Here is a 67,550-nt window from a genome sequence, read left to right on the forward strand (position 1 = left end):
TTTCCTCTGCACTTCCGCAGCTCCTCTGCGTCTCAGTGTGCTTTTCTCTTCTAGTTGTAGAATTTCCACTCAGCCAGCCTTCCTGTGGTTCTGGGTGATGTCTGTTTTGTCTTTTAGTTGTATTTTTGAATTTGTTGTGGGAGGCAGCAATTTCCAGTGTTTACCTATGCCACCATCTTGGTTTCCTCTGAAATAGGTATTTTTAAAAAACAATGTGATAGAGGGTACAGGTGAGCATCCAGGCGGAAGGGGACTGAGGCAACGGCTGTGGGAAGGGCTCGGGCTTCACTCTCCCCACACCTCCATGTGCTCACCCACCTGGAAGGTCTCGGGACTTTTATGGAGCCTTCATCACATAGGCCTAATGGATTATTTTTTTTTAAATATATTTTATTGATTTTTTACAGAGAGGAAGGGAGAGAGATAGAGAGTTAGAAACATCGATGAGAGAGAAACATCGATCAGCCGCCTCCTGCACATCTCCCACTGGGGATGTGCCCGCAGCCCAGGTACATGCCCTTGACCGGAATCGAACCTAGGACCCCTCAGTCCGCAGGCCGACGCTCCATCCACTGAGCCAAACCGGTTTCGGCAGGCCTAATGGATTATTAACTCCATTTCCAGCTTCCCCCTCTCTGGAGGATTGTGGTGGGACTGAAAAATCCAAGCTTCTCATCATGGCCTCTCAGGTAACCAGTCCCATCCAGGGGCCACCAGAGTCACTTCATTAGAACAAAGACCCTTCTGCCCCTAGGAAATTAGAACAGTTTCAGGATCAGGAGTCAAACGAGTGACCTCCTGGATCCTGGGCTACTGCTCAGCCACTGGAGCAGGGCTCATTTTCTTTAGCCCAAGTCTCCCCCATGGGAGAGCAGTTTTAGAACTAGCCCCCACACCGTGCACCACAAAGGAAGAAATCTTGCCCCTGTCTGCTTCGGCCGCACCCTTCAATTGCTCAGGTATTGGAGTCTCGGGGTGTGGGGCAGATGATGAGCCACAGAATAGCAGAGTCAGCAGCAGTCAAGTTTTAGAAGAAGTAGGGGAAGAGGCGTGAGAGGCTCTAAGAGCCAAGATTTGCGTTTCTCAGCTGAGAATCAGGAAGAAACTTCAGCTTCTTGGTGGAGGATTGCCATGACCTCTGGCCAGAAAGAGGTCATACACAGCCATGTCTCTGTACCCAGGGAAATACCCCACAAGGCGTTGCCTGGGAGAAACCCTGGTGAGAAGTAGTGCTGGGTAGTGATGCAGAGTGAGTCTCCTGAGCCAGGCCAGGCTGATGGGGGGGGAGGGGGCGGGCGGGCATGTCCCCTGCCCACAGGACTCCCTGGTCTCACTGACCACTGATGTCAGGTGGCATGGGGGAGGGGGAGCTGGCACATCCTCTTCAGTTCCTGGAAGAGACTACCCACCCTGAACGTGGCCTCCAGGGGACGAGGAGAAAGTCCTGTGTGTGGACCACCCTACATCTCATGGCCTCAGCAGTGAACTCCCTGGGGGTGGGGGCGGGGGTGGGGGGGCGGGGGGTTGCTTAGTGCTGAACCTCCCCTAAAAGTATGGACCATTTTGTCACACTGTGGTCTCGCCTTCTATAGAGAACGTTTGAGGGCTACCACCTCAGCATGTATCTCTAATTTCCTTTACAGTTTTCAATAACACAAAAAGTAATGAACACTAAAAAGTCTAGGTTCCTAAGTTCATTTTTCTGGTCCTATAAAATCTAACTCCTTATATAGTGAGATCATATGGTATTTGTCTTTCTCTGACTTTTTTTCACTAAGCATAATGCCTTCAAGATCCATCCATGCTGTCACAAATGGCAAGATTTTATTCTTTACTAGAGGCCCAGTGCATGAAATCTGTGCACAGGTAGGGTCCCTAGGCCTGGCTGGCAATCAGGGCTGATCAGGTTCTCTGCCTTCTGGCCTCCCCGCCTCCTCCTTCCCTCGCTCCCTCAATGCTGGTCACCCACCATGTTCCGTGCCGCCCCCTTGTGGTCAGTGCATGTCATAGCGAGCAATCAAGCTCCCAGTCTTCTGGTCGAACTCCCAAAGGGACAATTTGCATATTAGCCTTTTATTATATAGGATGCTGGCTGGATGGTATTCCATTGTGTGTGTGTGTGTGCACATTTTTGTTATCCATTCATCCGTCAGTGGACACTTAGGTTGTTTCTATGTCTTGGCTATCTGTAATAATGAAAGTGTAATATGCAAATCGACCAAATGGCCGAACAGCAGAACAACTGTCCGGATGACCACACTATGACACCCACTGGCACCAGGCCAGCCAAGGCGGGTGCAATGCGATTGGGGGCCTGCCATCACCCCACGATTGCCCCGCAGAGGGAGGCCCAGGCCAGCCAAGTGATTGCACCCCAAGCCTGTCCCCCACAGAGGGAGGCAACCGGTGAGGGGGGGAGGAGCAGAGCGGGGGAAGCGTGCATAGATGGCAAGCAGTGGCAGCAGCGGGTGCGGGCCAGCTGTGGGGGTGGGAAGGGAGAAGGAAAGCCCTGATAGGTCCTGATCACCCGCCAGGCCTAGGGACCCTATCAGAGGGGTTGGGATTGCCAGAGGGCTCAGGCCGGGCTGAGGGACACCCCCCCCCCCCCCCCCGCCATGCACGAATTTCGAGCTCGGGTCCTCCAGTTGTAAATAATGCTGGGATGCAGATCTCTTTTGAATTAGTGCTCAGTTAAGACAGCTGCTGGCTCCTTCCCCTGGCCCAGAGCTGCCCTGGTGGCTGATCCTCAGTCGCCTTTTAAAGGAACAGCTCAGGGAGGAGGTGCACACGGGGGGGGAGGGGGTGGACACAGGGCAGGAGTGGGACACGGGGGAGGAGGTGGCCACCAGGGAGCAGGTGCCGGGCAGGCACACGCAGGCTCGGCGCACGTCACATGTCACAGAGTAGGGGGGAGGGAAACAGGCAGGGGCGCTCCCTCCCACCGCGTGTGGCCGGGACCGCGTCACCGTGACCACTCAGTGCCCAGAATATGATCAGCCATTCCCCAATTTGGCCAGACTTAGGGGAAGGCTGCTGGCCTTGGAGGCAGGGCCAGGCGGGGAGGCCACATGGGGCCCACCACCCGGGGCGGGGCGGGGCCAGGAGGACGGTGTTCAGGGCAGACCAGACTTCGGAAGCGCCTGGCCTGTCACCCCAGTATTGCTCTGTACTCTCCATGAAGCCCTGAAATGCTTTGACCAACAGGGACTGATGGGCATGGGGAAGAGGCTGGCAAAAGGGGACCATGTGGCTGTTTCCACCCGGTTTCAAACCGGGGACCTTTCGCGTGTGATAACCACTACACTACAGAAACCACCAACAGCAGAAGTGTTTGCAAAGCCCTTAACAGTCCTCGAGGACGCGTCCCTGACAGGTGCCACCCCCAGCAACCCACGTCCCGCTGTCCGGAAACAACCGCAATCCTTGCTCTGCCCGCTGGGCTCTGGGCCCCGCGGTGCTGGCCAGCGGTGCCCCCGGAGCAGCCGGGCAGGGAGCCTGGTTCCCTGGCGCCCCGGCTGGGAAATGGTGCCAACGACAGGCAGCAGGAGACGTGGGGACTTGGCCAACACAGGGACACCAGCTCATATCTGAAAAAATAAAAACACACCTTACATTTGCCAGCACTTAATTCAGGAGGCACTTGTCGAGGAAAAACTCAGTTTGCTCCTTCCTATGTCTTTCTTTCCTGGGAGTCTCGTCACTACCCGCACAAACACCCCCCACAGTTGACTGTAGGACACCAGCGGGTCACAGAGAATTGCTGGGCGCGGGGAGCCCCGCACACGGGTGAAGGAGTGGCCGCTGTGTGCGGTGAAGGGGCCTCTCAGGACAGGAAACGCACGGGCGGAGAGGGCGTGTGGAGGTTTCCCTTTCCCGCACTTTCACATTTAGTTTCGAACACCGCAATGAAGGAAGTGTTAAAGGTGTTTTAAAATGTGTAAAGACAAAGAGACTGAGCTAAGAAATCCGACAGCCGTTAACGTCGGGTTATACCTGGTCTTACAGGCACTGCACCCTCTCATCTGAGGAAGCCGGAGAGAGTGCAGACCTGTAAGAGACGGTGAGGGTCCAGGAAAGGCCTGACCCCACTCCAAGTCATGTAAAGGACATGAACTTGGCTTACACCCCAGTTCTTGTGATCTAGGCAAGCAGACATTTGTCATAGCAACTGATTGTCATAGTAACTGTCAAACATAGATGGAACTAGACAAAGCTTGCCCAGGCTTGCCCAGCCTGCAATGATCTGCTACTTCCCTATGATAGGCCAAGTCCTAGCAGTGATCTCTGAAGCATGACCAGCCACAGCTTAGCTATAAAACAGTGTGTGTAAAAAATAAAGTTGCTGGTGCCTTGTGCCAGTCCTCCTAACCCCGGTCTCTGGTGCTTTCATCCCACGCCACTCTACCCTGTGGGACCCTTGGGAGCGGGCCTCCACACAGACCCACCCACCCCAAAGGCCCGAGTGAGAGAGTGGGCCTGCAGGGGTGCAAGAAACCTCTGTGGATGGCGTTTAGGACCCCAAACACCTTGTTGAAAATGACAGCCGAGGTTAAATGACCTCATCTTCTCAATGGTGCAGAGTGAAATTATCTGGGGAGGCAGGGAATGGAGACAGTTCCGGGATGAAACAGGTGAGAAAGACATTAGAAAATGAAGAGGATGAGAGAGTTACTAAGACAGCAGTGACCACTAGCCTGCTGTTGGCTGGTGTAAATGCCCAGCGCACTGCAGTGGCCTCTGCTGACTGGCTGCTCCCACAGCTGGGGTCTGGCAGGAGCCTGGAGGAGAATGTGGGTGTGGGCTGAATAAGCGAAGGAGAGGGAGTTGGGGGGGTGAGGACCCCAGGATGGTAGGTGACCTGGCTGAGCCCCTATAGAACTCGAGGGACATCAGAAACACCAGTGGCCTGAGCGCTCAGTGGGTAGAGAGTATATCAGGCTGAGCTGCTCTAACAGACAATCCATAAATCAGCTTTAATAATGAGGGAAACACATTCCCAGGTAAATCTGGGTTTGATATAGGCCCCCAAATTATTTTGCTTCTCTTGGTCCTTCCTCAATGTGGACTCCATTCCTAAGCAGGCTGTTTACTCCTGTTCTCAAAACACCACCAGCGGCTTGGCCCACAGGCTCTGATGCGTCTCCTGCAGGAACAAGGGCTTCTTCATCCCAGAACGCTTATTGAAGAGAGAAAGGGGGCCGTGCTGCTTAGTTTACCAATTCAGGCCACTCCTGAAGTCAGCGGTGGGATTAATCCCACTCAAAACCTATGGCTGCCGAAACCGGTTTGGCTCAGCGGATAGAGCGTCGGCCTGCGGACTAAAGGGTCCCGGGTTCGATTCCGGTCAAGGGCATGTACCTTGGTTGCGGGCACATCCCCAGTGGGGAGTGTGCAGAGGCAGCTGGTCGATGTTTCTCTCTCATCGATGTTTCTAACTCTCTATCTCTCTCCTTTCCTCTCTGTAAAAAATCAATAAAATATATTAAAAAAAACAAAAAACAGAAAACAAAACCTATGGCTGACAAATTCTGAGCATCTCTAAGAAGAAAGAAGGAGGTAGAAATGCTGAAGTGGTACCTTCAAATGCACTAGAACAGGAGTGGGCAACCTTTTTGTGAGTGGGTGCCAAAACCAGCAAAATCTCTGACTCAAAATTCTTCTGCGTGCCAACCCTAATTTTTTGAGAACATGTTATGCTTACTTGATATCTCTTAAGGTGTATGTATGTGAAGAACCTTGAAGAAATAATAAAATCCATTCAAGCGACAAAAACACAGTCTATGATGATGAAAAAGACATTTATTTTTTCATGTATACATGTACACTGATAGTCCGACAGAAAACTTTATGGCTCCGTTTGATATTATCAGTGGGACTTTTGCTGCTGCATCACTGATGACAGAGATTTTACATCAGGTTTCTATTCCGTGACCTTCAGAGATATGCACGCGCTACTACTTTCATCCGTCAGGCTGCTCCTATTACGAGACTTAACAAAATTCATCACTGAGAACAAAGATTCACAAGTGTATGTGGATGAAACCAAAACACTGGTCGCATCTAGGAAGGCAGGGAGAGTTAAGGCAGAGGCATAGAAATTGCTCTTCCCCTCTGTCGTCAATCCATGTCTATGGTCTTTAAGATAACTTGTTATGTAAAATTATTTCTTTATCTAAGATGCACCTACACTGAATTTATCTGAAAAATAAAAAAAATAAAAAATTTATTAGGAAAAAAATTGTAGCTTCCTTTCCGACTGGCCGCAGCCATCAGGTAAACCAAGGTGGGCGCGTACAAGTCCATCCAGGAGCCATGAGGAAGAAGCAGTCGGATGCAATGCGCTTCCTTCTCCGGGTGCCCGTGCGCTGCTGGCAGTACCGCCAGCGCTCGGGGCTCCACAGGCCCGCCCGACCGGGCCGACAAAGCGCGCAGCTGGGCTACACGGCCCAGCAAGGTGACGTCTTATATCGGATTCGCGTGCGCCGTGGTGGCCGCCAGCGTCCTGTTCCTAAGGGTGCGACCTCCGGCCAGCCTGTCCATCACGGCGTTAACCAGCTGAAGTTTGCGCGAAGTCTTCAGTCTGTTGCCGAGGAGCGAGCTGGACGCCACTGTGGGGTCTGAGAGTCCTGAATTCTTCCTGGGTTGGTGAAGACTCCACGTACAAATTCTTTGAGGTTATTCTCATTGATCCATTCCATAAAGCTATCAGAAGAAATCCTGACACCCAGTGGATCACCAAACCAGCCCACAAGCACAGGGAGATGCGAGGGCTGACATCTGCGGGCGCAAGAGCCGTGGCCTCGGGAAGAGCCACAAGTTCCACCGCACTATTGGTGGTTCTCGCCGTGCAGCTTGGAAAAGGCGCAATACTCTCCAGCTCCACCGTTACCGCTAATATATGTTTGTAAAATCCTTACCTAATAAACAATTTAGGACAGTCGTGTCTGCTTAAAAGTGTTCTTTGATTTGTTAAAACTAGTCTGCAGATTGTCTTATGAATGCATTGTCACATTATAAAAGTTAAAGTGCAACAATGTTTGAAGACTATAAGTGATGGTGTGTCTCATTACTCATAAGATAGACGCTTTTGTCTTGGCTTTATGTCAGCGATTTTCAACCGTTTTCATCTCATGGCACACATAAACTAATTATTAAAATTCTGCAGCACACCAAAAAGTAATGTTTTGCCAATCTGACCAAAAATAGGTATTTTGATCCATTCTTTTTTAACTTGACAATCTAAGGGGGCTAGAGGTTAGTGCCCCTGACTAGTCAGGTATTGCATGTTTTTGTTTTTTGCTTTTTTGTTTTTAATATATATTTTTTTAAAATATTTTTTTTTTTACTGATTTCAGAGAGGAAGGGAGAGGGAGAGAGAGATAGAAACATCAATGATGAGAGCAAATCATTGATCAGCCGCCTCCTGCACGCCTCACACTGGGGATGTGCCTGCAACCCAGGTACATGCCCCTGACCGGAACCGAACCTGGGACCTTTCAGTGCGCAGGCCGACGCTCTATCCACTGAGCCACACCGGCTTCGGCAGGCATTGCATGTTTTAAAAATTGTGCCCCACCAGTGTGCCCCAGTATACGGATTGAAAATCGCTGCTTTATCTTATTAGGGAGCTTCCTATGTCGTGTTTGGGATGGGTGTAACATTCTGTGAAGGAGTGCAAAACTAGCCAGTAGATTTGTTGGTGCATGTGATGAAACCTACAGCTTTATTAGGGTAATGCAATGCTCTCTGCTTGTTTACTCTCAAGGGGCTGTTTTTTGGAGTTTGAATTTTGCTTGGAAATGTGAAAGATAGCCTAATCTGTTCTCGTGGTCCTGTGCAGAAAAATGAAAGTTAAGCAGGGGGTTCACATTTTTTAGATTAACCCAGTATAACTGCTGCTTCTGAAAGAAGAAAAGTTTAAAAGGATGCCACCATTATTTTAGGAGAATTGAATGATTCTGTTGAAAGAGGGTTCTCTTAAAATTAAACATTCTAGTTTACCTACACAAAACTGGCTTGGTCTCCATAGTATCATTCACTTTCACGTAAACGCTAGAAGCCCTGATTCAATCCCATGACTGAATTTCCTGCAAAGTAGTAATAGTAATTACATTGGTGTGTATTGAAACTGATGGAAATTGAACAAATGAGAAGGGGAATTAACTTTAAGGTGTGTTGTGTTATAACTATTATGAACCCGTTAGCCACGTTAAGGGGGAAAATGCGGTTGGCTTTATTTAAGGGTACTTGTGCTTAGTTCATTTAGTCTTATAAGTCATCTTGGGCCAACCCACTATATCCGTTATTCCTCTAATGTTACTGAGAATAGTCATGTATTGGTGTCAGTACACGTTTAAGGTTTCCAGTCTAACCTGGGGCATTGTCTACAGTTATTTTTCTCGTCCCTGCTCAAACTACCCTCAAAAGCCTTACCATTCCACAAACTTTCCAGGCCTTCAGTTGTGCTCACCTTACTGTTAAAGCATACCACCACATTATATTTGCCTCTTGTCTTAAAATAGACTAGGTTTCTGTTTCCCAGGGTGAATCTGAGCGTGTAGGAAATATAGAGGAATTGGCTCCAATTTCCAAGTCTGGGTTTGCTGACTTAATAGGTAGTTTGGTTCTAAAATCCTAATTGCTGGTTTCCTTTTTTTAACCAATTTTTCTTATTTTCTTCATGGGTCTTAGAAGGCTTGGCTAAATGATTTCCAGAAACATGTAGCAAACTCATAAAACCTCTTAAGACCTAAATTCCTTTCCACTCAAATCTCAAACCATCTGTTTTGTGTGTAGAGGTTGTTCAACTAAAGGAATAAATGTCTGTTAAACTAAAAAATAAAAAATAATTGTAAATGGAAGATTATAAGAGAGGGTTTCCCATGCCAGCAAAAGTTCCTGGCGTGCCATGTTTGGCACGCGTGCCAGAGGTTGCCCACCCCTGCACTAGACAGGGTAAGAGCAGTATCATAGAACGAGGGAGGTGGGCCCGCGCTCTGTGGGGCGCATTGGGAATCAGAAGCGCGAGCCTTTGGCAGCTGGACTCCACCTGCCGCGCCTCTGCCGGGGTGCGCAGGCCAAGTCTGCAGGGGCCGCAGGGGTGCAGCCGGAAACAGCTCCATAGTCGGAGAGGGCTGCGATGGGTGTCGATCGTGCGCGACAGGGGTTTTATTTGGCAAGCCAAAAAGTAGGACGGCTGCCAGGAGTGGGACTTGAACCCAGACCTCCAGGAGAGACTGCAACCTGAACGCCGGGGCTTAGACCGCTCAGCCATCCTGACCACAGGTCCAGCTGTACCAGCGCTCACATGGCTGAGACCCATCGCGAGCCCCTGTGCCTTCCACGGCGTCGCTGGAGTCAGGCGGCGGTCGCGGTGCCCTAAGGACGGGCCGCGTGGCCGAGGGGAGCAGGGACAGCGGACTGCCTAACTCGGCCGCCGCCCATCCTGGGCCCGGGCGCAACGCCCGCCCACGTGCTTCTCCTTGCGGTCCCGCTTGCCTTTCGGGCCTCTTCCCGGCGCAGCCCCCGCCTTGGAGGTCACGGGCAGCGCGCACTCGAAGTTTTCAGCGCCACCCGTGTCGTGGTTGGGTCGGGACAGGCTCCGAGTCATCTCCAGGTCGCGTTGCCGGCTGCTTTGCTGGAGGACGCCATTGGTTTGACATCAGGCGGGGCGCAGGCGGACCCCTGCACTGGGCAGGGCGTGGAGGGCAGTGCAGGCGCCGGCTGGCAGTCACAGATAGGGCCGTGTCCAGGGCCCTTGCAACCGTCCTCGTTAGTATAGTGGTGAGTATCCCCGCCTGTCACGCGGGAGACCGGGGTTCGATTCCCCGACGGGGAGGTAGCACGTGCATTTTGGTCGCTGGCTCCGCCCCTGTCCTCGGTGCGAGGTCTGAGGGGGCGGTAGGGCCTGGACCTTTTGTGAGGCTCCAGGGACCTGGTGCCCACTGTGCGCTGAGGGGCTGTCAGGGGTGGGCAAACTTTTTGACTCCAGGGCCACAATGGGTTCTTAAACTGGACCGGAGGCCGGAACAAAAGCATGGATGGAGTGTTTGTGTGAACTAATATAAATTCAAAGTAAACATCATTACATAAAAGGGTACGGTCTTTTTTTTTTTAGTTTTATTCATTTCAAACGGGCCGTAGTTTGCCCACGGCTGGCTGGATCCTAGGGCTGGGCCTGGAAAGGCCTGGGGATCCTGGGCTCTAGACGCTGGGGCGCTACTGCGTGCGAGTGCGGGACACGAAGGCTCGTAGTGTTTTGAGGCAGGAAGAGAGCGGGGCACCTGGTGGTGCGGGACGACAGGAGGCTGAGCTCGGAGACCAGGGGCTGGCGCGGAGGGTGCGCTGGAGGCGCAGGCGCGGCTCCCCCGCCCTCCCTGCTGGTCTAGTGGTCGGGATTCGGTGCTCTCACCTCAGCGGCCTGGGTTCGATTCCCAGTCAGGGAAGCTTTTCTTCTCTTCACGTCCGCGCACCCACTTTTAGCCAACGCTGGCTTCCTTCCCCCGGGAGCCCGGCGTTTCCCCTCCTCCGTCTCGGGAGCTCGCCTCTCTCCTAAACCCGAGGGGCCCGCGCGCTCCCGCTCTGCAGCTGCGCGGGCGTCGGCGGGACCCTCCTCGCAGGGACAGGCCGCCCCTTCGGAAGGGAGCCCCGGGAGGGCAAGGTGTTGTCGGACCGCCTGCCAGAGCCCGCGGCACCTCACCCGGAGGCTCTGGCCAGCACAGCCGCCGGGCCTTTCCCGCTGCGAGCCCTTCGGACCCGCTGTTTCCATTGTGGGTGGCAATGGGCCCAGGGGCGCCGTGTGCGCTCGGCAGGGAGCTGTGGGCGCGGCGTCCGGAGAGCTGGCCCGCCGCTGCCGACTCCGACGCAAGGAGATGGGGAGGCCGGCCGCGCTCCCAGCGCCGCCCTATGGGAGGAGGTGGAGGCACAGGGGGGACAGTGGAGTCCTGGCCACATCGTGTGCAACTCGCATCCCGAGCGCTCTCCATCCTCCCCTAACGCGGCAGGAACGTTAGGAAAGCACCTCCCGGTCCCCCGCCCCCCCGCACCCCACGCCTCCCACCGCGGTCTCACTCCCGCCCACGCCCGGTTCGCCGAGCGAGGTCTCGTCCCCATCACCGTCTTTCCTGCCGGCGCCCCCGGCGCCCCGCGCGGTCTCTGTCCCGCCAGAACCCTCCTCGCTGTCGGCGCAGAGCCGACCTCTGTCCGCGCTGCTCCCCCGCGGCCAGCGCGCACTCGCCAGCCGTTTGCACAGACCCTGTCGCAGGCACAGGATCCTCGCGTCGCCCGCGGGCGCTGCGGGTCACCGCAGGCAGTGCCCTCCCGGGCTGGCCCCGGCGCGGGCGGGTGAGGGTGAGGAACGGAGTTGGTGCCATGGGTGGCCTTCCGCGAGGGGGTGAAGGCAGGGCCGACCGACTCCGTGAACATGGCGGAGCGCTGGGCTGCGCATTTGGGGATGTGAGAGGAGGAGGGTGTGCTGTGGGGGTGACAGGTGGGGGCGGGGAGGGGCGGCTAGCAGCGCTCCTGGGGGTGGTGAGGGGACGCTGGTGGGGGTCCTGGCGGATCCCGTGCTGTGGTGGTGGTGGTCGTACTGGGCCCAGAGAGTCGGTTTTAGGGGTGGCGCCGCCTGCCAGTGTTTGGAAACGGTTGTCCTGATCGTGATGAAGGGCATGTGGGCTGTGCACTGAGATGAGACCGTGAATTATTTTGCACCGGCTCCTGCGCCATGCTGACCTTGTGACCCTCCAGGAAGATGCCGTCTCCATCTCCTAAGAGTGGCCGCATTCCTGCTCCTGGTTGTGCCAACCCGATGTAATGGGGGGAGTGCGATGCTGGATGGAGCCAGAGCGCTAGGAAAGGTGATGAAAGGGAAAGGCGGGGTGCGGGTGCCAGTCACTTGAGGAGCAGGAGGTGTTCCCTGCAGTGAAGGGCGTGACTCAAGCCGCGTGCTTGTGAAAAGGGACAAGGGCGGGGCTGAGCAATCAAGATGTGGGGCTGGGGTTCAGCTCCCAAGTCCAGTGGGTCCCATGTTGTAGCAAAAGGAGAGGTGTGTGTGTGGGGGGTGGTGCAGGTGCAGGACCGGTGTCTTAAGGGGAAGTCTGAGCTCGGAACCTGGATGTCTCGGCTTGCAGAACCAAAATGGACCGGTGGGTTGCAGGGGCCTCCCGTGTGGCAGGCAGGCCAGTCCTACCAATGAGCCACTCATGCAGGAACAGCAACTGTGATAGGCCGGCCACTGCTCACCCCCCCCCCCCCCCTGCGGCACCTGTTCCATTTGTGCGGAGACAGATGCAAGACCTGAGACAGAGATGCCAGGCAGTCAAAGGTTCTAGGGCACAGCACAGAGCCAACCGGGACAGAAGGACTCAGACGAACTCGCCAGCCCATCCTCCATTTCCTCCATCGTCCAGGGCCGCTGCAAGACTGTCAGTGTCTGCTCGCTTCGGCAGCACCTATACTAAAATCGGAGACACAGGGAAGATTAGCATGGCCCCTGTGACAAGGATGACACGCAAATTCGTGAAGCATTAAAATAAATAAATAAATAAATAAATAAATAAATAAATAAATAAATAAGTAAATCCTATCTAATAAAAGAGAAACATGGTAATTGGCGTACGACCGATACCCTTTTCATTGGCTAATCAGCGAGTTATGCAAATTAACTGTCAGCCAAGATGGCAGCCGGCAGCCAGGCAGCTTGAAACTAACATGAGGCTTGGTTGCTTCAGTGACGGAGGAAACCAACGTTCCCCGCCTGCGACTGCAGGCCTCTGAGCGGGCAGTTTAAGAAACATTGTAACGAATACGCCCAACTTCAGCCAGCAGATTGGCAACATTGTAAGCAAAGGCCAGAAACCTACTTTCAGCCGGAGGCCTAAGAGCTGGAGCCAAGCCTCAAGCTAAAGCTGGCCCAGAATAAAAAAAAAAAAGAAAAAGAAAAAAAAGGAAAAAAGGAGCGTTTGGGAGTTCAGTTTACCCCCAGCCTGAAAACAGCCCTCAGCCCCTCACCCAGACTGGCCAGGCACCCCAGTGGGGACCCCCACCCTGATCCAGGACACCCTTCAGGGCAAACCAGCCGGCCCCACCCGTGCACCAGGCCTCTATTCTATATAGTAAAAGGGTAATATGCCCCCCGGCACCAGGATCAGCGGAGCCGTGAGGCCTCCTGGCACTGGAATCAGCGTGACAGGGGGCAGCACCCAAACCCCCTGATCGCCCTGTGGCTCTGTGTGTGACAGGGGGCGGGGCCACAACCTCCCTATCCACCCTGCTCTGTGCCTGATAGGGGGGAGCTCCCCCCCCCCCACGGGCCCTGCTCTGTGTGTGACGGGGTAGAGCCATAACCTCCCCCTCGGCCCTGCCCTGAGTGTGAGAGTGGCGGCGCCCCAACCCCCTGACCCGCCCTGCTCTGTGGGTGATAGAGGGCAGCACCCCAACCCCCTGATGGGCCCTGCTCTGTGCGTGACAGGGTACAGAGCCTCAACCCCCCTGATTGGCCCTGCTCTGTGTGTGACAGGGGGTTGCTCCACAACCTCCCCATCGACCCTGCCTTGAGTGTGACAGGGGGCGGCGCCCCAACTCCCCAATCAGCCCTGCTCTGAGCCCGACCAGGGGCTGCACCTAGGGATTGGGCCTGCCCTCTGCCACCCGGGAGCAGGCCTAAGCCAGCAGGTCGTTATCTCCCGAGGGGTCCCAGACTGCTAGAGGGCACAGGCCAGGCTGAGGGACCCCCCCTCCCCCCCCCCCCCGAGTGCACAAATTTTTGTGCACCGGGCCTCTAGTAAGTAAGTAAGTAAGTAAGTAAATAAATAAATAAATAAATAAATAAATAAATAAGTAAATAAAGACAAACTGTCAGTGCCACCAGAGGAGGCCATGGACCAAGCTTAGCTGGCTCCCGGATCAAAAGCCCGGCAGGCCACGTATGGTGGGAGCAGCTAAGTGCCCACAGTCCCTTTAGCGACCCCCCAGGAGCAACCCAAAGTCCCTCCAGCCTCTGGGTTTTCCGCCTATTTGTGGTCGGGTTGGGAGTGGCGGTGAACCGAGGGTGTAAGGCGGAGGCCAGAGTTCGCAGGGGCCCCAAGGGTGCCAGTCAGGAACCGACTGTAAGGCGGGAAAAGGCTGCGATGGACGCAATCCAGCCGGGGGAAGCTCGTGCAAAAGTTTGGACACTTGTCAGGAGTGGGATTCGAACCCACGCCTCCAGGGGAGACTGCGACCTGAACGCAGCGCCTTAGACCGCTCGGCCATCCTGACGTAGGCTCTGGCGTGTCGACGCTCTCGTGGCTGGGACCCAGCTGTGAACGCCTGTGGCCTCCACCCCGCCTGTCCAGTCCAGGTGCCCGATGGGCGGGCGTTAGCGGGCGACGGGGAGCAAGAACAGCCGACCGGCCTCTCCCCTTCCTGGGCCGGGGCACGAGGCGCGCTCGGAGGTTTCAGTGCCGCCGTGTCGTGCTCTGTGGGAGGGCGCTGTTGGTTGGGTGTCCGGTCGGGGACCCACAGGGCCGCATTGGGGAAGGTAACGGGGGCGGTGGGGGGAGGGTAGGAACTACTGTGCCTGTCCTCCTCAGCATAGTGGTGAGCATTCCCGCCGGTCACGCGGGAGACCGGGGGAATCCCGACGGGGAGGCGTGTCCCGTTTGGTCGTTGGTACAGCCTCTGTCCTGTAGCTTGCCGATAAGAGCCCCTTTTCGCTCCTTCGCCCTGCGTCGAGGCCCAGGGCCTCAACTGGTGGTGCCGGGTGTTCCCCAACAATCCCTCTCCCCACCTTTCCTCCCGCAGGCACGCAGGGCATCCTCCCGCCAGCGCAGCGTCTGTGAGCGGCCCTCCCAAAGCGGCTGGTGGAGGGGAAGCGCAGCCGGTGGGCGGAGGGTGCGCGCCCCGTCGGTGCGGGCGGTGTCGCTCAGTGGAGGTGGGTTTGGCGACCCCGGGGCTGGAGACACGACCTGGGGGCAGCGGCGTGGAATCGGAGGGACCAGGAGCAGTCGGCCAGCGACAGCGCCCCGAAGAGGCAGTTGGATCGACAAACTAGCGCAGCTGCTGAGGCTGGCTCGGTTGGTAGCGGCAGTTCCCCGCGCTGGTGCCAGTTAGGACTAGAGTTTCTAAAGGGCTCCCCCTGTGCGGCGTTGGTGGTATAGTGGTGAGCATAGCTGCCTTCCAAGCAGTTGACCCGGGTTCGATTCCCGGCCAACGCAGCGAGATAGTTTTGCCCCCTGCGCCTGCGAGGACTGTGGACGCTGGGACTTGCGACCCGGGCCGTGTTAGCGCCAGCAGGAGGCGTGTAGTGTTTTGAAGGTGCGCAGGCAGGAAGAGGGCAAGGCACGTGTGGGTAGGGGAGACAGGGCGGCTGTACTTGGAAAAGCAAGAAAAGCTGGAACTGTGGAAGCTCCAAGTGGGTGGCCCAGAAGTGCTTTATACAGAGACACAGGCTCACCCTGTGGCGTACCTGTTCCCTGGTGGTCTAGTGGTTAGGATTCGGCGCTCTCACCGCCGCGGCCCGGGTTCGATTCCCGGTCAGGGAAAGTGTTTTTGTGTCTCTCCAGCACGGCCACACTCACATTTTAGGCAAAGCACTCTGACCCGCCCCCCCCCCCCTCCCCGCCAGTTGATGCCGTTCGATGTTAATGGTGGAGCAGCGGCCCAGTGTTTGAAAAGGGAACGTGGGGAATGCTGTGAGATGAGACGAATTATTTTCCACCTACTTGTGCGCCATGTTGACTTGTGATCTTACAGGAAGATACGATGTCTCCATCTCCTGAGTGGCTCCATCCCACCTCCTGGCTGTGTAATTTTGAGAGCGTAGGGTGGGAGAGAGCTAGAGCTGATGAAAGGTAGCGAAGGGGAGTGCGCAGGTGCCAGCTATGTGCGCCGCCATTGGTGTTCCTTGTAGTGAGTGGCGTGACTCAAACGGTATGTGGTTGATGAAGAGGGACCAGGGAGGTGTTGGGCGTGGAGGCTTGGCTCCGTAGTCGTGTTGTAAGAGGTATGGCGGAAGGAGTCCGAGGTGCACGCGAACAGAGCGGTGGGACCAAAAAAAAGGAAACCGACTGCATGGGCCGGGAATCGAACCCGGGCCTCCCGCGTGGCAGGCGAGAATTCTACCACTGAACCACCCATGCACCGACAAGGGCAGGCCTAGGCCCCACACCAACACCTATTTCTTTTGAGCAGGCGGCAGCGCGGGACCCAAAACCGAGGCTGCAGGCACGCCTATGACCCTTGCGCGGCGCAGAGCCAACCGAAGGACCCAGAGACCCAGGCAGACTCTGCGGCCGATGCTGCGTGTTCGTGGCGGTCCACGGACGCCGCGAGACTGTCAGTGTCACCAGAAGAGACCAGGAGCTGGACCAAGCCTGGCCCGCGCTGGGATCCCAACCCCGGCAGGTGACGTGTGGAGGGAACAGCTGAGCGCCCACGGTCCCTCCAGCGTCTGGCCTTTCCGCCTATTTGTGGTCGGGTTGGGAGTGGCGGTGAACCGAGGGTGTAAGGCGGAGGCCAGAGTTTGCAGGGGCCCCAAGGGTGCCAGTCAGGAACCGACTGTAAGGCGGGAAAAGGCTGCGATGGACGCAATCCAGCCGGGGAAGCTCGTGCAAAAGTTTGGACACTTGTCAGGAGTGGGATTCGAACCCACGCCTCCAGGGGAGACTGCGACCTGAACGCAGCGCCTTAGACCGCTCGGCCATCCTGACGTAGGCTCTGGCGTGTCGACGCTCACGTGGCTGGGACCCAGCTGTGAACGCCTGTGGCCTCCACCCCGCCTGTCCGGTCCAGGTGCCCGATGGACGGGCGTTAGCGGGCGACGGGGGCAAGAACAGCCGACCGGCCTCTCCCCTTCCTGGGCCGGGGCACGAGGCGCGCCAACCTGCTCCGCTTCGGGGCCTCATTCGCCCTCTTGGGCCTCCCCCCGCGCAGCCCCGGTTGGAGGCCACGGGCAGCGCTCACTCCGTGTCGGGGTCGGGCTCAGGCTCGCTCACCGGCTGCTTCATCGGGGGCCGCGGGGACTCAGGGTGGAGCTGCAGGGACCGGGAGGGTGTCCCGGGCAGGTCGGCGGGAGCCTCGCGCACAGGGCGGTCTATGACCCCCCCCCCCTCCCAACGCCGTCCTCGTTAGTATAGTGGTGAGTATCCCCGCCTGTCACGCGGGAGACCGGGGTTCGATTCCCCGACGGGGAGGCCGTGCCGTTTTTTTGGTCACTGGCGCAGGTTGAGGACGTGGGCCCTTCTCGCCCTCTGCCCTGCTCGGGGCCCAGACCCCCACTGTTTCCGGTTGTGCCCCAGCACCCCGCTCCCCGTCACTCCGACAGGCGCTCGGTGGCCGAACCCCAGCCAGGCCTCCCGCCGCCGCAGCTCCTGCCCAGCGGCCGCCAGCAGTGCGGGGGGAAGGACTGGCGACGGAGCACAGCTGGGCCGCAGGTGGTCGGGGGGAGCCCCGTCGGTGCGGGCAGTGTCACCCGGTGGAGAAGGGCTTTGGGGACCAGGGCGCTGGAGACGCTGCGGCGAGGAACCCGAGGACAGGAGCAGCCGGGCAGCGAGAGGCCCCGGAGGCGGCCGGGCCTGCAAGGGGAGCGCTGCGCGGAGGCGGCGGGCGACTCCGTGGCTGAGCATCGGGCCTGCTCTCGGAAAAGGCTGGGGTTCGCCGCGGAGCGGCTGCGGGAGGGAGGGCGTCGAGGGCAGGGGGAGGCGTGAGCCGTTACCCACAGGGAGGTAGGTGGGCAGGGGTGAGCACCGCGGCCGGTCTTGACCCGGCGCCGTCCCGGCCCCGCTGCTGAGTGCGGGGCCGGGGCTGCCCCTGGGTCGTGCGCCTCCTGCAGGGCGCGGCGGCGGCGGGTGTGGGCGGAGGAGGCTGCGGATTCTGAGGGCGCGCCGGCGGGGAGATCGCGGGCACGATGGGCAGGGCGCGGGGCAGCTGCACGGGAAGGCGGAGGCGCTGGCGCCCGCGGGCATGGCGGCGCGGGAGCAGGAGGCGCCGGCCCGCGGATCAGCTCACCGCTCCCTGGTGGTCTAGTGGTTAGGATTCGGCGCTCTCACCGCCGCGGCCCGGGTTCGATTCCCGGTCAGGGAAGCTTTTCTTCTTAGTCCTCGAGCCCGCATCCCACCCACCTTTTAGCCGACGCAGGCCGTCCTCCTCCTCCTCCTGGCCACCTGCTCCTCTGGGCCCAACCTGCCCGGTCACGCCTCCCATCCCAGCCCTCTGCCCGCCTCGCCTGCTGGAGGCCTGCGGTGTTTCCCCTCCAGCGGGGTAGCGCGCCTGGATCCCGAGGGGGGCCCAGGGCGGCCCCTCTGCCAGCCGTGGCCCCCGAGCAGGTAGCCGGCCGCTGCAGGACTCGGACTCTCCAGCATCGGGGACAAACCTCGCCGCCCCAGAGGGGTCCGGGGAGGGTTCCCGGTGGAAACGGCCTCTATACCTTCCCGTGGGTCACCCCGCCGGCGGCGTGCTTTCCGTGTTGATTGCTTTTATGTATTTTCTCCGGCTGGTGAGCTATCTCACACCACCTGCTCTGTTTTCCACAAGACTGAGCTCTCCAGCTCTTCTAACAATCAGTCATGGGGGGTCTTCTCAGCCAGTGGAATTGGAACCTCAGAGATACGTCCAGGAATAGGCATTCGTGTCCCTGCATTTTGACAAATCTTTGCCTCTGGTCTCCAGACCTGGAGTTCTAGCCCGTCACAGGGGCTTCTCTTCACGGGACCGTTTATTTGAACAGAACTGGCAGTGCCCCTGGGGTCCCGCTCCATCCTGCTGCTGACCACACCCTGCTCGCCAGCGCCTGTCACTGCCAGGAGGGGCTGGGAGCTTGGGTCACCAGGGGCTTGGCCAGCCTGCAAACAGCCCTCAGCCCCTCACCCAGGCTGGCCAGGCACCCCAGTGGGGACCCCCACCCTGAAGGGACTGTGGCCAGCCTGCAAACAGCCCTCAGCCCCTCACCCAGGCTGGCCATACCTCCCCCAGCAGGGACCCTCACTCCATGGGGGCGTGGCTGACCTGCAAACCACCACAGACCTCTCTCCCAGGCCGCCCCATGCCCCAAGGAAACCCCCACCCTGATCCAGGACACCCTTCAGTGCAAACCAGCCGGCCCCCACCCATGCACCAGGGTAATATGCTAATTAGACTGGGAGACCTTCTGGATTGTTCTTTTGGACAAAGCCATGGTGGTGGGGCCCAAGAGGGGAGGGCAGTTGTGGGTGATCAGGCTGGTGGGGGGCGGGGCTATTGGGGGTAAGCAGACCAGCAGGAGGGCCAGTTGGGGGCAAGCAGGCTGTCAGTGAGGGTTAGTTGGAGGTGATCAGGAGGGGGGGGGAGGGGGGAGTTGGGGGCAAGCAGACCAGTGGGGAGGGAAAGTGGGGGCGAGCAGGCCAGTAGGGGGGGGCAGTTGGGGTGAGCAGGATGGCAGGGGAGGCAGTTGGGAGCGAGCACACTGGCACAGGGGGCAGTTGGGGGTGAGCAGGCTGGCAGGCAGAGTGGTTAGGGGGAACCAGGCAGGCAGGCAGGAGCCAGCAGTCCTAGATTGAGAGAGGGATGTCCGACTGCCAGTTTAGGCCCGATCCCTGTAAACTGGCAGTAGGACATCCTTCAAGGGGTCCCAGATTGGAGAGGGTACAGGCCGGGCTAAGGAACACCTTCTCCCCCATGCGCGAATTTCGTGCACTGGGCCACTAGTCCTATATAATAAAGAGGTAATAAGCAAATTAACCCTCATACTCTCACAAGATGGCTGCCTACAACCAGGCCGGCAGGGGGGCAGTAAGAGGTGGCCAGGCCAGCAGGGAGGGGGCAGTTGGGGGCGACCTGGCCAGCAGCAGGAGGCAGTTAGGGGCAACTAGGCCAGCAGGGGGAGCAGTTAGGGGCAATCAGGCTGGCGGGGGGCGGGGGGGAGTTAGGGGCAACCAGGCAGGCAGGCAGGTGAGCGATTAGGAGCCAGCAGTCCAGTTTGTGAGGGGGCAGTCAGACATCCCTGAAGGGTCCCGTATTGGAGAGGATGCAGGCTGGGCTGAGGGGACCCTCCCCTCTGTGCATGAATTTTGTGCACTGGGCCTCTAGTCTATATAATAAAAGCCTAAGGGACCCTTACAGTGGAACAACCAGGACAACCGGTGACTATGATACGCACTGACACCAGGGAAAAAATGCTCAACTCAAGCTGTCCCCTGGTGGTCAGTGTGCTCCCACAAGGGGAGCGCTGCTCAGCCAGAAGCCAGGCTCACAGCTGGTGAGCACAGCGGAGGTGGCGGGAGCCTCTCCCACCTCAGCTAAAGAGCAGTGAGCCTAGCTGTAAGGAGCAGCGAGCAGGCGGTAAGGAGCGAGGGGTCCCAGACATCCCCCAAGGGGGTCCTGGACTGGGAGAGGGCACAGGCTTGGCTGAAGGATCCCCCCGCCTCCAGTGCACAAGTTCATGTACTGGGCCTCTAGTATCAAAATAATCATAGTTATAGTCTATTTCCTGGTTTCATAGATCTTTTGGAGCAGTTGGTGTCATGTTAGCTATGTATGGCTTTGATGTTTGTTGCTGGCATGCTTCTTTCTGACACATTGTGGGAAAATGGTTTGGGTCCCTGGGATGTGGCTTATGGGAGTCTTAGGCTCACTGTTTCTTTAGTGCCTCTGTACATCTCGATACAGTTATGATGGGTCAAATATTCAAACTTACATATTTCAAACCATGGTACCAGAGCAATTATAATATTGGCGTGGGTAGATTATTTCTTAGTATGACAAAGTCACATGTTTTTTGTTTTTTAATGATTTTTAGAGACAGGAAGGGAGAGGGAGAGAGAAACATCAATGTTTATATGCACCCGTATGTTCATAGCAATGCAATTTACAATAACTAAGACTTGGAAATAGGCTAAGTGCCCATTAGCAGGCGACTGGATAAAAAAGCTGTGGTGTGTTTACACAATGGAATACTCCGGGGCAATATAAAAGAAAGCACTCTTACCATTTGCAACAGCATGGAGGGACCTGGAGAGCATTATGCTGAGCGAGATAAGCCGGTTGGAGAAAGATAAGTACCACATGATCTCACTCATGTGGAATCTAATGAACCAAATAAACTGATGATCAGAAATAGACACAGAGACATATAGAAGCATGAACAGACTGTTGAACCTCAGAGGGAAGGCAGGGGAGGGAGGGTGGGTGGGAACAGATCAACCAATGAACTTGTATGCACATATGCATAACCTGTGGACACAGACAATGGGGTGGTGAGGGCCTGGTGGGGGGATGGGAGTGGCTGGAAGATGGTTATGAGGGAAGAGGACCTATGTAATACTTTCAACAATACTAGTAAAGATTTTTTAAAAAGAAAAATAAACATCAGTGATGAGAGAGAATCATTGATCAGCTGCCTCCTGCAGGCCCCACATTGGTGGTGGAGCCCACAATCTGGACATGCGCCCTGACAGGGAATGGAACCATGACCTCCTGGTTCAACCACTGAGCCACACCAGCCAGGCAAGTCACGTGTTTTTTTAATGAAAAACATTCAACTGCTCAAAATCTCCATATGCAGGGTTAAATGGCAAAAATAGAACAACAAAAACATTCACAATATTTGGACAAGGGAAGTCAGTTATATTCTCTATCATGTTTTCTCAGAAATCAGTAAGAAAAGGAGACCAGGACAGTTGACAAATATGTAACGTCCATGAGAGTATTCATAGGTGGAGTTCAGACAGACAAGCCTGGGCCCTCCGGGCGGTCGCGGTGGGCTGACTAACGCGCTTGCGACATTTAAGTACCTTCCTCTCTAACAGGAGCACTTCCACACTGAGAGCAAAAGTGAAAGGGTTTTACTCCCAGTAATGGCAGTGGCCTCGTAGTGTCCCTTAAGAGTCCAATCTCCTCTGAACCCAGAATGTGACCTTATTTGGAATAGGGTCTTCGCAGGTGTAATTAGCTGAGGACCTCAAGATCAAATCATTCTGGACTTAGGGTGGCCCCTAAATCTAATGACTGGTCTCCCTGTAAAAAGAGGGTCAGACACATAGACACCCAGGGAGGCCATGTAAGGCGGAGATGGAGGCAGAGCCTGAAGTTACTTTGCGACAAGCCAAGGGATCAAGGGCGCCCCCAAAGCTGTCCCAAGGCAAGGGAGGGTTCTTCTCAGAACCTCTGCCCCGAGGCCCTTCTGACTGTCCCCCTCCCACCCCCCTCCCCCCGCCGTGTAAAGTGACCAGCTGGTCAGCAGGGAGGGGGCCTGTGAAGAAGTGAGCTGATGCTTGGTCTGAGGTCTGGCCTCCGAGACTGTGGAACAATGCACTTCGGTCGGTTCAGCCCCGGAGCTTGTGGTACTTGGCGAGGGCAGACCTAGAACGCCACTACAGGCTGTCCCCAGAATGTGTGCACGCACTTTGAATAATGACAAAGGCGTGTTTATTAAAATACATTTCATTTTCACAACTGAGCTCTCAGCTGTTCAAGTGTGGCTACATTTTTTGGAACACCCTGTATGCTGAGTTAAATATATTATTAAATTAATTTTATCCTTTTTTTAATATCCCCTCTTGAAGAGGCCCTGACTCTCCCCTCTTCAATGCCCTATAGACAGGTGCATGGGTTTCCAAAAAATTGTGCAAACCCATTTTAAACACAACAAGCCCGTTTTTTACCACACAATATGGGGGGTAAGGTGTGGACCTACAGGATCCTCCTGCCGTTGTACATAATCTGCAATAATAAAAGCGTAATATGCTAATTAGACAAGACAGCCAAACGATCTTCCGGACGTCCTTCCGGATGTCCTTCCGGACGAAGCTGGGGCTGTGAGGGCCAAGCCCCTTGCATGAATTTCGTGCACCGGGCCTCTAGTTATTAATAACAAACTACAACGTTCGCTATTGACATGTTGTATTCATTTCTCTTACACCCCTTGTGCACAGCGCACCATTTCTCTCCACTAATACTAGTGGTGAATATTTTAGCAGCTGATGGCCATGTCATTAGTGTTGTACCGACTTGTTTGGTGTGCACAACAGGAAATATTTCTCTTTCGGAGAACAAGAAAAATAGGTTTATTTGCGTTATGCTTATAATCTGTGCAGTTATTCAGTGTCTGGTAAGTTAATGTTCAAGAAAAAATAATAATTTTTATTAAAATGTTCTATTATGTTAACAATCACTCATTTATTTCAGCCCTTTGTGTTCAGCATGTCTCTATCAAAATAAACCTACGTTTCTATGAAAATGGAAGCTTGTTTTTTTGCGGCCACATACACCTAAACCTTTATTTGGCCTGTGTTAGCCTTTGAGTTTGACATGCTTGGACTAAAGGGTCCCAGGCTGTGGGCTCTATCAATGATTCTTATCATTGATGTTTTTATCTATCTCTCCCTCTCCCTTCCTCTCTGATATCAATAAGAATATATTTTTTAAAAAAAGAGTTACAGTGGAGGTGGACAATGGCGGAATCTGGGAGAGCGCATCACTTATTGGACTTTTTCTCTGAAGTGTTTTTGTTTGAAGAATAGCTTATGCAATCCTGCTTTGTTTGGGCAATCAGCACCAAGGAGAGGAGCCCTCGGTAAGATTGTAAGTCAGATGCCTTTAGCCTCCCATCACTCCCCTGAGACCCGCCCGGGCTGCCTCTGACGCAACACCAGCGGGAGAAGCTGGTTCCTGGCATGTTAATGACTCCTCACCGAGAGAAAACGTTGGCTGCAAGCAAACAAAACCCACTCAAACCAGATCAAGTGAAGACAGGCAGACTGTCAGCATGCGGGGGAAACGCAAAGACAGCCAAAGGCAGGCACCCAGCTGTGGGCCGGAAGTGAAACTGACAGTGGTTTTGGGGAAGCCGGAACCAGGAGACAGGCTGCTTTTCTCCGCACTTCTCTCCAGTTTCAGTCATCTCGCTCCCCTCTCTGCTTTCCCTCCGCGCCTCCCTCTGCCGGCCCTCACGTGGTCTGATGCTGTGACTGCTCAGGTAAGCACCTGCCGTCACCTCACAAAACCCTGCACCTGCTTCACCTTTGTCACCCGAGCCCTCCTGGCGTGGGGGCCTGGGCGGCGGGAGGTGGAGGCCTGTGATGAGGGAGGCTCCAGCCCCGGCCGGGCGCTGCTGCCAGGCGGCCGCTCCCAGGATTTACAACCGATGCCGGCGGGCCCATTGTCTCCTCATAATGTGGCGAGTGTGTCTGGATGTATAACAAGCGTTAATGCAAACATGACACACCTGTAATTTCATAAATGCCAGAGAAACCACCCCTTTAGGTATGGGATGATTTGCTGCTTTTATTTATTTATTTGTACTTTCTACAATGTGGCCACTAGGGAATTGGAGTCCTTGTGTGTGGCGCATATTGCATTCCCGGCGGAGAGCGTTGCTCTGCAGACGTGGTCAGCACTGAATCGAGCCTATCAGGTTTACCTCGAGCTGTTTCTTCCCCAGCCTCAGCCAGGTGATGCCTGTGGACCCACATCCTGGTTAACATGGAAAGTCCGTCTCTAGTTAGCAAATGGCAGCAGGCATTGCCTTTATATTCATCTAAAACATTCTCTCCGTTGTCTCCAGCTCTCAGACTCTCAAATCCTCTTGATGGTCTAGTTGGAAGAATTCTCTGACTTTGACACTTGATACTCTTTCCTGAACATAATTTTAAATTTGTCCTTGAAATCCATAAACCTCCAGCCATAGGTATTTTTTGCTGCCAATATACCAACACCCACCCATCAATCCTGATCCCACAGGAACCATATTTGCTCGATTTTGCTACGAGGGGAGAAGCAGTAAAAAGATGCTATGCTCTGAAATCAGTCAATGAGCACACCAACATTGTTCGATGGTACAGAGGGCCTCTTAGTACCGCTTATTTGGATGGTTTTCTAGGTAAGCACTATCGTGACTGCACTCCCTGGTGTCAAACTCCAGGGCCCGTATTGTTCTTTCGTTTATAAATTGGTGCAGGTGCCGCCATGCACTTCACGTGATGTCGGGCCTGGAAGCACGTCCTCACCCATCTGCTAATGAGAGAAAATACGCACCTAAGCTTCAGGGACAGATTCCCTCCAAAGTGTCATGTTAGAAACTCGCACCGAGCCTTCGTTCTGACCATAACTAGACAGAAGAGTCGGTATTGGAGGCCACTCAGTGGGACTCGGGGAATAAAATCTGATGCTCAAGGAATGTGATCATTCTGGCCTTCTCGGGGCCACTGACACACTCCAGGAAAGTGGGTTACACATCGATTAGACTCTCTGGCCTAGAGAAACGCCCCGTCTGATGATCTTACTTGTGAATTATGGAAAGACAGACAACATGGACAGATAGATGGACACGGTCACCTGCAGGAACTGAGTGGGAAGTGAGGTGAGAGTGGAGGCAGGACTCAGGGGCTGTCCTGGGGCAGCCGCAGCCCCGGCCTGGGCCATGGCCTCCTTGTTTATACACAGGAAGGCCTTGGGCTTTAGCATTCTCTGCCTGTGGTTCTGAGTGAACGCTCTGCTCTGAAATTCCAGTGTCAGTAGCTTGAATCAGCTGGCACCAGATGTCACACTTTGCCTTTATTTTCTTCTTTGTTACGAAGCAGAAATCCCCGCACCGTTTCTCATAAAATCAGATTTTGAAATGAGTGGGACGCGGACACTCTGTCCCCCCTGCAGAGTGAGGGGTGCGTCTGGCCACCATTCGGGCGATGCCCACCCAGGCCCAGCGACAGGGTCACAGCCCGACAGGGAGGGATAGGCACCTGCCGGCGGGGCTGCGAGTACGGAGCTGGCATTTCCCTCCGCTCAGGAGGCGGCAGGAAGAGAGCGGGGTAAGGAAGCGTGGAGCCGGCTGTAACGCGACCGTGACCAGATTACGACCAAATAAGGAAACTTCACGCCCAGGCGCCCGCCTGCGAAGAAGCCTGGCGAGGAGGGAGCTCCAGGCCCGCACGGGAGCCGCCAGGTCTGGGACGCTCTCTGCCGAGGAGAGAAACAGGTGAGATCGAGCTCCCATCACGTGGAGAAGGAGTCACCTTCCAGCAAAAGTCAAAGCTTAAAACCCTCGGGGCACTCACAAACACGAGCCCTCTTGTAACTGAGCTGTTATTAGGTTCCAGACCAGCGGTCCTCAACCTGTGGGTCGCGACCCCTTTGGCGGTCGAACGACCCTTTCACAGGGGTCGCCTAAGACCATCCTGCGTATCAGATCTTTACATGATGATTCATAACAGTAGCAACATTACAGTTATGAAGTAGCAACGAAAATAATTTTATGGTTGGCTCACAACATGAGGAACTGTATTTAAAGGGCCAGAAGGTTGAGAACCAATGACCTAGACAGTGTCCATTTTACAGGTGAGAAAACTGAACTTTGAGAGCTAAGTGCCATCGGAAACATTTTATTTTTTTATTATTTTTTTTATTTTTTTTTAATATATTTTATTGATTTTTTACAGAGAGGAAGGGAGAGAGATAGAGAGTTAGAAACACAGATGAGAGAGAAACATCGATCAGCCGCCTCCTGCACATCTCCCACCGGGGATGTGCCCGCAACCCAGGCACATGCCCCTGACCGGAATCGAACCCGGGACCCTTGAGTCCGCAGGCCGGTGCTCTATCCACTGAGCCAAACCGGTTTTGGCCATCGGAAACATTTTAGACAGTGGTGCGTGTCATCCACATGGGGGTGCGTGTCATCCACATGGGGGTGCGTGTCATCCACATGGGGGTGCGTGTCATCCACATGGGGGGGTGTCATCCACATGGGGGTGCGTGTCATCCACATGGGGGTGCGTGTCATCCAGAGGGCGGTGCGTGTCATCCACATGGGGGGGTGTCCATCCACATGGGGGTGCGTGTCATCCACGTGGGGGTGCGTGTCATCCACATGGGGGTGCGTGTCATCCACATGGGGGGGTGTCATCCACATGGGGGTGCGTGTCATCCACATGAGGGTGTGTGTCATCCACATGGGGGTGCGTGTCATCCACATGGGGGTGCATGTCATCCACATGGGGGGGTGTCATCCACATGGGGGTGCGTGTCATCCAGAGGGCAGTGCGTGTCATCCACATGGGGGGGTGTCCATCCACATGGGGGTGCGTGTCATCCACGTGGGGGTGCGTGTCATCCACATGTGCCGGGAGCCAGTCCATCCTTGCTGTTTCAAGGGACCTGGCATATATGGCATACGGTTCTTAATATGTTTGCTCACCTTCTTGGCGCTGTGTTTTAACCAAGGTCACCTCTCCGAGAAAGGTTGTTTCCCCACGTAGGGATTTTTCCCTGAAGTTAGGGAGGGGATGAAACTCCTTAACTAAGTGCCAGGTGGGTAGTTAATCAATTTAACTACAAACAATCATGCTTAAGCTACATAATCTTTACTCCCTGGAATGGAGATAAGAAACGCCCTAACCTTTGTAATAGAGATTGACAGGATTAAAATGAACTGGTATAAATACAGTTGTAACAAGACAGACAGAGACAGAACTCAGAATCTAGAGACAGAGACAGAACTCAGAACACAGAACTAAGGACACAGGGCTTGGAAGACAGGACCAAGAGAGACAGAGCCTAGGCACAGAACCTACACAGAACGTTCTCTAGAGACAGAAGAACTTCGCTGGCGAGAGCACGCCGGAGGATCCTGGACAGGGACTGGCCTCGGAGCTTGTAGGCAAAGCCTGGCGAGAGAGCATGGCAGGGGATCCTGGACTGAACCTGACTGCGGAGATTGGCAGGAGAGCCTGACTAGAACCTGGACACTGAACCTGACTGGAGAACCAGGACAGAACCTGGCTGGAGATCCTAAGCAGAACCTCTCTGGAGATCGAGACCAGAACTTGGCTGGAGATCCTGGCTAGAGATCCTGGCTAGGCTGCTGATCAACTGAACACTGTCTCCGTGTCCTTCCTTCTTTGCCGACTCCGTCTACACCTTTGGGGACCCCTGGACCCGCTGGGGCTGGACCCCGGCACACATGGGGGGGTGTCATCCACATGGGAGCGCGTGTCATCCAGAGGGCGGTGCGTGTCATCCACATGGGGGGGTGTGTCCATTCACATGGGGGGGTGTGTCCATCCACGTGGGGGTGCGTGTCATCCAGAGGGCGGTGCGTGTCATCCACATGGGGGGGTGTGTCCATTCACATGGGGGTGCGTGTCATCCACATGGGGGTGCGTGTCATCCACATGGGGGTGCGTGTCATCCACATGGGGGGGTGTCCATTCACATGGGGGTGCGTGTCATCCACATGGGGGTGCGTGTCATCCACATGGGGGTGCGTGTCATCCACATGGGGGGGTGTCATCCACATGGGGGTGCGTGTCATCCAGAGGGCGGTGCGTGTCATCCACATGGGGGGTGTCCATCCACATGGGGGTGCGTGTCATCCACGTGGGGGTGCGTGTCATCCACATGGGGGTGCGTGTCATCCACATGGGGGGGTGTCATCCACATGGGGGTGCGTGTCATCCACATGGGGGTGCGTGTCATCCACGTGGGGGTGCGTGTCATCCACATGGGGGTGCGTGTCATCCACATGGGGGGGTGTCATCCACATGGGGGGGTGTCCATCCACATGAGGGTGCGTGTCATCCACATGGGGGTGCGTGTCATCCACATGGGGGGGGTGTCCATTCACATGGGGGTGCGTGTCATCCACGTGGGGGTGTGTGTCCATCCACATGGTGGTACGTGTCATCCACATGGGGGTGCATGTCATCCACATGGTGGTGTGTGTCATCTACATGGCGGTGCGTGTTGTCCACATGGTGGTGCGTGTTGTCCACATGGCGACGCATGTTGTCCACATGGCGGTGCGTGTTGTCCGCATGGCGGTGCGTGTTCACATGGTGGTGCGTGTTGTCCACATGGTGGTGCGTGTTGTCCACATGGCGGTGCGACCGCTCTCCAGAGCTCCCGCTTGAGATACTGAAACTGTCCCCTTGTACAAAGCAGCTCCCCCGCCCCCCCACGCCCGCCCTTGACAACTACCATCTGCTCTGTTTTCCGAGTTTGACGCCCGCAGACTCTTCCCAGACGGGTTGCCCGCTGTGACTGCTCAGTGCACCTGGCATAATGTCGTCAAGGTTCCTCCATGTCGTAGCCCGGGCAGGAGCTCCCTTGAGGCTGAATAACATTCCGTTCCGTGGATTACAGACCACTTTCTGCCTGTCCGTTCCCCGAGGTGGCGCCTGGCTTAGCTGTTGGGAAGAATGCTGCAGTGAACACGTGGGTGCAAGTATCTGAGATCTTGCTTTCAATTCTTTTGGAAAAATAACCAGAAGTAGGATTGCTGGGTCATGTGGTAAGTTCTATTTTAATTTTTTTTGAAGAGTCTCTATACTGATTTCCATACCAGCGGCACCACTTTACATTCCCACCAACAGTGCCCAGGATTCCGATACCTGCACACGCTCACCAATGCGCGTTGCTTCCTGTCTTGTGACGTTTTGTGGGCATCCTGCTGAGTGTGAGGTGATGACATCTTGTGTTTTGATTTGCATTTCTCAACAGTTAGTGATATTGAACGTCTTTTTCATGTGTTTGTTGGCTATTTATATGTCTTCTTTAGAGACATGTTTATTCAAGTCTTTTATCCATTTTTATAAATCGGGTTACTTGTTTTTGTTGAGTTGTAGAAATTCTTCATATATTATAGATATTAAACTCACCAGACAATGGTTTTCTCTCATTTGCACTCTATTGACTGATATAGCTGTTGTGTTTTTTAATATATTTTTTATTGATTTCAGAGAGGAAGGGAGAGGGAGAGAGAGATAGAAACATCAATGATGAGAGAGAATCATTGATCTGCTGCCCTCTGCATGCCCCCCACTGGGGATGGAGCCCACAACCTGGGCCTGTGCCCTGACTGGGAACTGAACTGTGACCTCCTGGATCATAGGTCATCACTCAACCACTGAGCCACGCCAGCCAGGCTGATGTAGTTAAAAAAAAAATTGTTTTAAATTGATTTCAGAGAGGAAGGGAAAGGGAGAGAAAGAGAGAAACATTAATGATGAGAGAGAATCATCAATTGACTGCCTCCTGCATGCCCCTTATTGGGGATCAAGCTAACAACCCAGGCATGTGCCCTTGACTGAAATTGAAACCTGGGACCCTTCAGTCCAGAGGCCCACACTCTATCCACTGAGCCAAACCGGCTAGGGCTAATACATAGTTTTAAGTTTGATGTAGTTCCATTTGTCTATTTTTGCCCCCATAATCTGACTTTTAACTGTTTTTTCATGTTGTTCTACTGACTTACACTATACAGCCACCTGCACAGGATATATAGCCTTTATTTTACGGCTCTCTTAACAAAATTATCTTTAAAAAATATTTTATATGTTTTTATTGATTTCAGAGAGAGATAGAAACATCAACGATGAGAGAGAATCGTCGATTGGCTGCCTCCTGTACATCCATCCCCCACTGGGGATCGAGCCCGCAATCGGGCCTGTGGCCTGTGCCCTCCTGGTTCATGGGTCTACGCTCAACCACTGAGACACGCCATCTGGGCACAAAATTATTTCTTGAACTTGAAAACTTTCTTCTGTGTTTGGAGGGTTGGGGAGTCGGGGGTTGGAAGTGCAGATGAAGGAGGACAGCGGTGTCTTGAGAGATGGTCTTGGGTTGGGTGTTGCCCACAGATAACTACTCCCTTTGGTCGTGGTTGTTTAACATACATCCTTATTGGCTGCAGATATAAACGGGTTCTCCGTCTTGTCTGGGTCACACCCCTTTAGAGCTTTCTGTACGGGTAGAAGCAGCACCGACCTGAAACCCACAACAAGGGCCCCGCCCCCAGCGCTGCTTCCTGGGTGCCCCTGGTTGCTCACTTGCACCATAACCCACCAGGAGTCCCGCCGTTCAAACCAGCCGCACAGGAAAGGGTTAGTCTCAAAGCAGACTCGATGGTCATTTGATTGTGCTGCTGACTCGTTAGCAGAAATGGAATCTGCTGACTGTTGAAAGTTATGTGAGAGGGTAAACCAGCTTCCTTCCTCTTTCCTTGGTTCATCCCCGAACCCTGCTGGACCAGGCCCAGTTCTGCGTGGACTGTGAAGACCAACATGCTTCAGGACGTACATCCCAGTCGCCCGCGGCTGCTTCAACCACTGACAGCTTTAGTTTCGCTGCTGCTGGGTGAGTGGGGCCCCTCTGGGGTAGGGTGGTGAGGAGCAGTCCGGGGCCCTTGGAGCTGGGGCGGGATCGACAGCAGAGAGAGAAGCCTGACTCTGACCCGTCGGCCAGGCCCTAAGGCCGCAGTTCAGAGGCCCGTCCGCAGTCTCTGCGCCGGACGCTCACGTGGACTTTGTGGGGGAGACAGGGATGAGCCCAGGGCAGCGATGGCGGACCTCTGAGCGCGGCGTGGCGGCATTTTGAAAAACCCTAACTTAACTCTGGAGCCGTGTCACACAGAGAAATTTTTTGATCTTTGCAACCATAGTAAAACAAAGACTTATATTTTTGATATTTATTTTATATATTTAAATGCCATTTAACAAAGAAAAATCAACCAAAAAAATGAGTTCGCGTGTCACCTCTGACACGCGTGTCACCTCTGACACGCGTGTCACAGGTTCGCCATCACTGGACTAGGGCGTGAGCGAGGAGCATCTTGCACGACGACAAGGGAAGCAGGCTCTTGTGGGTCCTCCGGGAAGAGGGCGTGCAGGCTCCCCCTTCCCCGCCCCCCACACTGCACCTGCTCCCTGGGCCCCGCACCCGCCCTGACCGCCCTCTTCTCTTTCGCAGCTTCTGCAGACCGGGGAGCCGGTGAGTCTGCGTGCTGAATGCCGCCTGGGATCTACGGTGCTATTGCCTGTCCCACTAAGAGCAGGGCTTGGGCTCAGCATGAGCAGCGCCCCTCTTTAGAGGGGTCTGGGGTTGGATTCTTGGTAAAACTCCTGCTGGATCCACACAGACACGAAGGGAGGAGGCTGCCAGAGCACATGGGCCTGTAGTTGGATCTGCGGTGGACTCGGGCTGAGGGCCCCTGGGAGCTCTTTGGAATCCATGGGCCCCCAGGCCACTGAGCTCCAGCCCTGTCCGCTCTCTGCCGCCAGGTCTCCCGAAGGCCGTGGTGAGCCTCCAGCCCCCGTGGCTCCAGGTGTTCCCCGAGGACTACGTGACTCTGAGCTGCCAGGGGGCCCACAGCCCTGGGGACAACTCCACCCAGTGGTTCCACGATGGGACCGCCATCCCCACCCAGGTCCAGCCCAGCTACAGCTTCAGGGCCAGCAGCAACCACAGCGGGGACTACAGGTGCCAGACGGGCCAGACCAGCCTCAGCGACCCTGTGCACCTGGACGTGACTTCCGGTCAGTGGAGGAGCTGGGAGGCCTGGGAGGCGGACCTGAGAGCTGCTGGCCCGGCAGAGGGTTTGGGAACGGGGTGGCCGTTTCTGGGAAGTGTGGCCCGAGCTGTTGGAAGTGGTTTCTGCCCAGTCATTTCCCCTCGCACCCCGCCTCCTTCGCTTCTATGTGGGTTCCTCAGAGTATGTGAGGCTGCTTGGCCTCAGTCCTGATTGAGCAAGAAGGTGACAAGGCCACAAACAGGCCACCGGGGGTGAGAGAAGCAGGAGGAAATACTTGTTCCAGACAGCCCTCCTGCCTCATGGCAGCGTGGTCAGCACAGTGGCTAGAGACCCACAGAAGGCAAAGGCCCTGGGTGGGCATGCCTGGCATGGGTGAGGAGGAACACACGAGGCCGAAGTGGGGGGGGGGGTTATGAATTTATTAGGTCATCTGGACACCGGATGGGCTGAGCCCCAAATGGCGCCAGCCCCCGCAGACGGGGAGCCGGGTTTTTAAGGACTCTGGGCAGAGAGCTCTCCGTGCAGGTCTGGATTGCGGGGAAGTCGTAGGGGAGAGAGTGGTCTCAGCAAGTGGCATGTCCATTGTGAAGTGGCCTGAAGGCCAGTTCCCGGGGGAGGGTACCGTCCCGTTATTCGATCAGACCTAACTGGGAGGCCTTTCTGCCCAGGGCAGGAGGCCAGGGGGAGGTGTGATCTGGAAGATGACGGCAGAAGTTGGGGGAGGCTTGGAGTTTGGTGCAGTGACGTCATCTTTGCTCCTGAAGGAGATGGGAACTCATTAGATGGTTTAAATTGGTCTGACTTAGGGTTACATATATGTCTGAGTGTTCAGTCCAATAGATTCCATGGAGAAGTCCTCCTGCACACGAGCCACGCCCACCCAGTGTGTGAAACTGTGAGCACATTTACACTGCAGTTGACTTTGATTTGGGCCGTATGCCCTGCGGACGGCTGCACAGAGGCAGGCAGTGCTAAGTCCTGCGTGAGGGGCTGGGGCCGTCTTCTAGGTCCTGTTTCCCGAGAGCCCCGTTTCTGTTGAGAGCCCCAGTGAATGGGCAATCAGTACTGACCAAGGGTCAGAACAGCGCTCCCAGCCTGGGCGACTTCGGCCTGGGAATTATTTTGAGCTGAAGGTGATGGAGACCCAGCCGGGTCCTGAGGAGCCCTTACCTCTCCCTGAAGAAATGAAGAGTTATCACCAGCAAGAACTATGCATGGCCCCTCCAGAGGGCAGGGCACGCAGCTAATTACTGGACATCTTCTCTTCGTATGTCCTGCATGGCCTTCCTCCTCTCCCCAGCCCCCGCACCCCTAGCTCAGGTCATACACCCCTCATCATCCTTCCTGTCTCTCTCATGTCTGTGTGATCCCGCACATACTGGTCTGTGTGCACTTGAGCGTGCTCATTGTTCCTTGTCACTCTGTCCCGAGCCTATTTAATTATTAAACAAACAAGAACCTACGAGGTTCTCTTCCTCCGTGCCCCGCCCCCCAGCCTCAGAGCCTGCCCAGTGACATCACAGCTCCCTGTCTGCTCTCTGGTCCAGGGCTGCCCCCAGCAGCTGGCTGTGCTTCTGACTTTTCCTACAAAAATGCAAAACTTGAGATTTTAAAAACCTTTGCTCTGAAGGGTTGTTAGAGGGAAGCCACCTGGTCCCCGCCCTTCACTGTGCAAAGAAATGCAGCCACAGGCCTCCGGGCCCAAAGCTCAGGGGAGCCCAGGTCAGAATCCCGACTCCAGGTTTGCCTCCGGCTGACTCATCACCGACACCTTGTCCTTCACGGTCAGACTGCGGTTTCTTAAATAAGCGCTCCTTTACCTGAGGCGCAGTGCGCTCCAGTCTTTATTTTCATAGGAATTAGAGCGATTGGGTTTTTCTAGTGTCTTCGAAGCATTCTCTATAGCAGTGGTTCTCCACCTTCTGGCCCTTTAAATACAGTTCCTCATGTGGTGACCCAACCATAACATTATTTTCGTTGCTACTTCATCACTGTCATGTTGCTACCGTGATGAATCGTCATGTAAATATCTGATGTGCAGGATGGTCTTAGGCGACCGCTGTGAAAGGGTCGTTCGACCGCCAAAGGGGTCGCGACCCACAGGTTGAGAACCGCTGCTCTATAGACTTGTCCTCTCAAGCACTGACCTTTGGAATCTGGTCCCTCTGCCGTCAGTGAAGGGAGGGGGTCGCAGTGGGGGTGGGAGAGCGATTTCCCACTGGAGGCTGTGCTACTGCTGCTCTTGTTCCGAGCCACCACTGAGCCTGGACTCGGGGCTCACGCCTGCTCCCTGCTGCTGTGGCTGGAGGTGGCGAGGCCTTACCGGGCTCCCCTGGCTGCTCCTTCACTTCCCGAACGTGTTCAGAAGCTGCCCTCCCTTTAGGAGCCCAGACCCTCACGCTCGCCCTGGAGTTGCTGTGTGTCCTTGGCCGCCGTCAGGGGAGACCTGAGGGTCCCCTCCTGCACGGTGGGCAGGTTCAGGTCCTGCTGTCACCTCCGCGGTGCTGGGGGCACCCCCCCCGGGGGCAGCTTCTAACTCCTCACCTGGCGCCCGAGGGGCTCCTACTCTTTATATGAAACTCCGCCAGGCTTCCTTCCTTCAGGCCCCAGGCGCACAGGTAAGAGAACCGCACACCTGCCGGGAGGCATCTCCCACGGCCGGGAGTAAGGCAGCCCCACGGGAGCGCAGGGCCGCATCCAGCCTCAGACCCTCTCCTTCCCTGTGTCTTGCAGCCTGGCTGCTGCTCCAGACGCCCCGCCTGCTGGTCCCGCAGGGGTCTCCCATCGTGCTGCGCTGCCACAGCTGGAAGAACTGGCGCCTGTACAAGATCCAGTTCTTCCAGGACGGGAGACCCAAGTGGTTTTCATACACGAACGCCAGCTTCTCCATCCCACACGCCAACGCCAGCCACAGCGGCGCGTACCACTGCTCAGGGCTCCTCGGGCAGATGCAGCACACATCGCAGCCCGTGAACATCACCGTCCCAGGTGGGAGCTTCAGGCCCGGAAGGATGGGGCGGCGGGGCTCCCTCAGCACCGGCGCACCCCTGAGCGGGCCTCAGTGTCCAGCTGCACCTGATGGCGGGGTGGACATGAGCGCTGGTCCAGCTCCCTCCTCGGGGATTAAAGAAACGGTGTCACTCACCGGGAGTTTTAACTCTCAGGGGATAAAAGCCACCTTTTCACCCTCTCATCCACCTCGCAGACGCACCACCTTCCCTCTCCCACCTCACTGAGACCACGTGGTCCCATGTCCCTCTGTCCGCAGGACTCGGAGGCTGGCTTGTGTCTCCCAAGACCCCTCAGCCCCGGCTCCAATCTTAGCTCAGGGCAGCCAGGCGGCATGGCAGTCTCTCATATACAAAGCCCCAGGCCGCCATCTGATCTTGAGAAATTGTGCGCTGTGAACTCCAGAGTGCATCCTGTCAGGGACATTCCAGGCCACTTCTGCCAGATGAGGGCTAGGCCGTGAGTGCTGCCCAGTCCCGGGCGCAGCAGGAGGCGAGGGAAGTGCTGGGGATGAGGTCTGTGGGCTCCCTCGTTCACTTCTCCCCAAGGCTGTGCCCTGTCACGTTTTATATTCACGATGCACATTAAAGGCTTTGAGAAGCCTTGTTGTAAAGAAAACTTTTAAACCAAATTTCATAAGGCATTTGCAAAACCTACATGACCACAAAAACCTTTTCTTCTATGACTATGTGGGGGAGGAAAAATGTTCTCTACCCTTTAAGTTTCTCTCATCTGGTCTAATAATTAAAATGACATGAGATAGATTAACAAGAAAATGAGCAAATTCAATTACACACCTACGTATGGGGACCCACAGACACGAGAGAATCAGAGACAGAAAGGGACATAAGACATTCTGAGCTGAGGATGAGGTGAGGCACGGTGGGGGGTGGGGGGTGGGGAGGGAGGTTTGGCGGAAGGTCATTGCAGGATAAGAGCAGATGCTCAGTACTGAACTAGTTTTCTCTGCCCCTACATAGGCCATAAGAAGTTATTTCTGGCCCTGGCTGGTTTGGCTCAGTAGGTAGAGTTCGGCCTGTGGACCCTTGGTCCCGGGTTCAGTTCTGGTCAAGGGCATGGACCTCGGTTGCAGGCTCCTCCCTGGCCCCAGCCCTGGTCGAGGCTCCTGCAGGAGGCAACCAGCCCACGTTCCTCTCACGTCGATGGTTCTCTCTGCCTCCCCTCTCTCTTCCACTTTCTCTAAAATCAATGGGAAACGTTTCTCATGAGCCCACAGGGTCTCGATTGCCTTCAGCTCAAAACATCCACATGCCAACGTGGCACCGCGTGGGGAGCCCCTTCAGCTCCTATCAGTGTCCCTCGGGGCGGACGCCGCTCAGCTTGCCGGGGGCCGGTGCTGAGGGAGGCGAGGAGACTCGACCTGCTGCTCCGGCCAGGCTCGGCCCCTGGCCTGGGGACCTGGCTGTGGATTCTGACCGTGGCCTTTAACAACTGTCGTTTCTCCATCCGCAGCCCTCTCACCCATCCTTCCTCCATGGCCCCAAATCGCGTTCTGCCTGGTGATGGGGCTCCTGTTTGCAGTGGACACGGGGCTCTATTTCTTTGTGCAGAAAGAACTTCGAAGCTCAGCGAGGGACTGGAGTAGTGACAAAGTCACATGGACCAAGAGCCCCGAGGACAAGTAACGCCTCCTCCTCGCACCTGGAAGAGCTACAGGTCTCCGCAGGCCAGACCTCTGCCCCTCCCCAGCGCCTCCTGGTGGGCGAGCTGGAGCTGCAGGGGCCTGGGGGCAGGAAGGGCCTGTAAGCTCAGAGCCAACCACCCCCAGGCTCTCCCTCACTGACTTCCTGCTGGTCAAGAATACTGACCTGTGTCTTCACAGGCCTCACAGAGGCCTCACCAAGTCCTGCCTCCACTTTCACATCAGCCCAGCAGCTGAGCGCGGCCCGGCCCCGTCCTCCAGGCCTGCTAGCCTCCCGCAGGCCTGTTCTCGCCAGAGCCACCTCTAAAGTGCTTACCGGCCACTTCTGTGCTCCAAGCCACGCAACGTCCCCTTGCACTTAGGAGTGAAAGCGCAGGCCTTGGCAGCGCTCTCAGGCCTCACTGCCTCCACCTCGGCTGCTCCTGGACCTTGCTTCCTTCAACACACTGACCGTACTTCTGCCCAGGGTTTATGTTATTCCTTGTTTCTGGAATGTTCTTTCTTACAGACGTGTCATCATACGTCATCATGGACTTTACCCAAATGTCACCTATCAGTGAGGTCTCCTTGATCATTCAGTATGATTCCACTCCCCACCGTCTCCTGACCCCCCTCGCCTGCTCACCTGCTGAGGGGTTACTGCCCAGCCGCCCGCCCGCTCACCTGCTGAGGGTTTACTGCCCAGCCGCCCGCCCGCTCACCTGCTGAGGGTTTACTGCCCAGCCGCCCGCCCGCTCACCTGCTGAGGGTTTACTGCCCAGCCGCCCGCCCGCTCACCTGCTGAGGGTTTACTGCCCAGCCGCCCGCCCGCTCACCTGCTGAGGGTTTACTGCCCAGCCGCCCGCCCGCTCACCTGCTGAGGGTTTACTGCCCAGCCGCCCGCCCGCCCACCCTCGGAACCGAGCCCCAGGAGAGCAGGGCCTGTGCTCACTGCTGACACCACGGCCCAGCGCAGTGTCTGGCGCGTGATAAAGAACTCGGTGTTTGTGGAATGAGTAAAGTCTTTAGCAAATTCAGGGGATTTTAAATCTAGAAACTATGTGGTGCAGTCTCCTCATTTTAAAACGGAGGGAGCAGTGGCGGGGATGATTGAAGTGACCTTGCGCAGATGAACAGGTGGGTGATGTCACCCTTTATAGACACGGTCCTGGGCGCGTTTTGTTCTACAACTTGCTTTTTGTCCTTGGCCATCAGCCTCAGCCCCATTGCACAGCGCCTATTGAAAGTCATCACTTTAATGTCTGTTCTGCTTCCCACGATGCTCACCGCAGCTCCCACACGTGAGCAGGCCTGTGCACTGAGGTCCAGGTCACAGGGAGCAGTGGGCGCCCGGAGAGTGATGGGCGCTGCAGCTGATGCCCAGGCTCGGAGGTGCTGACCTCAGCGCTGGGCGTGGAGCTGGGGTGGGGGGTGGGTGGGGTGGGGGTGCTAGGAGGTTTTGAGCCTCAGGGCTGGGAGGGAAGGTGGAGGGAGCTGAGACAGGCAGTCCCTGAAGAGGCCAGGCCACTGGCCCCCTTCTCTCTCAGGCCCTTGGCTAAAATGCCCCAAATCCCGAGAGGAAGGGATCCGGGAGGGCAGCCTGGAGGAAGCGAGGGCTGACTGAGAGCTCCTTCCCGTCCCCACACCTCCCCAGGCCCCAGCTTCCTGCAGGAGAAAAGCCATCTGAGGAGAGAAGAGCCACTTTAGCTTCTCCTTAAACACAGTCGTTTCATTTGAATCAGGCAAATTACAAAGGTTGCATAAAAGCTGCGGCCCGGGACGGAGACCTCAGGGCGCCCCTGGCCACAGGCCGGATTCCACCCCGGGACGGGGGCGGGGTGGGGCGGGGGGGCGCTCGGCCCCTGCGCTTCGCTCCTCCGTCTCCATCTCGCGGCTCCGAGTATTTGGCTTCCGGGGGAGCCGACGTCAAGCAGAAACCTGAGTTCAAACAGGACGTTCCGGGTTCAGGACCCGCAGGGGTCCCGCCGCCAGCGATGGGCCACAGGGGGATCGCCACCGCGCCGGGTCCCGCTGTTGTGAAAGCGACCGCTGGGGAGTGGGGACCCGGCCGAAGAACCCAGCCTTCAGCTACCTGGCTCTCCTGTCGCCTTGCTGTAAGCGCGGGCGGTAAAAGGGGAAAACAGCAAGCTGCATTGGCCGGGAATCGAACCCGGGCCTCCCGCGTGGCAGGCGAGAATTCTACCACTGAACCACCAATGCTCGCGGGGGTGGCCCTTGCAGCATCTCCCTTCTCCCCGACCGTCCCTTTGGGTCCATCCGCAGCGGGGGCCCAGACGCCCCTCTGCTCCCAGTCGAGGAGGGTGCCGGTCTGTTTCAAGGCGAAACAGCGCCAAGACTCGAAAACAGCGATTGCACTGCCGGCGCGCCCGCCGCCTCTGCCGCCGCCCTGCGACTCCCTGGCAGCGGGCGGCCCCTCCCGCAGCGCCGGCCGGCGGCCCCGCAGCCGGGGCTGATGGAGCTTCGTTCGGGATCAGGCAGGTGTTTGGGAAGGTCAGAGGGCGGGCCTGTCTCACCGCATCGTGTCAGCGTTAGTGGAGTCTTCGTGACTCATCCGGAGGCAACGGGAGAGCCAGGCCGGGCCCTCGCTCTCGGGGAAGTCAGAGCACAGGGGCTTGGAGGCAGGTCAGGGGCGAGCCTGGGGCGAGCTGCCGCTGCCCATGGCTCCCTGGCTGCAAGCCTGGTGGGTCCTTTGGGGCTAGGAGATGCCTTTGGGGGAGGAGGTGGGGGGAGAGGAGGGAAAGGGCCGGCCCGGGCTGCCCCCAGCGGGAGAGCAGGCCCTGGTCCTTTGTCTTGAGGCTGTTCTTTCTCTCTTGCAGGCGGGAATCTGAGGGGAGGTCAGAGGGGAGGGTTCCAGCAGAACAGTCACGGGTGTTCCAGGCGGGCTCCTCCAGGGCCATGGTCTCCACCGATGGGTCAGTGTCAGGGCAGGGGCCGTCAGGCATCACAGCTGGTCCAGGTGCCGCCCTGGAGCTGAAGTACAACTGAGGCCTGGCTGTCTGGCATCTCCAGGGAGGGGACCTCCTGCATCCGCTGTACATTGCTCTGCAGTTTGTTCAGCTCTCTGCCTCAGTTTCCCTGTCCCACCTGCCCTGGCTCACTGGCCCGTCTCATTTACCGCGATCATGTGGCGCAGGTCCAAAGTGGCTTACAGTTTTCATGGTCTCCTGTGAGTGCACCACAGTCGTGTTCAGTTCACATTTTGTAATTTAACTATTTTAGCCTTTGTTCTAGGCACCGTGTAAGTGCTCAAATGATCCAGAGTAAAGGGGGCCTGGTGAGAAGAAGGGACAGACAGTCCAAGTTAAATGCCAACCTTCAGAAAGACAGATGAGACAGCCCCCTGCTAACCACACCCAACAAGCACGTGGAGCCCCTGGAGGTCTTATAATGCGTTGGGAGGTCTAAGGCCTGCATTGCTAATAAGCTCCCAGGCTACCTCACTAGCAGCAACACCACCTCCACTGACTCCAAGCGGAGGAAGAGGTCGAAGCCCTTTCCCAAGTTCAGAGTCTAGGAAATAACAGAGTGCAGTTGGCAGACTTTCACTAATCAACCCCAAGGCCTTCTGTCCTCACACTCAGGGACCGCACACACTCAACCTCTTCCGCTTGACACTCTCCCTCTTCCCCATCACCAGCTGCTCCCCAATCAGAAACTGGCTTCTTTGCCATCATCAAGAAAAAGCAGTTGAAACAAGCAACTCCATGACTGTACCTTTCCTCTCTGTGACTCTGCCCAACCCTATTTCACCTGGTGAGTCTTTTCCTGATTTTGGTGACTCGGCAAGCCTACTGAATTTGAATTGGTGGTGGGAGTGGGTCGGGGTTGGGAATCTGAGGCTTTGACACCGCTGCCTGAGCACTGAAAAGTCTCAGGCCAATTACAGCAAACTGAGGGCTCTGTAACTGAGGGATCTGGGTTGAGGCCTTTTCTTTTTGTCAGAGGAGTCACTGCTATCGGCCTGCCCCAGTGTGCTTGGCATATAGAAAAGGCTCGATGCATTGCTGTTGAAAAAAGAAATGAATAAAAAGATGGTGGTGTAGCTAAACGCCGGTACTCGAGTCCTCCCACAACCACATCAAAATTACAACTAAAATACAGAACCATCATTTAGAACCTCCTGAAGTCTGGCTGAATGGAAGTCCTACAACTAGGGAAGTAAGGAAAGCACACCGAGACTGGTGGGAGGGGCGGAGGGAGAATGGGCTGGCCCGACAGCCATGCGTGGAGTTTCTTTCCGAGCAGGAGGGATATCCCAGCTGCAGAGGTCTCCTGGGGGAAGCAAGGAGTCCCAGCCCCACACCAGACCCCTGGCCCATGGCTCCAGAGCTGGGAAGAGAAATCCCTGTAACCTTGGGCTGTAAAAACCAGCAGGGATTGTGGCTGAGTGACACAGAGGCTGCTGGAGCTCCAGGCAGTGCCTCTTAAAGGGCTGGGGTAGGAACTTACAGCCTCTCTCTTCCCCTGAGCTCCAGTGCCAGGCGGTGGCTTTGGGGGATGCAGGGACATACTGGGAGAAACTGGATTGTCTGGCATCAGGATATAACTCAGGGTAATTTCCTCCAAGATGGGGGTGCTTGCTGGGATCATTGTTCCTGAGCTGGGACCTCCCAGTCCCAGAGCTGACTAGCAGCCATATCTGAGTGGCCCCCACTGTTGGCTCTGCCCTGGTGATTCCCTGAGATCCAGCCCTATCCAATTTACAGCCCCACCCAAGCTGTTTGCAGCAGCTTTTCCGTGTGAATGGCCTGTACTAGCTTAGGCTTCAGACTTTAAAAATCCCTCAAGCAAGTAGCAGCTGGTATCAGTGTGACCCAAACCTATCAATAAGAGGCCCACGACCTGGTACTAGCAGCAGCCTGCCTTGCTTCACAGGTGGGCCTCTCCTGAACACTTCCTAGCCCGATACAAGTAGCAGGCATCTGCAGATCGCTCTGTAGCTCCAGCTCAGTGGCCCCAGGCAGTGGCTGATTTTGCACCTTCGGGGGAGGGGCAGAGCCAGTGCACCCAGTGGACAGCTTCAGACCATAGCTTACACTTGTACACATCCACAAGTGACACACGCAAAGGGAAGACTCAGTGAGCACCCAATCAGAAGAGCAAAAAGAAAAAAGAATCCAAAAATATGAAGACAGTGTAAGGACAACTTTACGTGTATCAACATTCACATTATGGGGGTGCCAGAACAACAACAGAGAGCAAGATATTGAAAACCTATTTGAAGTAATAATAACAGAAAACTTCCCCTACCTGATGAAAGAAATAGACTTACAAGACTGGGAAGTGCAGAGAGTCCCAAACAAGAAGAACCCAATGAGGCCCACACCAAGACACATCATAATTAAAATGCCAAGGGCTAAAGACTAAGAGAGAATCGTAAAAGCAACAAGAGAAAAACAGTCAGTTACCTACAAGGGAGTGTCCACATGACTGTCAGCTGATTTCTCAACAGAAACTTTGCAGGCTAGAAGGGAATGGCAAGAAATATTCAAAGTGATGAGTAGCAAGAACCTACAACCAAGATTACTCCACTTAGCAAAGCTATCATTCAGAATTGAAGGTAAGATAAAGAGTTTCCCAGACAAGAAAAAGCTAAAGGAGTTCATCATTACCAAACCAGCATTACATGAAATGTTGAAGGGTATTCTTTAAGAAGAGGAAGAAGAAAAAAGATAAAAAATATGAACAATAAAATGACAATAAATACAGATCTGTCAACAATTTAATCTAAAAATCAAAATAAACGAACAAGAAATCTAATGAACAAAATAAACTGATGAGTAAAATAGACTAAGAGGCATGGAAATATGGAACAGACTTATGAATCTCAGAGGGAAGTGGGGAGAGGGAGGTGGGAAGAGATTAACCAAAGATCTTATATTAGACCTTAGTCTCAACTGTTCCCTAATTTCATAGACCAGTCTACTGCCTAGAGAAGAAATACTAAGTTCCATATGTAAGTGCAGAACAACCTTCAACTTCGGAGGGAAAGAAAAGCTACCTTGTCAGGAGTGGGATTCGAACCCACGCCTCCAGGGGAGACTGCGACCTGAACGCAGCGCCTTAGACCGCTCGGCCATCCTGACGCTGCAAACATCAGCCTCTATTTAATTCAAGGGTTACATATCTTACAGCGCTGTGTCATTATGTCAGGTGACATCAGTGTGAAGTTTATGATTTTAAATAAAATAGAACTGTTCCTGGACTCCTTCGCCAAGCACGGCCAATAGAACTGCCTCCGACTCACCCTGCTTCACCATCCTAAACTGCAAAGACCTATTTTCCTTGGCGCCTCTTCTCCGGCGGGCCGAGCCACGCCTGGTGGCCCCTTGCGGGCGGTCTCCCTCCACCCTCGTCTCAAATCGTGGTTAGGGTCCGACGCCGGTGGACCCGGTGCTGGGGCGCCACATGGCCGGGAGGACAGGAGGAGTGAGTACGGGATGCATTTTTCTCAAAGGACACCTCAGGGTCACGGACAAAGCACGAGTAAGCAGGTAAGAAAGGTCCACGGCTTGCAAGCCTCAAGTACGGATTTCTGAAAGGCCAGGACTGAAGGCGTTGGTGGTATAGTGGTGAGCATAGCTGCCTTCCAAGCAGTTGACCCGGGTTCGATTCCCGGCCAACGCACACGTGTTTTTCTCCGCGCCACGAACAAACTGGGGGTATGAGCTCACAACCTCCATCATCAAGTTTACAGAATGAAGTTTTGGAGTGTGTGTGTGTGTGTGTGTGTGTGTGTGTGTGTGTGTGTAGCACACATGCTGGTGTGAAGACTAAGTATGAAAAGGAATCTGATTAATGTGTTGGTATTAGTTACATGTTGAAATGATGTTTTGCACATATTGGGTTAAATAAGGTAGATTATGAAAATTATCACCTGTTCCTTCTGATTTTTTAATGTGACTATTGGGAAATTTAAATTTCTATCGGACTCCCATTACATTTTAGTTGTGTCCCCCTGCGGGCGGTCTCCCCTCCACCCTCCGCCCCAATCGCCCGTTCTAGACAGCAAATGTGCAACTTTGCCCGCAACTTGCATCTGTCACGAAACAAATTGCTCCGGAAGCTTAGATGTAGATTCCTAAGCAGTAATTTTGAGACGGGCACCGTGCTTCTCCTCGTTAGTATAGTGGTGAGTATCCCCGCCTGTCACGCGGGAGACCGGGGTTCGATTCCCCGACGGGGAGGCCGTGAAATTCTTTTTCCACTCTCCTTCCAAGACTTTTGTCTACGACGTCCTCCCTTTGCTGAAACAAAAATTATTCTTGCAGAATGCTAGGTTTTCTGCAGAGTTCGTCTCGCCCGAGAATTTCTTGGATGACGGGCAACAGTTCTGGTGAGTGCGGTTTGACTCTGGTTCTGCGTGAAGTGCGTTGGATCACTAACACTGCAATAAAGTTTCCTCCTGATCTGCCGGCAGGCTACCTTCTCCGGCCCTCTTCCCTTCCCGCTGCCCCCCGACCTGCCCTCTCCCGCCCACCAGAGGAGAACCCAGAGTCCCAGTTCTGCCTTCAGCCCCATACTCTAAATTCCCACCGTTCCTTTTTGTTCATCTCGCGCACCGATGTGTGGCGGTGGCAGCCGAGTCCCCTCCGTGACCACCCGAAGGCGCGCCAACTGGTGAACCGGTCTCCCTACAGCGCCTTTCTGTCTATTCCAGGCGGTACCGAGACGTGAGCGCGGGTCTGACCGAGACCTGCCTTTATCACCAACGAACAGGCTGCTTTTGCTTTCAGCTTCCCTGGGCTTCGGCTGCTGGTCTGCAATGTGACGCGGCCACCTCCCAGGTTTAGAGACCTCTGGCGGCCTTCAGTTCTCTGCAGTAACCCCGGCACCGGCTCCTGGCACATAGTATATGCTCATTTTTTAAAAGATGCCATTGTTCCTGGATATGATAGTAATGTATAGCCCTTGTAGACAATATGGAGAATAAACAGAAAGAAAAGCCAGACATCTTTTTATTATCCAGGAAATCCTTATTAATATTTTGCTGTATGTTTACTCCTGACATTTTGAAATGAGAAATTGGAATCATACTGTGTATATTTTTTAAACCTACTTGAGTGTTTACTTTAAAATGTGAATATTTCTACATTCTTTAAATATTAGTCTAAAACATTATTTAAATGACTTCCTTGTGTTGTACCCTATGGCTACATAATAATTTCTTTAACAATTCTCCTCCTTTTGAAGTTTTGCAGTTCCAGTATTTTCCTGTCTCCTCTGGGGTGGCAGCTCTCGGCCTTCCGGCTGTTACTCCCCCTGGCCCCCTGGAGTCCCTGCTCAGTCGCCCCCGTTCCAGGGTGAGCCGCAGACGTCAGAGCAGCGGTACGTGCAGGCTCGGCTTTCCCGGACCAGGCGCTCATCTCACTGGGCGGCGCCGGAGGGAGAAGGAGGCTCCGCGTGGAGGCCTCGAGGGGCCTGGGACTCGGGTGACAGACAGACGGCGCTCCCGTGCCCAGTGCAGCGAAGACTCGGTGTGGCAAGTGCCTAGATACGCCCGGGGAAGGTGATGGGACTCACGAACCCTGTGGCCTTGAAATGGCCCAGGGACAGAGGGGCAGAAGCTTCTCTCGTCTGGGGGAGAGGGGGAGGGCACTGGTCCGGAGCCTGGGTTGATGATGTTGGAAAAGCGGCCTTTGCCCTCTGAGATTTGGGTTCGATGTAACCTTGGGAAAGTCATTCAACCACCGGTCCTAACACGCCTGCAGAAACCTTTCAGAACCGCTGGGTGGAAGATGTTAGGCCCCCTTACTTAGGTTTTGTATTTTGCAGGACACAGTTGGTTGCCGGGGTTCATGTCCCAGCATCAAGAAGGGTTCAGGAATCTGGAAAAGGCTGTGCGCAGATGACACAGGAATCCAGAGACTAATGAAGAGTCCGGAGACGAGTTATAATTTTGAAAGGCATTGGGGTCAGAGGACCTTCAGCTAAAGGAACTGAAGACTCCCTCCTTGTCTAGGACCCTTGCTTTTATTAACACAATTTGTCCTAAGGCAAGCGGAGATAATACACTTCAGAGGGTAAGGTTTCAAAGGGTACAGAGGCATTGTCAGTTTGGGGAACAGCCTAAGGCTGTTCAGGTGCTTGGCCAGTAGGAGGCAATAACATGTAGATTAAGATGCCCTTTAACTGTCTGGCAGCCACAGTCAGTTTCCTATTCAGGTTTGGGGAAATGCCTTTAGCCATTCCCAACAGGTGACTACATGTGTGACTCAACCCTGCTGAGTCCGCAAGTCTCATCAACCTTTTTGATGAAACTCTTGAAATTATGACATGCTGGCATTGGTCTACGGCAGTTGGTATTTAAAATTTTCACAATAAGATTATTATGAGTTAGTACTAGCACATGTACACAGGAACTAATAAATTGTCTAGGTCAGGAAAAAAGTTATGGACGTACTTCTCTGAGCAGAACCAGTGAACTCCGGAGCACAGGGAGCACGCACCTTGACTCCCCAAAGACCCCTGTCCCTCCATCCTCGACGCCCCCTTCCTGAGCCCCCGGATCCCAGAGGGGAGCGCGGGCGGGACCGTCCTCGAGCCCCCAGGCCGACTCGACCGCGAGTGTTCGGAGATGTGGCGCCAGGACTTTGCTGTCGGTTAACTGACTTACCAGGAAGACTCGCTTGCGCCTGTCTCTGTGGCGCAATCGGTTAGCGCGTTCGGCTGTTAACCGAAAGGTTGGTGGTTCGAGCCCACCCAGGGACGCGGGTGTCCGTTTTGAGCCTGGGCCGTGCGTCCTGACGCCTGCTGCCCTTTTGGACGAGGCTCTTCAGCACCGGCGCCGGGATGAGGCCGGCACTGGGACTGCGCGGGGGGTTGTAGGTAGAATAAACCCTTCGCTGCGGGACGGAGCTGCTGCGGGAGCTGCCCGGGCCGGCTCCTCAGTGCGCGTCTCCCGGCAGGTGCTGGTGGCTCGCAGGTGCCCGGCCGGGACTGGCTCCCAGCTCGCGGGGAACCGGGGCCGGCAGCCAGGCCGCGTTCTATTGCTCCCCGAGTCGCGGCGGTAGGCGCCGCCCCTCCAGCCCCGCGGCCCTTCCCCCGCCACTCCCATCGCCGCGGGAAGCTGGCGGCGTCTGCCTCCCCGCCTCTTCCTCCCCCAGGGCGCGGCGCGGAGGCGTCTGGACGCCCCCCTGCGCTGCCCAAGCCCCCGCGGCCGCCGGGCGGCGCTGGCTCCTCGGCCGGGAGGGGAGCCCCGCGCCATCTGGCCCTGAACCCTGCTCGCCCTCCCTCTTACACTCTTGGGCTTTGAATCTTTGCTCGTGGACCAGCCTTTCTCCTCTTTGCCTGGCAAACTCCCACTCGTCCTTCCCCCCTGGCCCCCCGCAAAGGAAGCCTCTTCACCTCCTTTTCAAGCTGTTCTCACTAGATTCTAGTGACTAGAGTGCCTCCCCCCGCCCGGGGTGACCCTGTGCTGTTTCTCCTGGTGTCCGGGCCCAGTGCAGGTACCAAACGGGCGGGAGACGAATGGCCAGGTCTCCAGGCGGACTGCCTCTGCCTGCGCCCCGAATGGCCAGGTCTCCAGGCAGACTGCCTCTGCCTGCGCCCCGAATGGCCAGGTCTCCAGGCGGACTGCCTCTGCCTGCGCCCCGAATGGCCAGGTCTCCAGGCGGACTGCCTCTGCCTGCGCCCGTCTGGTCCGCACACCGCGCTCGGCCTCGGGTGCAGCTCACCAAGCGCAGTGCGGCTGGCCTCCCCTCTGCTCAGGCCGCTGCCTCTTCCACCGATGCCGCTCCTACCTGCCCCCGGCTCTGAGCTACCTCCGCCCTCCCGCCCCCCCCCCCCGCCCCCCGCCTACACCTGTAAAAGCCCGGAGCCCACTTGTCAGACAGGACTCGGAGAATCAGCCAGCCAGTGGTTGGTTCATAGGAGCTGTGGCCAGACGGCTGTGATGGAGAAGGGTGTCCACCAGCCCCGCTCAACGCGAGGAGAAAGGGATCTTGTCATTCATGCTTTGTCACCGCGGCGTTTCCATCTTCTCTCTCAGAGCAGCAAGCAAGGTCTCCTAAAATGCTTTGCTGCAGCCAATAGCGGTCCTGCGCCGAAGCTTTCATCCCGCAGCGGCTGCTCCCCCTCCCACCCCCGGGGGGGGGCACTCTGGGGATTCAGAGTGATAGGGGTTAATGATCTGATAGATAGAGCAGCTGAATTCATCTGAGATATAATCATATTAGTTTGAAATCCCGAAGTGCACATGCGTATAGGAATAGAGGGTTAAGTTTTTTCTTTTCTAAGTTTCATCTCTCAGGCCGGTGCACCTGCATCTCCCTCTGATCACCGGCAAAGTGATTGGGGAGGTGATTCTGCTGCGGACAAGGTACACTGCCCAGCGCGCAAGCAGAACCATTATGCATGGTCAGGTTGGCCCCACCTGGAGCCAAGCTGTCACCTCATCGCCTGACAACCAAGAACAATGGTTGGATTCTGCTGGCCCCAGGACTGCATGCCACTTCTGTTAACGTAAAAAACCATTGAAACCTGAACAGAATTCTTGTGAGTTTATTTGAGCCAAACTGTCGACATATGCCGGGAAGCAGAACCTCAACGAATTGAGATAGTGCTCCGGAGAACGGCGGGGTTACATTTGTATTTCTACATTGGCAATCAAAGGAGGGACGTAGGTGGGTTACATGAAATTCACTGGTGATAGATTAAGGAGGAGGGACAAAGCAAAGCGGGGGGGGGGGTACCCCTGGGATTGGATAAAAAGTAAAATGATGGGCACTGCTGGGGTCAAACCCCAGCAGGTCCAGGGGTCCCCAAAGGTGTGGACGGAGTCAGCGAAGAAGGAATGACACGGAGACAGCGTTCAGTTGATCAGCAGCCTAGCCAGGATCTCTAGCCAAGTTCTGGTCCGGATCTCCAGCGAAGTTCTGGTTAGGATCTCCAGCCAGGTTCTGTGTCCATGTTCTCTTGCTCGGTTCTCCAGCCAGGTTCTGTTGCCAGGTTCTGTAGCCAGGTTTCTTCAGCCAGGTTCTGTCTAGGTTCTCCAACCAAGTTCTGTAGCCAGGTTCTGTCCAGGATCTTTTGCCATGTTCTCTCGCTAGGTTCTGTCTCTAGGCTCTGTGTAGGTTCTGTGTGTAGGTTCTGTGTGTAGGTTCTGAGTCTAGGTTCTGTGTCTAGGTTCTGTCTCCTGTTGTCTTGTTACATCTGTATTTATACCAGTTGATTCAATCCTATCAATCTCTATTACAAAGGTTAGGGCGTTTCTTATCTCCATTCCAGGGAGTAAAGATTATGTAGCTTAAGCATGATTGTTCGTAGTTAAAGTGATTAATTACCCGCCTGGCACTTAGTTAAGGGGTTTTATTCCCTCCCTAACTTCAGGGGAAAATCCCTACCTGGGGAAACAACCTTTCTCAGAGAGGTGACCTTGGTTAAAACACATAGTGCCAAGAAGGTGAGCAAACATATTAAGAACCGTATGCCATATATGCCAGGTCCCTTGAAACAGCAAGGATGGACCGGCTCCCGGCAGGGCACACACTTAGGTGGGTACAGGAACAGTTAACATGATAAATGAAAGAATCTGTGGTCTCTGTCCTGCCCCCCCCCCCCCCGGCTGTGCCCCAGGGGCTCCATAAAAAGGGAAGTCAAGTTACCCAGACATCCCAAGGACATGTTATCACAGATGCAAAAAGGCAGACTGGCCCAGTTAAGGTAAAGGCTGACCTTGTCAGGGAAGATACTGGCCTAGGACGTGTCTGCCCACCATCACTGCTTTTAGTTAAAGTTTAATTTCAGACCGTCCTTTGTGGTTAGTTTAGGTCTCTGAGTCTGCAAAACTGCCATGCAGGCCTCCCCTGAGCTTGTCAGGTCAGCATGTGGCCCCTTCCGTCCACAGTTCCCAACCTCCACCCAGCCCACATTTCCTATGCAATCCCGTCCCCTGCACCTGCTGTAAGGCAGGTTTTGGATGCTTGTAAGCGCCCTGACTTCTTGGTTGGCTGGCCTTCTCAATAAATGCCTTGGATGATTCAACCCTGCCTTCGTGATTGGATGCAGCCACAGGCAGCCCGGGGGTTGCCCGGCAACAGAAGGGCCACAGTTGAACTCAGTGGGGTTTATCTAACATTTGTCGAATGAACCACGTGGACAAAGCTAGACCTGGATTAGTGAAGCAGGACCCCTGGCTCACAGTCCCCGCCCCCCCCCCCCCCCCAATTCTCACTGTCCCGGCTTCCTGGGAGCTGTGGTTGACTTTCTTGTCGCCCTTTCTCAGCACAGACATCTGCTCACAGAGCTTCGTCGGGAACAGCAGGGCCGCTCTCCTCCCCGCGGCCCGGGTGGGCTGTGTGCTCCCCCCCCCCCCCCTGTCCGCCTGCAGCTCTCTTCCCAGGACCACCGCTCCTCCTGACAGGCACGGCCATCCCAACCCTTACAAGGGGCTCCCCGACACCCATTTCCACGGCCCCTGATTCCTACGAAGACGGTCCCGGTGGGGTGTCCTGTAGCCGGGGCTGGTGAACAGATGGCTCAGACACAGTTTGACTGTGGGGAGAGGGCTAGGGGCCCCGGGCTCTAGTGGCCAGGGCAGCCTCTCTTCCTGCCTCGTTAGGCCTTTATTGGAATGTTTATGTTTAGGTACAATCAGCAGGGTGAGTACTCTCAGGAGGGCACACGTGTACATTGTCCTCTAGGCAGGGCATCCAGGGGTTAAGGGTAAGGATTCCAGTAATCACCCGGGGTCTGCGCGTGCACAGACTTACTTGGAAAGGTCAAGGGATAATTAGGGGCGCCGCCTTCAATACACCCCTAAGTCTCCCCTGTGAATCCACATCCATTTGCAGCGAGGGCTCAGGATCTAAAGGAGGGGCCACCCACCAATGAAAACACTAGACAAGAAATATGAATTTAGAAGGCATGGGGGCCAGGCGGAAGCCCCCCTCCAGTGGAGAAGCTCCCGGTAAACGGGGTCCCCTCAGCTTTTTATTCACTTGAATACACATTTGCCCTTCAGGAATGCCTACCTACAGGCATATCAAAGGTAAAGTTTGGTTAACAGTAAAAGGGTTATCGGGTTAGGGAATTGCCTTGAGCCCTGCTGACTATGGCATTGATATGCTAACTACTGCTGGTCTTAGCCTCCAGCACTCCCTTAAGGGGATTCTGATAAACAGGCAGGAGGGCTTCCACACTCCCCTTCCTCAGGATTCCTCCTCCCAACTTTCCAACTGAGTCTTTTGTGCTCCCCAACCCTCTAGTCGGTCCTGAACTGCCTGCTCTTTCTCAGCCCCCCTGCACCCGTTCTGCTGCCTCTCCCAGACTCCAGCAGTCCCCCTGTTGTCGGGAGGAGTTTCGGGGCGCCCGGCGTCACCTGTCCTGCAGCAGGATGTGGACCACTGCCTGCCAGCACTCGCCGTCCACGCTCTTACCCACTGGCCCGGTCACTTAAAAACAGGCTCATGCGTCAAGGGTCGCTGCCCAAGAGACCGTGCTGCTGCTCTGCCGCGCCAGGTGCTGTGCAGCCCTGCGACGGCACTGTCTGGCAATGCCACGGCCAGGGCTCCACGTCGGCCCTTGAAGGTCACGGCCCAGATGGCTGCGTAAAGGACATGAACGCTGGATCATGATGTAACTAGTATGGCATTCTGTGTCAACTGTAATTAAAAACAAAATTTAAAAAAACAGATTGAGAACTAAAAATGACAATAATATAAAAAACACCTCCGGCCCTTCCTTTCCATCGCAGAGCGAGAGAAAATAGAGTTGGGGGCAAGCCCCTCAGCCCAGGCTGACCTGCCAGGGTGGGTGTGGGGACGATGGAGCTGTGAACACAGAGGGGCTCAGAGGCTCTGCTTTTTTTATTTATTTAAATTCTTTATTGTTGAAAGTATTTCATATGTCTCTTTTCCCCCCATTGACCTCTTTCCATCCGCTCCTGCCCCCCACATGCCCTCACCCCTACTGACCGTGTCCACTGGTTATGCTGATGTGCATGCACACAAGTCCTTTGGCCTCCCTCCCCCTGCTTTGGTCTCCCTTCCGCCCTCCCCTCCCCCCTTTCCTCTGAGGCTTGAAGGTCAGAGGGTCTGCGTTTATTGCTCCTGCTTGTCCTGGAGGCTCTTGCTCCAAGTGATGTTGTCAGTTGTCCTGTTCCTCAGTAAGCTGCGAAGGCCCCTCCGCACAGAGAAGTACAGCCCCGTGTCCACGGCAAATAGGAGTCCCGGCAGCAGGCAGAGCAAGACGAGGTGCCCTGAGGATGAGATGGCCAGCGCTGTGCGACAGGCGGAGGGCGGAGAAATGGCTGTTGTTAAGGCAGAAATTTGGAATCCCCGGCCTTTGCTGCTCCCACTGGCATCTGCCTGGCTGGGCTGAGGCCGCCACTCAGCCTGGGTTGCTGGGTTTGGTGTGGATTTGTGAAAGTTATCAAAGTTTAAGCTGGTGTGAGAACATTATTTCTTAATTTCAGTGTCTCAAAATTACACTCATTGCTCTCCCCCACATTGCTCCTTGTCGCTAAAGGAAATCTGACAAACAGCGAGCCATTGACATTCGCTCCTTATGGCAGGAACAAATCGGCAAAGGGAGTGGGGTGGGGCCCGGGCTCTCGCCCCTGAGCCCCTGATGACAAGCTTTAGACTCATTTCTTGCCGCTGTCTATAGACTGGAAACATTTTACTGGATTTAAAAGATAGAAATTACATATATATTATATATAAAATCTCAGAGAGAAAGGGAGAGGGCGAGAGAGATAGAAACATCAGCGATGAGAGAGAATCATTGATCAGCTGCCTCCTGCATGATCAGGGATCGAGCCCACACTCGGGCGTGTGCTCCGACCAGGAAGCAACCATGACCTCCTGGTTCCTGGTTGATGCTCAACCCCTGGGCCACGGTGACCAGGCTATATTATTTATTTTTTATTTTTTGGCTATACTTATTTTGATTTAATTTCAAACTGACGAAACGTTACCAGAATCATACAAAGAACTCTCTCATAGTCTTTCCCTACTTTACTAAGTGCTAGCATTCTGACCCAGTTGCTTCATTATTTGTCTTTTCTTTCCCTCACCAGTTGAGAGTGTTTTTTACTTTAAATTTAAACGCAATGAGATTATTTTTATACAAATGATGGCTTTGCTGTGTTACAGTCTCATCAGGTGTGGATCTATCTCCGCTTTGCTATGTGGTCTCGGTCTGGTTCCAGGTGGACGTTCTGTGGCACCAGGAAGTCCAGGAGCTGTGTGCACGCGCACACGTGTGTGTGTGTGTGTGTGTGTGTGTGTGTGTGTGTGTGCGCGCGCGCGCGCGGGGCTCTGGCGGAGGGGGAGCTCTGCTCCGTCCTGGGCCCACGCCGACCTGAGACGGTGCGGGAACAACGCTCACACGATCGAGCGGCTGCATCCACTGGCTTCGCCCTTTGCTGTGACCTGAGGACAGGGGACCCCCCCCCCCCCCCCCAGCTCCTCCTGCCGCACTCAGCGCTGCCCGGCTCACCCGCTGTTGGGGGCCGTGGCCAGCAGGGGGCGCTGGTGCCGACGCCCTCAGCACAGCGTCCCGCCCGAGGACGGTGCCCCACACTCGCCAGTTGTCTTGGTTACAGAAACTGGGGTTCAGAGAGACTCAGTGGCCTAGCAGCGCCCAGGTCCGGCCGTGCGCCTGCAGCCCTCACCTTCCACCAGGACGACCACCGCCTCGGAGGACACGTTCAGCTTCCCGATGAGGCCGCGGCAGAAGTAGGAGCCGTTGTGCTTGCGGGACGCCCTGGGGACGCGGAAGGGGGTGTTGTTGTAGGAGAACTGCCGGCCTCTGCCGCCCTGGAAGTACTGGACGTTGTACACCTGCTTGTTCTTCCAGCTGTGGCACCGCAGCACCAGGGGGTCCCCCTCCCGCAGCTTCCACCGCGGGGCCTGCAGCAGCAGCCAGGCTGGAAGACAGACCGTCGGCCCAGGGCAGGCGTCAGCGCCAAGCGCGGGAGGGGGGACACGCGCCCCAGATCCCGCAGGTGGGAGGCAGCCGGCAGCCCTTCCCATCAGCTCGGGGCCCCCGCCGAGGCCTCTGTCTAACGGGCGAGGGTCGGACTCAGCACAGAGGCTCGGGCCAGGGGAAGCCAGAGGCAGGCGGGAAGCCACCTGCCGGGCGGGGCTGCCTGGGGTTGGAAGGAGGGCACAGGGGCCCGGCACAGCCCAGATCACCCCGTCAACAGCCCGCGGACAGGGCGCTTTGCCGCATTAGGGGAAAGGCCGTCTTCAGAGGAAGGAGGCTGCAGGAGTATCGAGACTCGGGCAGCAGCAGGGCAAGGCCACTGGTGGGCCCAGGAGTGGCTGCAGGTGCCCTGAAGGACTAACGGGCAGGAGGAGAGGGAGGCAGGGCTGGGGGTGCGGTGGGATCTGGGAGTTTCTGAGGGGCCACCGGGCCTGTGAGCCCAGCCTTCAGGAGAGAAACTCCTAGTCACCAGGACACTGTTCTTAGCGGCCTCGCCCAGTAACCAGATTCCACGCTGATAGAACGTGGACTCAGGGCCAGAGGCACAGCTAGACCATTAAAGGTGAATTGCAGACAATCTCTAAAATGACACGAGAGCCTGGCCGGTGTAGCTCCGTGGTTGAGCGTCCACGTATGAACCAGGAGGTCACGGTGCAATTCCCAGTCAGGGCACATGTCCAGGTTGCGGGCTTGATCCCCAGTGTGTGTGTGTGGGGGGGGGAGGGGGGGGTGTAGGAGGCAGCCGAGCAATGATTCTCATCATTAATGTGTCTGTCTCTCTCCCTCTCCCTTCCTCTCTCTGAAATCAAAACAAATATATTTAAAATGACATGAGAAACATCCATGAGACAATGTTAGGCTAAAAAGAGAATGCAAAAAGGATGCACCCACAGAAAACAGGAAGGAAGACCACACTTCGTTTTCAAATATTGCCACGGTTTCTCCCTTTTACTTTCACACATTTATGAAAACCCAAATGGTTTTTGTGAGAAGAACAAAACAATAAAACTAATTATAATTTAAAGAATATGCGACCTTATGCTAAACAAAATTGGTAGAACATAAAGATTCTCTACCTGGAATATTTGCCCAATAGAAGGTAACCTTCGTTATTTATCAATAAAGACCACTTAGCAGAAGAGGCCACATCCTGTACACCCACTTACCGCGTGAGCAGAGATGAAGGGTTAGTAACATAACGCGCTGGTTGTAAGATTATATGCATGTGCATGTGGTCTGGTGACTTTTGGGAGACACACTTGTTCCTGTTTGTCCTGTCCTGGACTCATGTGTTCACTTGACAAACATTTTATCAAGTGTGTACCTGTGATGTGCAAACCCAGATGACCAGGACCCGTGATCCTAACCCCAAAGAACCTGTAGTGTAGACTCAGAAATATCCCAATCGAGAGTGGCGAGTGCTGCACAGTCGGTACTGCAGGGACTGCGAGCCGGAGCCGAGGGGCCGCCAGAGGGAAGTGATGAAGAGGAAAGGCCCTCAGAGGAGAGGAGGGAGATGGGTCCCCAAGGGAGACCGGGACCCACCTGGAGAAGTTAGCAGTCATGGTTGCAGCTTAACACAGTCCTCACTGACTGGCCTTCTGAAGCCAGTCTCTAGAGCCAAGTTCAAGACAAACTGACAACTCTTAGACTTGACTTTTCTATTGCTTCCCGTTGGCAAATCCCCGTTTTATTTGGTCTTAGGTGGCACTTTGCTCCCAGCCTGCTAATAACTCCTGGAGCTCTGAGTGTGAGTGTCAGCTCCGAGACGGGCAGCGGCAGAGGAGCCACCCAGAGCTGCCCTGCTCTGAGGCAGGTCCGCTCACATGGGCTCTCCCTATGGGCTCGCTCTGCCCGTGTCCACTGCACACATGGGCAGCCTTGCTGAAGTCAGGCTTGCGAGGGGACTCGGCAGGTACAGGCCTGCGGTGCAATTCCAGGGACACAGGAGCGTCCCCGCCTCAGTGCTCCCCACCTGCCTCTGGTGCCTGAGCCCCACCGACCACACACTTTCACTCCACAGTCGCCGTGCAGGGCGCACCAGGATATGTGTGTCAGGGCAGCTTGTATGCTGGGAGCCCGAGTGTGGTGCTGATGGAGAGAGAGAAGACGCTCGGCCATTGGGGGTGGTGTGGGGCAGCTTAGGACTTTGTGGGCCTGAGAGTGAGGAGGCGATGGAGGTCCTGCGAACAGATCCTTTACTTCATGCAATGAATACTACTGTGTGTCCTCTGCGGGTGCTGCTCCCGCCCTGGGCAGCAGTCCTGTCTCTGCTTGCCAGGTGTGACACCCGGCCCACCTGGGGTAAGGCCCAACGCTGACACACCTCGCGGGGTCACAGATAATCGCATCTTAGTTCTAACCCCTCGAATATCACCTGGCTCTGCCCCAGCCTCTCCCGCCTCTTGAGTCTCCCCTCGTCCCCATCGCCCGCTCACCGGCACGGACTTGGAGCTGCACCGGGTCGCTGAGATTGGAGAGGCTGGTCTGGCACCTGTACTCCCCGCTGTCGCTCACACTGGCTGATTCGACGAAGTAGCTGGAGGTCCGGTTTGGCAGGAGGTGGCCGTTGTGCCACCACCGTGTGGCACCGTTCCCCTCGGCCTGGGCCCCCCGGCACCTCAGAGTCACATTGTCCCTCTCGAGCAGCCTGTCCCATTCCGGATGCAGGGACACCACAGCCTTCTGGACACCTTCTGAGGAGACAGGAGGATGTGGGCGAGGCAGGGGTGGGGGTGGAGGTGGGGGTTCCCCGCCCTGCATTCCCGACCCGCCCTGCCAAACCACAGTTGGCAGCTCCGTCTTGGAGCTGGGACTCGGCCTTAGAGCATCTGGGCTTGGAGGCACTTGGCCCACTTTTGGCCTCTTTACGTTGAGGAAAACTGGTTAGAGGAGCGTAGGGCCAAGCCCCACCGTGTTGGGACAATTGTCCCCGCTGGCCCTCCACCTGCGTGGCCACAGCCCGTGGCTACTGTGTCCTTGAGGGCCTCACGGGATCAGTCTGACACCTGGAAGCAGACTCACCGGCTCCGGTGCTGGCTGACGCTGCAGAGAAAAGAGTGAAACAAAAATTGAGCACAGCAAGGAGCGGCGGCTGCAGGGGCTGAGCTCTGCCTCTGCCTGCCTTGCCCCTGGGCCCGCGGCGCCTGAACCAGGTTACAGACAGTGGCCAGCTGTCCCGCTGCCGACACTCTGGTCTCCGACGTCTGTGACTCCTGCCCCGCCCCCATGGCCCACCCAAACCCCTGTTTTCAAAAGCACCCCGTTACTCCTCGGGCCCCGTTCAAACTCCCTAATTAATGATCCGGATTGGATTTCCCTGATCGAAAGCCTAGAAACAACCTCAACACAAGTCCCCTCGGAAGAATAGAGACTGAAAGTCTTAGGGAGGAGCCCTAGGAAGTCACCGTGGAAGAGACAGCCCTTAGGGACCATCTGTCTGGTCCCTACTCTTCAACTTGCAGGTGGGGAAACGGAGGAGGAGGCATCCAGCCCCTTCACCTCCTGATGGGCCCGAATGAGCCGGCGTCCTCCCTGTCTCTAGCCTGCGGTTTGCCCTTCGAGCCAAGTCTAGGGCTGCCTGTTGACGCCAGGAGGGTCCCGTCCAGGCTGGTCCCAGGGCGTCCTGAGTGTCTCCCTCAGCGGCAACCGACTTACCCAGAAGCAGCAGGACCGCGGGCGGCAGCAGCTGCCTCATGCTGGCCGTGAGAGCGAGTGCCCACGGCGCTGACAGTGACCTAGCTGGTTTGAGAGAGGAAGTCAGCAGCCTCCCCCTGCACCCCACTACTCAGCGGGTTCCTTTTTCTGGGAGCATCATTGACTCCTGATCGCAATTTGGACAAAAGAGCTCAGGGTGGGGGGTGGGGGCAGAGCCTGGGGGAGAAGTTGGTGGGCGTGTCCCTTTGCTCCGCGTGGGTCTGTGCTGAGACCAGGTGACAGTCCGTGGGGCACCCTCAGCAATCTCAGCGCATTAGCCCCACCCAGCGGGGCCGGGGCCACCAGCGCCAAGAAGGGGGTAGCTGGACCCAGGGACAAGACTGGGAAGAGGGAGGGTGCTCCCTGAGGGTCTCTATCTCCATCTCAGCCCTTCTCCCTCCTGTCCGCTGCCTACGCACAGAGAGCAGGCATTTCAATCTTCAGACCCGACAAGTGTCCCTCACCCCATATTAACTCCATCGACATTTTCTTTCAAATTAAAAATGCCCATGCCCTGGGTGGCGACGCACAGGGGCTCCTAACTTTCGGTGTGAATTTGACCGCAGGTTCCCATGGTCTGTGAAAAGAACCCCTGGCCGTGGGGGAACCGGGCGTGGAGTTACTTGAACAGCCCAGGCGAGAGCAGGGCTGTCGGTCAGGGACGTGGCCGGCGCTGGAGGCGTGGAAGCAGGTGGAGTGGGCAGGACGTGGGTGAGCAATGGGCCGGGAGGGGTGGCGGAGGGGTCTGGGCGAGGCTCAGCTTGGATGCGGGTGATCAGGAGGATGGCGTCCGTTTCATGGACTTGGAGACGGGGAGGAGCAGGCTGGGTGGGGCGAGTGATGGGGTGCAGGTGGTGGTGGTGATTTCAGGCGAGATGTCAGGCAGGCAGGGGACACGTGGCCCTGGAGCTCAGAGGACAGGTCTGGACAAAGGGCAGACAAGTGGATGTTTTAAACTTTTGATAAAAGCTTTAGGTCCATGCCGAAGCCGGTTTGGCTCGTTGGATAGAGCGTCGGCCTGCGGACTAAAGGGTCCTGGGTTTGATTCCGGTCAAGGGCATGTACCTGGGTTGCGGGCACATCCCCGGTGGGGGATGTGCAGGAGGCAGCTGATGGATGTTTCTCTCTCATCGATGTTTCTAGCTCTCTGTCTCTCTCCCTTCCTCTCTGTAAAAAATCAATAAAATATATTAAAAAAAAAAAAAAAGCTTTAGGTCCTCTCCTAAGAGCAAAGGAAAATGTACCCCCTTTCCCCTGTAAGTCAAGGGGCTCCCTGTGCGGCCCGCCAGAGGCTCTAGGTCAGGGTAACCATGGATGAGAATCTGACTAGAGAGCATCGGAAAAGGGGAACCAGGAGAGGACGGGAGGGCCGTGACCGAAACTTGGCCCTCGAGTTGCTGACAGAGCAGATCGGGAGGAGGAGCTACGAGAAAAACAAAGGGGGAGCCCAGAGGCCCCCTCTTCAGGGAGGGAAGTCACAGTGCGAAGGGCTGCAGCACAGCCCAGCGCGGCCCTGGGAGGCTCGGAGGGTATTCGCTGAGCAATTCCAGGGGCCGGGGGTGGGGGACAGAAGCCCGAGTGGAAACAAGAGTGTCCTCATGAACCACTAGTCCTTTAAGCATCTCGGTGACCGGGAGCCCCCCTTTCTTACCAGCATCTCATTCTCTCCGGGGGAGCCCCGACCTTGAGTAGCCTAATAGAAAGTGGTTATTGCTTCCCCTACAGAAACCCAAGGGGCCACATGCCCCTATCCCCACCTGGAGCCAGTGTGATGGGCTAAACTGTGTTTTCCCCAAATTTACACGTTGAAGCTCTAACCCTCAGTAGCTCAGCATGTGACTGTATTTGGGGATGGGGCATTTCAGGGGGTAATTACGCTAAAATGAGGACATTAAGGTGGACCCTCATCCGTTAAGATTGGTGTCCACAGGAAGACATCAGGACAGACATGCCCAGGGCTGACATGTGAGGACACGGAGAAGACAACAGTCCCTACGCAGGAGGGAGGCCTCAGGGGAAACCAGCCCTGACAACAGCTGGACTTCACACTTCCAGCCCCCAGAACTGTGAGGAAATAAAGGTCTGTTGTCTCAACTACGTCACCTGTGGTGCTTTGTTATGGCAGCCAAAGAGCAGCCACATGACCCACGCGTGGCCGTGTGTCTCCGCTGGGACAGCGGGTCTCAGTGGTCACAGCAGTGGGTCGGCTGGCCTGCCTCCAGTTCCCGCCCAGTCAATCCCTTTTCTTCCTAATATGTCAGATTCTGAAACCGCTGCTACAATCAGAGCCTGAGGGACACGCAGGGAACCTCCTAGACTAGAGGGAGATTTTATTTTGTTTTATGTGAGAGGCTTGGACTTGCCCACAGGCCACTGTGACCACTGCACTGCCAGCTGGACAGTCATGGGGGCCACTCAGCTTCCAGGGTTGGAGACATAGGTCTCATCTCTCTCTTTAAAAAAAAATAATTTTTTTACTGATTTCAGAGTGGAAGGGAGAGAGAGGTAGAAACATCAATGATGAGAGAGTCATTGATTGGCTGCCTCCTGCACGCCCACACTAGGGATGGAGCCTGCAAGACCTGGAATTGAACTGTGACCTCCTGGTTCATAGGTCAACACTAAACCACCGAGTCACGTCAGCCAGGCAAGAAATTTAGGTCTTTTCACAGATCGTGGGAATCTGTGATCAAATTCACACCAAAAGTTTTAAGTAAATATTCTACTTGTTCATTTTAATAGCAAAATATAGTAACCTCTAAACTACAAATGCAAAAGAGATCAAAATCATTTAATGAAAACGTTGACTGTTGCGTCTGCAGTAAAAAGAGGAGAAGAGCTAGGAAGGGTCCTGCCGAGTAAAAAAAGGGGGAGGGGGAGGCTGAGAGGGAGCCCTGAAGACGGACTGGGGCTAGAAGCCCAGAAGAACCAAGGGAACCGCGGAGACAAGGGTCCCGGGAGAGAGGGCCTACAGCAAGGACCGCGGAGCCAGCGCGCCCAGGGGTGTGGGAGCCCAGGCAGATGGAGGTCAGGGAAGTGACGGTGGGGAAGATGAGAGTGAACCCCCAAACCAGGAAGAGATGGATGGAGGCAAAAGGGACGGAACCAGAGGAAATGAAAGTAGCTTGTGCGTGACCTTAAGCCACAGCCTATTTATTTTTCTGTGGTCATCACACTAACACGCCTGTTGCCATAGGAGAGATTTCCAGAAATGTGGTGCTGCCTGCGAGCTGGCTCCAAGCCTCCCCCCCTCAGCCCGGCTCCAACTGAAAGGACAGAGGCCGAAAACCAGGACCACAGGCTTTATCAGAGGAGAAGCACCTGCCGGGCTGTCTCGCAGGGGAGAGCAGCAGCACGTGCAGGGGCGGGCACGCCTTCTGAGGGGCGGAATGGGAAGGGGTGGGGGGCTTAGTGTACTGGCGCACACTGATTGGTGGCTTACTGTATGGTCCATATAGGACAAGGCTTAGGGTATTTGGCGGTTCAATGTATGGTCCATATAAGGTGCCTGGTTAGTATTTCCAGGCTGCAGGTTACGTCATGCTCCGCCCATCAGTTGGGGGAAGGGAGGATCTATCACCCCCACCAGCCTGGCCTCCAGCCCCGCCCTGAGGCCTCACAGCAGGATGCAAGCAGACCCCGCCCCCAACTGTCCGCAGCGTCCCCGCGGACCCGTGGGGTGTGAGAATGTCCCAGCGCAGGAGGAAGTGAGTCCGAGCTCTGGTTTCGGTCTGACAGATGTCCGCCCCTCCCTCCCGAGCCCTTTCCTCATGGAGGGAAGTGACCGTGGGCGCCGGCTCCCTTGGTCGGTCGGCGGCAAATCGCACTGAGAGCGCAGGGCTCCCAGGCAGCGCCCCTCTCTGATGGGGAGTCAATGGACGCCAGGAAGGCTCGGCTTCACTCTCAGGCTCAGGCAGGACCCGGAGGGGTCCGCACCGCCTCCTGAGCGGGAAGGGAAGTGGGGGCTGTGCGGCGCTGTCTGCCGCTCCTCGGGGCTGGGCCACACGACTTGGCCCTTGTTGCTGAAACCATGTTTGTTTCACAATGCGCCGTAATGTAATGTATTCACAATGCGCCCTGATGTAATGTATTCACAATGCGCCCTGATGTGATGGTTCACAATGCGCCCTGATGTAATGTATTCACAATGCGCCCTGATGTGATGATTCACAATGCGCCCTGATGTAATGTATTCACAATGCGCCCTGATGTGATGGTTCACAATGCGCCCTGATGTGATGGGTTCACCATGCGCCCTGATGTGATGGTTCACAATGCGCCCTGATGTGATGGTTCACAATGCGCCCTGATGTGATGGTTCACAATGCGCCCTGATGTGATGGTTCACAATGCGCCCTGATGTGATGGTTCACAATGCGCCCTGATGTGATGGTTCACCATGCGCCCTGATGTGATGGGTTCACCATGCGCCCTGATGTGATGGTTCACAATGCGCCCTGATGTGATGGTTCACAATGCGCCCTGATGTGATGGTTCACAATGCGCCCTGATGTGATGGTTCACAATGCGCCCTGATGTGATGGTTCACCATGCGCCCTGATGTGATGGTTCACAATGCGCCCTGATGTGATGGTTCACAATGCGCCCTGATGTAATGTATTCACAATGCGCCCTGATGTGATGGTTCACAATGCGCCCTGATGTAATGTATTCACAATGCGCCCTGATGTGATGGTTCACAATGCGCCCTGATGTAATGTCTTCACAATGCGCCCTGATGTGATGGTTCACAATGCGCCCTGATGTGATGGTTCACAATGCGCCCTGATGTGATGGTTCACAATGCGCCCTGATGTGATGGTTCACAATGTGCCCTGATGTGATGTGTTCCCGCTGTCACATGAGTGGGGAGACTCGGAAGCAAGTGCAGCGACAGGGCCTCTGCCCGAGGGCCACCCGACCGAGGCGAAGAGGCCTGTCCCTCGGGAGCGCCCCTGCACAGGTGTTCACGGGGCACACACCCACCGTGTTTTGTTTTTATATTTACACATTTTATTTTATGACTTTCTGCAACTTTATTTTTGATGCTAATCCTCAGACACATAGGCACACAAATACACACACACCACTCAGCGCCCACGTACCTTTAACCGGAGGAGGATGCCGGAATACATGCGGAGGCCTCGCTCTGCCTCCTGGCAGAGAGGCCTGTGCTTCCCGAGCTGCCTGCCCCAGGCCACCCCTCCTCCTGCGGGTGGACTGTTGTGCCCAGATTTCAAGGTTCCCAAAAAGCCCACCAGGGAGCCAGCGAGTCCGATGCAAAAGCAAAGAGTCCTTCATTTCGAACTAGTTCAGCTCCCCGACCACACTCACCGATGCAACGGTATGCCCAGTGGCAGAGAGAGGGCGAAGCCTGATGGGACGAGGCGTTTTATAGGGGGGTGGAGTGAGGGCAGGAGAGGGGACTGTGGGCCCCGCCGATTGGCCAGGCGCGAGTCGTGTCTCATTACACAGGATGTGGTCATGATGGCGTGCACTTCCCTTGATTATCATTGGTTAGTCCAGAGAAATCCTGGGCGTGGCCAGCAGAGGCCTGGGCGCCGGAAGAAGCCCGGCCTAGCACATGGCTCCGCCCAAAAATGGAGAACCCAGGGCAAGATGGAGGGCGCAGTCCTCGCCCCTCGATAGGCGTGCCTCTCCGAAGGCCGCAGGCCGCTCCCCAGCACCCAGGAGCCCGGGGCGCTGTTCCCCTGCTGGAGGGGGCTCCTTGGGCCGCCCCCGCTCCCCCAGAGCCCCGGGCCCGCCCCCTCTCCGCAGCCCTCGGCCTTCCCGGGCAGGAAACTAGACCAGGTGCGGCCAACCCAGCGCCGGTGCCGGAGACGGGCGGGGACGGCCGGCGGGAGCCCACCGCGGGGAACGCCAGGACCAACCACAGGGAGCGCTGGGCACCAGGGCCTCTAGGTTGAGGTCTCGCCCTTTCATGGACCAGGGTTCTGTCCCAGCCCCAGGGGTGACTTTTGTTTGGTCTAAACCAGAAGTACTCACATTTGAGCTGCGTGCGTTCTGGAAGGCTCGGTAGGACCCGTTGGAGGCCTCACTCAGGTTTCCTGATGCGGGGGCTGGGAATTTGCCTTTCCAGTGAGTGTCCCACTGATGCTGCGGGTCCCAGGACCACGCTTTGAGAGCCAATGTGCTTCCCAGTGATTGACTCAGGACTGAACACGGACCCAGCTCTGGACAATGAACTCAGGAAGGCAACCTGCTGTGGGGATTCTGGGGCCAAGAAGCAGTGTCGCAGAAGACCCCAGAAAAGCAAGCGCCGCTTTACAGAAGTGGAGGGACACTGCTTTATTACACCGGCAGACTCCGGGAGTGAGTTCCAAGTCAGAGTGCAGTAACGCCAGAGGCTTCGCTTTTTATAACCTTCTGGGGTCAGTGTCTTGCAGATAGGGTTCCGCTCCCTTTCGTGGGCTCACAGGAAGGCCCCCAGGTGTCAATGATCTGTCCTGGGGCCAGAAATAACGACCTCCCCTCCCCGCCCTCCACCCCAGCAGTGCATGGTTCACAGTTTGTATGGCCTGACATGCCTTGCAAGACCAGTTTCCTCCTCAGCAGGACTCCTCTGCCAGGCTGGGGCAGGTGGGTGATGCTTGGAGTTGCTGCAGCCTTCACTCCGCGAGGGCAGTGCCGCCTGTGAGGCAGCGAGGCAGGCCGGGAACACCGGGGACTAGCAGCGTATTGAGTCACAGGAGTATTTTACTCTCTCCCGCCAGCTGTCTGAAGACAAAAGTGACAGGGTTGGCACTGCCCCGTCGTCACTCGCCTTGGCAGGGGAGATACTAAAATATTCCTTCTCGTGGAGGCCATGGAGTGGAGTTTTCTGGAACTTGCTGCACAAAGTCACCTAATGATTCATACACCTCCCAGTGCCCCAGGGGCTTCAGCTGACATAGCTACAGAACAATTTTCATTATTTTCAATAGTGCTGCAGAGATCAACAGTATTTTTTAAAAATATTTTTTGGCTTATTTCCAATGGCCATTTTTCCAGAAATGAAATTGCAGTGTCACAGGTATACACATTTGTGAGCTTTTGAGTATTTCCACATTTCTTTACAAAACAATTGTTTGAATTTCCTCTCAAACAATTGGGAATCTGCTGGCTCACAATCTCTTTCTGAATCTTCGGTGGCTCTGTGGCTGAGAGCCGGGCCTTCCATGGTATTTGCACGCCTTTGATTGCTAGTGTGTCCCTATGGTTCCCGGTATTTGCTTACTGGTTGTGCTTCCTCTACTGGGTGGAGAACTCTCAGGACAGTTCATGTCCTTTTAGCCACATCTTTTTGCAGGTCACTGTTGATGTTCTGGGGGACATAGTTCAGGTTAGGATACTCTGAGTTTGGGGTGCCTCTGGCACATAGCAGCGGTGCGTTCAGGACCAGCTGAACATCTGGAAGGAGAGGTTGGGCTAGAACTAGACACAGACTGGAGCTGAACTGTGCTAAGAAAGCTAGTGACCAGGCTGGCATGGCTCAGTGGTTGAGAATCGACCTATGAACCAGGAGGCCATGGTTCGATTCCTGGTCAGGGCACAGGCCCAGGTTGCAGGCTTGATCCCCAGTGGGGGGCGTGCAGGAGGCAGCTGATCAATGACTCTCTATCATCATTGATGCTCTATCTCTCTCCCCCTCTCTATTCTTCTCTTAAATCAATAAAAAAATTTTTTTAAAGAAAGCTAATGGAAGCCATGGCAGTGGTTAGGATATTTTGAATCACTTAGAACCTCACTTGTCCTTCAAATGTCCTTGTCAAATATTTAGCTGCTACTCAGCAGCGGGCAGCTTCCAGCAGCGCTCAGCACGTTTGCCTTAGGATGGGGCCTCATCCCGAGTCTCACCAGGGCTGCCCGGAGACCCAGGCACAGGCGTGCACAGCTTCAAGGACAATGCAGCTGAGGGTCATTGTGCCACAGGCTCCCCAAACTCAGAGTGTCCAAACCTGAACTATGTCCCTCAGGACATCAACTGTGACCCCAAAAATATGTGGTAAAAGGACACGAACTATCCCAGGCGCAGGCGCGGTGCTGAGGAGCTCTCCACCCAGCGAGCAAATACCTGGGACCACAGGGACACGCTAGCACTCAAAGACGTGCAAACACCATGGCTCTGTGAGAATAAACAAGCCATCTTTTCTGTCCAAGATGGGCTGCGTGGCTTGGTAGCTGCCATGTTGGCTGCATGGCTTGCAGCTCCCCTGGGGGCTGCCATCTCGAAACAGCAAAGGCCAATCCCTCCCTTTGAATTAGCCAATCGGGAATGACCATGCACCTGAGCTCCAATCAAGAGCAAGGGACAGGTCACATGTGTCAGGGATTATAAACCCAAGCAGCCCACCTACTGGGTGTGCGAGCGCTTCCAGACCATGTGCGCGCACCCTTCTGCATAGACGTGAAGATGTTTGCCTGATGCCTGGCTCCCGAGTGTGTTTTGTGTTCTACTAGGACCCCTGACTCGGCGGGGGGGGGCTCACTTTATTTCTAACAGATCTCACTCCTCATTTTCTTTTCTTTTTTTAAAAAAATACTTTTATTGATTTCAGAGAGGGAAGGAGAGGGAGAGAGAGATCAATGATGAGAGAGAATTGTTGATTGGCCCGCTACTGGGGATGGAGCCTGCAACCTGGGCATGTGCCCTTGACAGGAATCGAACCTGGGACCCTTCAGTCCACATGCTGACGCTCTATCCACTGAGCCAAACCAGCCAGGGCTAACCCCTCATTTTCTACTCTACCTCAGACCCCATCCTCATCACCGGGGGCCTAAAGCCGGACGCAGCTGAAGGAAGCAAGACTCTGCTTGCCACTGTCTGAGGTCAGGAGTCACCCAAGCGGAAGAGCAGAGCAGTGGCTTAAAGCCAGCCCCTCCCGCTGCCCCCTCTTAGCTCCTGAACCCACCTCACTCTCTTGGCGCTAAAACACTCAGATCGTTAGTTTACTTGAAAACTGGGTGTCTCAACCACTTTGTTTCAACAGAGGGCAGTAGAGCCGCAGACAGCCTACATTTCTCAGCCCAGAAATTAAAAAAACAAGTTGTCTGTTGCAGCATTATCCCAATGTCAAGGTGCGCAGCGTGTGGCACGCCGCACTTCCTGTGTCCGGGGGCGGCGGGGGGAGACTTGTGGGGGCAGCCACGCTTAGACTCCCCCTCCTCTTGCAAGCAGCAAGCGTTTGACGGTGTGCGATTTACGGAAGGGGTTGGGTCCTGAGGAATGAGTATGAGTTTGCAAGATAGCTTTGTTCATAGACAACGTGGGTGAAAACATGGCAATGTGGGGAGCAGCATTTACATTTGGAGAGATCATTGATATGTAAGTGTTAGTGGTGAGACTGGTACCAGGTGTTAGACCAGTGGAGTCGGACCGGACTTTGGTTCACCAACCTGGGTACCTGAGTTCTGGCTAAGAATTCAGAGCCAAGACTCAAACTACAAGAGAAAGTTTATATAGAAAGTCACAGAGGCGTAAGAAGTGAGCCGTTGAAGAAATGGGTTCAGGAAACAAGTTACAGGGGCAAAAGCAGGGCCCATGGAGCTTCAGAGAAAGAGAGAGGTAAGAAAACCACACTTGGGGGGGGGGTGTCCCCCATAGAGAGGGTGTTTGTCTGGAGGTCTCAAGGGAGGGTCCCAGTAGAATAGTCGTCAGCTTTCCAGGGGCGTCCTTTCAGGACCCTGGTCTCTTCTGATTGGTCAGCGCCAGGGCAGGGGGTCATCATCCAAGGCCGCTGGTCCTGAGGCGGCCACGGCTTCGTATGTCTGGTTTTGCTGATTTTCTGGGCCTGGAGCTGAAACACACTGAGGCCTGGATGTATTTGCTTCTAGTCAGAACCTCACTGTCCTGGGGGCTTGAGCTGAAGGCTGTCCTCTCACTCCTTGTTCACTCCTCCGCCAAGGGGGTCTCACCGGCAGGACAACAACACGCTGGGGGAGGAAAGGTCGCCCTGGGGGTGAGGTCCTTGCTTCCCAGTTTTGCCCCTTGCTAGG

At 55.5% G+C, this 67,550-nt stretch overlaps 2 protein-coding genes, 14 non-coding genes and 1 pseudogene across 17 annotated transcripts; 11 read left to right on the forward strand and 6 right to left on the reverse strand.

Annotated features, from left to right (window-relative positions):
* Positions 1-6,177: 6,177 nt before the first annotated feature.
* LOC132221385 (large ribosomal subunit protein eL15-like) lies at positions 6,178-8,849 on the forward strand (annotated as a pseudogene).
* A 917-nt stretch (positions 8,850-9,766) lies between these two features.
* On the forward strand, positions 9,767-9,838 carry TRNAD-GUC (transfer RNA aspartic acid (anticodon GUC)). Its single transcript has one exon. It is a non-coding gene; the product is annotated as a tRNA-Asp (tRNA).
* A 2,592-nt stretch (positions 9,839-12,430) lies between these two features.
* LOC132221511 (U6 spliceosomal RNA) lies at positions 12,431-12,536 on the forward strand. Its single transcript, XR_009450038.1, has one exon. It is a non-coding gene; the product is annotated as a U6 spliceosomal RNA (small nuclear RNA).
* A 1,637-nt stretch (positions 12,537-14,173) lies between these two features.
* TRNAL-CAG (transfer RNA leucine (anticodon CAG)) lies at positions 14,174-14,256 on the reverse strand. The gene has a single exon. It is a non-coding gene; the product is annotated as a tRNA-Leu (tRNA).
* Positions 14,257-15,122: 866 nt separating this feature from the next.
* TRNAG-UCC (transfer RNA glycine (anticodon UCC)) lies at positions 15,123-15,194 on the forward strand. The gene has a single exon. It is a non-coding gene; the product is annotated as a tRNA-Gly (tRNA).
* Positions 15,195-15,449: 255 nt separating this feature from the next.
* On the forward strand, positions 15,450-15,521 carry TRNAE-CUC (transfer RNA glutamic acid (anticodon CUC)). The gene has a single exon. It is a non-coding gene; the product is annotated as a tRNA-Glu (tRNA).
* A 526-nt stretch (positions 15,522-16,047) lies between these two features.
* On the reverse strand, positions 16,048-16,118 carry TRNAG-GCC (transfer RNA glycine (anticodon GCC)). The gene has a single exon. It is a non-coding gene; the product is annotated as a tRNA-Gly (tRNA).
* Positions 16,119-16,605: 487 nt separating this feature from the next.
* On the reverse strand, positions 16,606-16,688 carry TRNAL-CAG (transfer RNA leucine (anticodon CAG)). Its single transcript has one exon. It is a non-coding gene; the product is annotated as a tRNA-Leu (tRNA).
* A 411-nt stretch (positions 16,689-17,099) lies between these two features.
* TRNAD-GUC (transfer RNA aspartic acid (anticodon GUC)) lies at positions 17,100-17,171 on the forward strand. The gene has a single exon. It is a non-coding gene; the product is annotated as a tRNA-Asp (tRNA).
* An 817-nt stretch (positions 17,172-17,988) lies between these two features.
* TRNAE-CUC (transfer RNA glutamic acid (anticodon CUC)) lies at positions 17,989-18,060 on the forward strand. Its single transcript has one exon. It is a non-coding gene; the product is annotated as a tRNA-Glu (tRNA).
* A 12,782-nt stretch (positions 18,061-30,842) lies between these two features.
* Positions 30,843-37,563, forward strand: LOC132220440 (low affinity immunoglobulin gamma Fc region receptor III-like). 2 transcript variants are annotated; one of them, XM_059673511.1, is made up of 5 exons: positions 30,843-31,080; positions 31,693-31,713; positions 32,004-32,258; positions 34,988-35,242; positions 36,737-37,563. In XM_059673511.1, exons 1-5 carry the CDS (start codon positions 31,008-31,010, stop codon positions 36,907-36,909), a joined length of 777 nt encoding a protein of 258 aa, XP_059529494.1. In that variant the 5' UTR covers positions 30,843-31,007; the 3' UTR covers positions 36,910-37,563. The 2 variants fall into 2 exon arrangements, with proteins under 2 accessions (XP_059529494.1, XP_059529495.1); XM_059673512.1 differs by lacking the exon at positions 31,693-31,713 and having other exon boundaries at positions 30,844-31,080.
* A 1,491-nt stretch (positions 37,564-39,054) lies between these two features.
* Positions 39,055-39,125, reverse strand: TRNAG-GCC (transfer RNA glycine (anticodon GCC)). Its single transcript has one exon. It is a non-coding gene; the product is annotated as a tRNA-Gly (tRNA).
* A 3,804-nt stretch (positions 39,126-42,929) lies between these two features.
* Positions 42,930-43,012, reverse strand: TRNAL-CAG (transfer RNA leucine (anticodon CAG)). The gene has a single exon. It is a non-coding gene; the product is annotated as a tRNA-Leu (tRNA).
* Positions 43,013-43,481: 469 nt separating this feature from the next.
* TRNAG-UCC (transfer RNA glycine (anticodon UCC)) lies at positions 43,482-43,553 on the forward strand. Its single transcript has one exon. It is a non-coding gene; the product is annotated as a tRNA-Gly (tRNA).
* A 488-nt stretch (positions 43,554-44,041) lies between these two features.
* Positions 44,042-44,113, forward strand: TRNAD-GUC (transfer RNA aspartic acid (anticodon GUC)). Its single transcript has one exon. It is a non-coding gene; the product is annotated as a tRNA-Asp (tRNA).
* A 2,450-nt stretch (positions 44,114-46,563) lies between these two features.
* Positions 46,564-46,637, forward strand: TRNAN-GUU (transfer RNA asparagine (anticodon GUU)). Its single transcript has one exon. It is a non-coding gene; the product is annotated as a tRNA-Asn (tRNA).
* A 5,277-nt stretch (positions 46,638-51,914) lies between these two features.
* Positions 51,915-57,668, reverse strand: LOC132220529 (low affinity immunoglobulin gamma Fc region receptor III-A-like). The gene is made up of 5 exons (XM_059673708.1): positions 57,516-57,668; positions 56,883-56,903; positions 56,297-56,554; positions 53,545-53,799; positions 51,915-52,146 (listed from the first exon to the last, which is right to left on the reverse strand). The coding sequence occupies exons 1-5, from the start codon at positions 57,553-57,555 to the stop codon at positions 51,968-51,970; spliced, it is 753 nt and encodes a 250-aa protein (XP_059529691.1). The 5' UTR covers positions 57,556-57,668; the 3' UTR covers positions 51,915-51,967.
* Between the last annotated feature and the right edge of the window lie 9,882 nt (positions 57,669-67,550).

Source organism: Myotis daubentonii, chromosome 18, assembly GCF_963259705.1.
Source record: "Myotis daubentonii chromosome 18, mMyoDau2.1, whole genome shotgun sequence".
Taxonomy (NCBI): domain Eukaryota; kingdom Metazoa; phylum Chordata; class Mammalia; order Chiroptera; family Vespertilionidae; genus Myotis; species Myotis daubentonii.

What these genes read in the sequence shown, in the direction of transcription:
- LOC132220529 (XM_059673708.1), bottom strand. Translation starts at nt 57,555, where the DNA reads ATGAGGCAGCTGCTGCCGCCCGCGGTCCTGCTGCTTCTGG. An exon ending in CGCGGTCCTGCTGCTTCTGG is followed by an intron (nt 56,904 to 57,515) that starts GTAAGTCGGTTG and finishes TTTTCTCTGCAG; the next exon opens with CGTCAGCCAGCACCGGAGCC. An exon ending in GGTGGTCGTCCTGGTGGAAG is followed by an intron (nt 52,147 to 53,544) that starts GTGAGGGCTGCA and finishes CCTGTCGCACAG; the next exon opens with CGCTGGCCATCTCATCCTCA.
- LOC132220440 (XM_059673511.1), top strand. Translation starts at nt 31,008, where the DNA reads ATGCTTCAGGACGTACATCCCAGTCGCCCGCGGCTGCTTCAACCACTG. An exon ending in TTCTGCAGACCGGGGAGCCG is followed by an intron (nt 31,714 to 32,003) that starts GTGAGTCTGCGT and finishes CTCTGCCGCCAG; the next exon opens with GTCTCCCGAAGGCCGTGGTG. An exon ending in CGTGAACATCACCGTCCCAG is followed by an intron (nt 35,243 to 36,736) that starts GTGGGAGCTTCA and finishes CTCCATCCGCAG; the next exon opens with CCCTCTCACCCATCCTTCCT.